The 72089-nt window shown below is 39.1% G+C and overlaps 1 long non-coding RNA gene and 1 pseudogene across 1 annotated transcript; one reads left to right on the top strand and one right to left on the bottom strand.

Moving 5' to 3' along the window:
• The first annotated feature begins 41063 nt into the window (after nucleotides 1-41063).
• LOC148114872 (uncharacterized) lies at nucleotides 41064-41814 on the top strand (annotated as a pseudogene).
• A 1672-nt stretch (nucleotides 41815-43486) lies between these two features.
• Nucleotides 43487-45717, bottom strand: LOC117672354 (uncharacterized). Its single transcript, XR_004593189.3, has 2 exons — nucleotides 45368-45717; nucleotides 43487-43634 (listed from the first exon to the last, which is right to left on the bottom strand). It is a non-coding gene; the product is annotated as an uncharacterized LOC117672354 (long non-coding RNA).
• Nucleotides 45718-72089: the final 26372 nt, after the last annotated feature.

Raw genomic sequence — 72089 nt, 5'->3', positions numbered from 1 at the left:
ATGACATCATGCCCCCCCCGGGTCTGCAGACTACAGGTTGAGAGCCACTGCCCTATACTATGGGAAGCATATTGGGCCAGCAGCTAATCATATTCAATAAGGCGCTACCAGTGGTGAAATGTAAAATTTGTTACTACCGGTTCTGTGGGCATGGCTTGGTTGGGGGGGGGGGTAATGTGACTGGGTGGGCGTGGCCAACTTTTTTTTTACTTTTAAAAGCATTTTTTCTACAACCTCTTTGGCCGAAGAGGTTGTAAAAAATGCTTTCAAAAGGCTCTGACAATCCCAGCTGAGTTACCTGATCATCAGAGGCTTTTGTTCTGAATAGGTTGTAAAAAAATGCTTTTAAAAGCCTCTGACAATCAGGCAACTCAGGTGGGATTGTCAGAGCCTTTTAAAAGCATTTTTTCTACAACCTAAGAGGTTGTAAAAAAAATGCTTTTAAAAGGCTCTGACGATCCCAGCTGAGCCGCATGATCATCAGAGGCATTTTTTTTAACTTTTAAAAGCATTTTTTCAGCTGAAGAAAAAATGCTTTTAAAAGTAAAAAAAAAAAGCCTTTGATGATCTGTGGCTCAGCTGGGCCGGGGGGGGGGGCAGGGATTTTTGCTACCAGTTCTCTGAACCACCTGCCACTATCACTACCGGTTCATGCTATCCAGTCCGAACTGGGAGCATTTCACCTCTGGGCTCTATGCACCTTAGAATAACAAGAAAATTTAGGGCTGCATGAGAAAATTAGCTTTGTTACTCGGTGTGTCATTAGCATCAATCCTTGCGTCTCTTTCTGTGCTGAGCTTCACTAGTCATCTGGGTTACCTGGGATACAGGGGTGGGTTCTACCTACCTTTACTACCGGTTCGCATCGTGCCCACGCACGCACGGTACGCATGCGCAGTTCACTTCTGATGACATTCGGGTCAGTGGGCGGAGCCTCCCACCAGTTTTACTACCAGTTCTTGCGAACCGGTCCGAGCCAGGGGCATCCCACCACTGCTGGGATATCAGAATTTAAGTTTTTAAACATACCAATTCAAGATATTTTATTGCCGAAGAAAGAATAGAAAATTGTACCTAGATTTTAGGAGTCTAGTACCTTAAACTGGTTGGCCCCATCCTTTTGGCACCCAAGATGGAAAATCCAGCCGTATCTTTTTCTTGAAGTAAAAATAATAAGAATGACAAGAAAGGGGAGAGAAATAACTAATAACTGAAATGCTGTTTTATGACTTCCAGAATCAGCTGCCTGAGACTGCCTTGCTTGTCCTGGTGACAGCTTTGGCTTCGCTAAGGGACACTGATTAATATTTATCTGGAACAGCGAACAATGGAAGTGCCAGTTTTCAGCTGCTGTCAGTAATTCTGATACGGCTTAGCTCTGAGGGGAAAAAAAGGAAAGCATTTAGTAGACTTTTGTCTGGAAAAATTATCATGGGAAATTGAAGTCATTTTTTTTAGAATTTGGAAACAGGCAATATGGACATATGTTGATGTGGACATACTAGGTTGTTCCTCTGGAAAAATAATGGCACAAAACAAGGACACGATGAAAGGTTCGTGTAAGGGCATCAATAGAATCAGGGATGAAAATTAAACAGGGAACGCTGGCAGTTCCTTGGAAGCAAAAAAAAATAAAAATAAAAAAAATTCAAAGAGACAAACTATCTGCTGCTGTGTTAGCTTGACAAGAATATATTATGGGCTGTGATAAAGAAGCTAGGGAGTAGAAAGAGAGAAAAAAAAGATATACGAAGGAACCAGTTTTGATTAACTGTCTGGGAGAGCCAGTACCAATGCTGAAATGCAGAGAGCAGCACATGTGGATGTAGATTTATCAGAAATCTCCAGGTTTAGTTTAGAGGGGCGTGTGTGCATTTGTTTGTTCTTGAGTCTGGTATCTTTTATGCAGTTTTGGCACGCAATAGCTGTTAAAATCAACAAAATATGTGGTCCGCATCGGATGCTCTACTATAATCTCGGAATGTTAGCGGTACCAGGTCTATTTTTTTAAAATTAGTGCATGCAAGATCCTGGATTTAAGGCCCCCAAATAAATGAAAATGTCAGTGTGCAGGGCAGTGAGGTGGTATATACTTTCCATAATTCCAAGGTGGATAAAGATGTAACCAGACAGTTTAAATTTGGCATCTGCCAGTAATAGTACTCCCACATTTATTTATTATTTATTTATTATTCATATTTCTATGCCGCCCACTCTCCAAGGACTCTGGGCGGCTTACACCAAAGACAGTTTATTGCCCCCAAACAATCTGGGTCCTCATTTTACAAACCTCAGAAGGATGGAAGGCTGAGTCAACCTTGAGCCGGTGAGATTTGATCTGTTGATCCGCTGATCTGCTGAACTAGCAGTCAGCTGAAGTAGCTGCAGTACTGCACCCTAACCACTGCGCCACCTCGGCTCCACACAATTTTTGCTCATAAAAAGAAATACATTTTCATCTTTTTTCTCTTGCCTAGAAGCCCCCTGCCATTTGCCCTACACAAAGGATCCCTCAGCCTTCTATAAATGTAGCAGTTTTTCAGGAGTATGGGAGCCTTCAGGTAATTGGCGAAGATACTCGTCCATTCTGGTAAGATTCTTCACTGGACTAATGGCTTCTACGGTATTAACTTTCTGAGTTCATCAACATGTTTGTGATAATGTGCTTTTCTTTTAGAATAGAATAGGGTAGGGTAGGGTAGGGTAAGGTAGGGTAGGGTAGGATAGGATAGGATAGGATAGGATAGGATAAATAGAATAGAATAGAATAGAATAGAATAGAATAGAATAGAATAGAATAATAGAATTCTTTATTTGGCCAAGTGTGATTAGACACACAAGGAAATTGTCTCCGATGCATAAACTCTCAGTGTATAATAATCATAATAATGATACAAATAAGAGAAGGTAGAAGAAAAGATGAGAAGGATAGTAATACAGCCCTACTACATGGGTAAATATCCTTAGGCATAAGACAGTGCTGTGGTAATTAAGTGTTGAGAAGAGTGATGGCATGAGGGGAAAAACTGTCTTTCTGTCTGGTTGTTTTGGCATGCAATACTCTATAGCGGCATCCTGAGGGGAGGAATTGAAATAGTTTATGCCCAGGATATGAGAGGTCTGTAGATATTTTCTTAGCCATCTGACTAGTGCAGCATACAGGTCTTCAATGGAAGGCAGGCTGGTTGCAATTTTTTTCCTGCAGTCCTAACTATTTGTTGAAGTCTGTACCAGTGGTGGGTTTCAACCGGTGTTACAACTGGTTTGCTTTGAGCACGCGCTTTGCATTTCAGAACAGCTGAGGCACGGCAATCAGCTCTGCAGCGCCTATCAGCTGGACTAAAAATGAATGAATATAGGTAGGTATCGCACGGGGGCAGGTGGGAGGGCCCAGTTGACGGTAAGCGAATCGGTTTGAGCTCACCATCGCCGCTACAGGTTTGCCCGAACCAGGGCGAACCTGTAGAAACCCACCACTGGTCTGTACCTGTCCTGTTTGGTTATTGTGCCAAACCAGACAGGTATAGAAGTACAAATGTGAGACTCAACAATTCCTCTGTAGAACCGTATCAGCAGCTCCTGGGGCAGTCTGAGCTTTCCGAGTTGATGCAGGAAGAACATTCTTTGTTGTGCCTTTTTAATGATGGTTCTAAGGTGTCCATTTCAAGTATTGGGAGATTATAGAACCCAGAAATTTGAAGGACGCTACGGTTGAAACTGTGTTATCTAATATAGTAAGAGGTGGTAGAATAGAAGGGCTCCTTCTAAAATCAATCTCTACAGTTTTAAGCATGTTCAGCCCAGGGGTGGGTTCTATTTACTTTTACTAATGGGAGCACGCGCATGCGCAGATCATCCATTATGACGTCCAGGGCAGGTGGGTGGAGCCTCCTGCCACTTTTACTACCGGTTCGCAAGAACCGGACAGAACCAGGAGCAATCCACCACTGGTTCAGCTCCAGATTATTCCAGATGCACATAGGGTCAGCTGGACCACAGAATCAGGAAGAAAGTACATTGGTACTATTAAAAGTGCTGTCCCCACATCCTATCAATATTGTGGCTTAGCTACAAGGCCAGTCAGCATTGATGCCTGCACACATTGTAACATGAGTTGCTTTGGCGGTTTTTCCCTTTTCCAACAATGGCCTCTAACCACCGGAAAATGAATCAATCCTCCACATGTATTTGTGGGAAGATGGGAATTACTGTACTCAAAGGAAGACTTATGATGAGTGGAGGTTATCAGAATTATTGATATTTCATTTGAGGGCAAAAATATCCATTTCATTTTTCTTAATCAGATCAGTATGAAACACAAGGTAAGAATATTTATAGCTGTTTTAATCTAACTTGAAATGCAGCTTTGTATTTCCCTTCTTTGGAAGGTAAATGCACTGCTGATTTCTATGGCTAGAATTTTTAAATCTACTGCAAGATTTCAAAATTAAAGTGCCATGATTAAAATAAGCATCTTAAAAAAAAAAAAAGAGTCCTGCAGCCTGCTACAGATCCATCAAAAATTGTATTAGGTTTCATTCATAGCTGATTCATATGCTACAGTTAATTATTTCTAGGAAGTTGATAACTGTTCTTATTAATAAATAGTAATAGGAACAGAATTAGCCTATAGCTTAAGTTTTATGCTATACTGATTGAAATCTTTAGAGATTATAATTAAGTGTGCCACAGGACTTGACCTCCTGGAAGAACTGAACTAGGTCTTAAATGAGGCTAATATTCCCATTTCTGAACTCAAAAAGGAGGAGGAGGAGGGGAGGAAGAAGAAAAAGCAGAAAGGAAAGAAGAATGGATACCACCACCATTTTCTTCTTCTTCTTCTTCTTCTTCTTCTTCTTCTTCTTCTTCTTCTTCTTCTTCTTCTTCTTCTTCTTCTTCTTCTTCTTCTTCTTCTTCTTCTTCTTCTTCTCCTTCTCCTTCTCCTTCTCCTTCTCCTTCTCCCTCTCCCTCTCCCTCTCCCTCTCCCTCTCCCTCTTCCTCTTCCTCCTCCTCCTCTGCTTCAGGTGACAAGGGAGATACAGAGATACATACAGATGCAGAATTCTGCTGAAATTAAATGCAAGTTAAAGGAGATTCTATGATAGTTTATGAATGGCTGGGCTCATATTTGCTTAAGCCATAATGTGGGGCTTTGAAGATTTAACTTCAGATGTGTGAAGCCAATTATTTGCAGGATTCAAGTTCATCCTTTCTTCAGATTATACATTTGGTTATTTATTAGTTTTCTCTGCTGTTTAATCTAATACAGTTTGTTATTTAGCAAATTCAGCCCGATGAATCAGTAGACCAGGGATGTCAAACTCAAGGTGCTTAGATCTGGTGCATGGGCCCACCCTGGAAACAGCGAAGGACCGGCCCGCGGTGCCTCTGCCAGCGAAAACAGAGCTCGCAAGGGCCACGGGCGGAGGATTGCAGGAGGCTATTGCAGCTGAAAACAGAGCTTGGGAGCCTGTTTTTGCTGGCAGAGCACTCTGGCCACCAAAGGCACCCCTGACACGAGTGACATCAAGCTGGCCATGGCCATCCTGGCCATGCCCCCCTCCCCGAGGTCAAGCACAACCCTGATGCAGCCCTCAATGAAATCGAGTTTGACACCCCTGTCAAACTCAATTTCATGGTTTATACAAACCATGACATGGTTTGTATAACCATGTCATGGTTATACAAACTAGATTCAAGAGAAAGTGTAAAGCCAGTTGGTGCTAATTATAACTACTGCTGTTAGCAACCCTTCATCTTCAGAACATACACTGAATAGTCTAGTGATCTTCCTTCACAAATGCTTTCTGCTTTTATGTCAGGTAAGGTGTGTTCCTACTTCATGTGCCATCCATATACTTCTGGTAATGCATTATCTAGAGAAATATGGAGACAAGAACCAGAGAAAAGAGCCATTGTTGTGGCCCTCTTTCATCTGAGTCAGGTTTAGTTTATTTAGCTGTCAAAGAGTTTATTTACTTTTATAGATGTTGCCCTTGATGTGTCTGATTTAAAATGATTGGACCCTATTCCAGCATAATACCTTGGACATATGTATTCTGATAAAAGTGGCTGTACTTGGTTGAGGCATTTAGGAAAAGCATCAGGGACTTTGCTATTTAGGTTCTATTCTCCTAGAAGGAAGCAAAGAGGCAGAAAAATAAGGACACAAATTGTCAAATGCAACCAAAGACTGCATTAGACAGCAATTACAGAGCAATTGAGGTGCGCTGGCCTTTAATGTTTTTCTTTGGTAGAGTCTGCAAATTAGTTCTCTGGGGGAAATTAATGGAATCTAAATTAGACTTTAGTCTCTCCTGCTTCCTTCAGATTTTGGATGAAATGTTGTTTCATCTAGTCCATCAGAATAACCTTTGTAGCCCATCAAAAAAAGAAAAAAGAGAAAAGATGGCTCTTCACAAAATAGGACAAATATGCTAAGGCAGCCGCAGAATACAGGTGAGAATGATATACCAATTAAATCCTCTATTCCATGAAGTTAAGATTCAGACAATTGGAGGGCCTAAATCAGGGGTGCCAAATTCAAGGCCCGTGGGCCGGATCCGGCCTGTGGGGTGCTTAGATCTGGCCCGTGGGGCTGCCCTGGAAATAGTGAAGGACCACCCCGGTTCTGCCAGTGAAAACCCTCCCGAGCTCTGTTTTTGCTGGCAGAGTGCTCGAGCCACTGCAGATGCACCCGACACGAGTGATGTCAAACTGGCCACACCTACCCTGGCCATGTCCACTTGCTCCCCCTGAGGTCAAACGCAACCCTGATGCGGCCGTCAATTAAATAGAGTTTGACACCCTTGACCTAAATTAAGAAGTTATGGGCAAACATGGAACACATGTAGGAGAATGGACTTTGAAGAAAAGACCAACACATAAGAAGTGTAAGAAATAATCTTCTAGGCTTCTGTAGAAATAACAATAAAAGTTTACAAAGAATGGGGCTGGTGTCAGATTATATTTACAAAATTAAGGAAATCTATGTAGAAATAGATACGAAGCTGTAGCTGAATGTGGTTAATGGAAAGTTATGAAGTTGTTCTTTGATTTGCTATGATCGCCACTCAACTCTTTGGCATTGCCTTCCTGGGCTATTGTCAAACTCCCATAGAAAGCAGGAGCACAGAAACACTGCCAATGTGCACGTTTTCAATGTTTGCTCTGAGGAGAGGCAATTATGACTTTCTCATTCACAGATATAACTTGTTATCAAATCTTTGACTTCTATATATAATAATTTTTTTTTTCATTTTGAAAGAAAATGAAGCACCTGAAGAATTTGAAGTAATATTTGCATTCCAAATTCAGATTATTTTTGAGTTCCATACTGTTTTGTGTGTATGTATGCATGATTCAAACTTAGGGTTGCATTTCATCCATCCATCCATGCAGGGTTGGTATTCACTTACCTTCGCTACCGGTTTGCAAATGTGAGTGCACGCGTCACCTCTATGCATGCACAGGGCCTTCCATGCTGCACAGAGTGTCAAAAATGGGATGTGATGACGTCTGGGCGGGTGGGCGGAGGCTCCCGCAGCCACTACTACCGGTTTGCTAGAACCGGATAGAACTGGCTGAATATCACCACTGCATCCATGTATATTTTGCCATTATTTTTGAAAAGTACACCCCTTTTTATTTTATGTTAATGTGAAAACAGCGTATTATCTTTCTATCGATAGGTAGAAGAATTATCCTCAACTTTCTTTGTGAAAATTCTTTGTTATAAGAAACTTTGCTTAGGGGTCATCCTCATAGCCTCATAACTCTGGCATTTTACTACCAGCCCAGCACAAAGACAGTGTATATATCTGTTTCTGATAAACTAAATAATTTCTGTGATAAATATTCCTGATGGGGAATGCATATTGTTCATACCCAGTTCCTTCTGACCAATTCAGAAGTAAAAAAGGAGAATATTTGTAGCTCAGGGTTGAAAGCGGTGTGTTTGTGAGTCCTTGATGCTGTCTGAGCTGGTTGTTTCTATGCAGAAGTTTCATTACCCAAACTATACCTAGCACTGATGATGTATCTAGTTTTGGTTATGGAATGTCTGCATAAAAACAATCAACCTCAGAAAGCACCAATAGACCCTCAGTTCAGAACCAAATATATTTACACACACACACACAAAATAATTGTTTCTAAAATACTGTTCGAATGACACTAGTAATGCTAACAGTGACCAGGCACTAGAAGTTGTATCAGTAATAGACACCTATTAAAAGTATACATGTTTAGTGGATAATAAATTATGGATGCATTCAAAGCTTCATATTTGTCTTATAGTGGGAGAAGTTTTGGTGGTTATTTTTCCTCACTCTCAATATGATGTATCACATAATCAGATCTTTTGACTGATGGTCCTTGGTGCCCTTCTATTTGAGAGTGAGATTTGTACCTGCAGCCTCTACTGTCTAGACACAGATATTGATAAACAGGTCAAACTGACATAAAAAGCTAACATGTTCAGTCAGAAGCATTTCAATGATCTTGCCCTTTTGTGTTCCCTTTCAAAGCTTTTAATCAGCAGCAAAGTATCTCTCCGAAGAACAATGGCATTAGTTCTATGAACATGATGTTTTAGCAAAGTGTTAATCTTAAAATGCTCATTTTAGGACTGGTAGTTTTTGCATACAGGCAGGACATTAAACTCCATGGTGGCTGATGATGGGTATCATAGCCCAATTTATAAAAAGGATGTGAAAGAAAGCAGGTGTAGCAAGCTACATTTGGACCTAATCAAATAAATGACACTTCAAAGTTGTTCGTTGTGAGGATAAAATTTTCACCTGTGGAACATTATATAATTAAATCTGCTCTTCCCCATTTGTTGCCTTTTCAGTCCCATTTCCTGCTAAATCCAATTTATTTCATCTGAACATGGAACTATTGCGAATGTTACCTGTACATCCAGACAGCACAGATAATGACCTTAGTTGACAACTGGCTATTTTAAACAAGTAATAGTTTAAAATACACAATTTTTGTAATTTAGGTGAAATAACTTTCAGGTTGTTGAAAACAATCTCTTTTTATGGCTGTGTCAGAGAAGATGGGGTTGGTGGTGTTATGTTGTAACAGACTATATTTGATCTGTAATATACTTCAGAATTCATTCCGTATACCGGGGTGTCCAAACTTGGCAACTTCAAGACTTGTGGACTTCAACTTTGAGAATCCACAAACCCTATATCCCTATCCCTAACCCTAAACATATCCCTAACCCTCTCCCTCTCCCTCTCCCTAACCCTAACCTATCCCGAACCCTAACCCTAACCCTAACCCTAACCCTAACCCTAACCCTAACCCTAACCCTAAACATATCCCTAACCCGAACCCTAACCTATCCCAAACCCTAACCTTAAATCTATCCCTAAACATATCCCTAACCCTAACGCTAACCCTAACCTATCCCGAACCCGACCCTAAACCCGAACCCGAACCCGAACCCAAACCCTAACCCTAACCCTAACCCTAACCCTAACCCTAACCCTAACCCTAACCCTAACCCTAACCCAACCCAACCCAACCCTAACCCTAACCCTAACCCTAACCCTAACCCTAACCCTAATCCTCTCCCTCTCCCTAACCCAACCCTAACCCTATATCTATCCCTATCCAATCCCTATCCCTATCCCTAAACTTATCCTGAACCCAAACCCGATCCCTAACCCAAAACCTAATCCTAACCCTAACCTTAACCTTAACTCTAACCCTATCCCTAACCCTATCTCTAACCCGAACCTAATCCTAACCCTAACCTATCCCGAACCCGACCCCGACCCCGAACCCTAACCCTAACCCTAACCCTAATCCTATCCCTAACCCTAAACCTAACCCCAGCCTCAACCCAACTAACACTTTATTGAAAAGATGTATGAGAAAATGAAAGGTTACAGTTAGTTTAAGATAAACCCAGGATTACCCTCTTGCATCTTTATTGGGTCTGGTTTACTTTTCTTTAGATAGCACCATTGCAAAACTTTTATTATCAAATGTGCTAGAAAACCATTCCATCATGTTTGTGCGGACAAAAATGTTCAGAGGAACTATGACGGAAGTTCTGAGACAGCAAGAGAAGGAGGAAGAAAATATTGGTTTTAATAAGCAAGGTGAATAGGCAGGATTCTGTCTTCCCTTTATTTTGAAGATGGGAATTTTGCTTAGCCACAATCTCCTGCTGTTTCATTAAGCATCTTCTCCAAGTATTTACCATTCCAAATAGCACTGAAATGATCTTGTAGTCCACCTTTAATACTCAAGGATGCAATTATTCAGGCCCTAAAGACATGAATATAAGGTAGTCTTCGAATTACGACTACAATTGAGCCCAAAATTTATGTTGCAGGAGCACATTGATGCATTATAGCGAAGCATAGATTTTTGCCTTTGCTGCCTCTTTGTGGTTTAGTTTTGGAAACATTCCTTCTGCATTTATCATTCAGAATTCCACAGGAGGGCAGCCTTGTCCAGTCTATGTTACACGAGGAGACAAAATCAGTACATGCAAACATTCCCAACAAACTACCTTACTATGCAAATAAATAATTAGTAGAGAAACATAGATTTATAGCCTGAGACATAAAGCATACAAAGAGAAATTCTAATGATCACCCAGTGTTTAAAATAAGTTTTTATTACGTGTTTCAGAAAAATCAATCATGTATTTTAAAACAAGGGGGGGGTGCCTAGAAATTTTCTCCCCTCTACATATGGAAAATATATGCATTTTCTCCTACATTTATGTAGTCAGTATCTTTTTCTTGAATGTGTTTATATTTTGAAGGAAATTGTTGCATTTTAAGCCTCCTTCCAGGAATTTCAGCCAGCTTTTCAAACTCTCCTGACCTCCTCAGAACCATTCTCAGAACAGTGAATAGTTCTCAGCACAGCTGCCAGGAGCTCTGGATGAGAGACTAGTATTCCCTCCAAATGACCAAAGGGATTTGGGTGTGTTGAAGGACACTGTGATGGCATGGCAGTTTAACAGTTGTAGACAGTGTGGAGAAATGAAGGAGCTGGCAATTATCAAAGAGAGACTAGCCAACTCCCAACCTTTGCAGATCTCCAGCACTGTGGTTTCCAAAACCACAGTTGCAATTTAGCTGAGCTATAACAGAGTTGAAAGCAAATGAATGTTCATCTGTCTTGTGCTGATGATGGCACAGAATCACAAGATATGAAACTTGCCTGAGCAGGGGATTGGACTAGAAGACCTCCAAGGTCCCTTCCAACTCTGTTACTCTGTTAAAGAGCCCTGAGATATGAACAGGGATGGCTGAACATGAATTTGCAGTTGTTGTTGGCAGTGTTAAGGAATTCGCAGAGTAGCCCTTGAATAGCAAGGGTGTGCACATGAAAGCGATTGAGAGTAGATACGAATAAACACAGTCAACACACAGATACATTGAGTTGTGTTTACTTTCAGGAAATAGTAAGGCACAGTCCAATAAACAGTTCGAGGTCATACACATAAAAAGCAGGAGATAGCAAAACAACAGTCCAGGGATAATCCAATAACAAAGTCTTCTTACCAGTTGTCATAGTCATTCACAATAAAGAGTTCTTCTGGATTTGCAAACAGTAGCATACAGAGATATCAGAAAGCAAGAACAGCAAAAAGAGACAAACCATGTTTCTAGCTCCCTCTTAAGGAGATTGGCTACAGAGCTAACCAATCAGAACACAGTATGATGCAATACAGCAGACCTAAAGCTATATTGATGGTTTATATATTGCCAACCCAACAAGGTAGGTAATACTCATTTCCTAACAGGCAGTCTAAAAGGTGAAGATGCTCACTCCGGTTCTAAAACAGCCACATTGTTTCAACATCTCATCACATTCTTGGTAGAAATAGTGAGATTAGCTATATGATAATTTAGCTATTGGAAACATTTAATCGTTGTCGGTATTGAACCATGGGGGGGGGAGGGGAAGCGAACTGTTGTCCTGATTTTTAAAGATACTTATGCTCTTGATCTTCCTATTGTCATCTTCTTTAAGAAAATATTTATAACCAGGGGACTCCATGTAATGCTTATCAATCAACACCGCCCATCCTAAAGTCACGTATTTTAATGTGAAATCAAAAGACAGATTCATATTGTATAAATTTAAGGCTAATCATAATGATGAAATTGGTGATGCAGGGAATAATTATACCCCATTCATTTCAGACAAAGCAGTTTCTGTTCTAATTTCTAATTTTTTTGGCTTGGGACTTCTTGGGCCACTTTGTCTATGTTTGGATGAATGTAGACTATTCATTTGATATACAAGGGATAAAAATAACCTCTAAGCTCTACTAGTTTTGCTAGGTACAGTAAATTCTATCAAAATGTGGAAGAAAACCCTCCAATTTCTTATTTACTTCTTATGTAATGTCTTCTCTTCTTCTTAAGATTTGTAATAATAGTAGAGCCAGGATTAATGACACTAAATGGTTGAAGAAAAGGTGCACTACTTCACGCTGTGCACAATCAGTTTGTGGAATTCAATACTATTAGATATCCAGGTCATGGTGGTCCCAAAGGTGCTTTTTCAAAAGCAACTGGACTGTTTTTCCCCCCCTTGGAAATGTTTTGCTTCTCATTCAAGACGGTTCTTTAGTTCTGACTGAATAGGAGGGGATGGATGGAAGCATTTACTGCAATGAATATTAATCCTTTCATTCATTCAGTCAGAACTGAAGTGAGATGAGAAGTGAAAAGCCATTTCGAAAATACTGTACTATTATGGCCCTATGCTGAGAGTTAATATCTTGGAAGAATCAGCATTATGAACTTCTTTGCCCACCCACACGATATAGGGAAATTAAAGGTATATACAGGTAGTCCTCAGCTTACAACAGTTTGTTTAGTGACTATTCGAAGTTACAACGGCATTGAAAAAAATGAGTTATGACTGTTTTTCACATTTACGACCATTGCAGTATCTCCATGGTCATGTGATCAAAATTCAGGTGCTTGGCAACGGACTCATATTTATGATGGTTGAAGTGTCCCATAGTCATGTGATCACCTTTTGAGACCTTTTGACATGCAAAGTCAATGGGGAAGCTAGATTCGCTTAACAACCATGTTACTAACTTAATAACTGCAGTGACTCACTTAACAAATGTGGCAAGAAAAGTCATAAACTGAGGCAAAACTCACTTAACATCTGTCTCACTTAGTAACAGAAATTTTGGGCTCAATTGTGGTCTGAAGTTAGGACTACCAGTATAATTGGGTAGTTGGAAAACAAGGCCTTCTGAAGGAAGAGCAACTAAGATGATCAAAGGCCTGGAGACTAAAACATATGAAGAATGGCTGCAGGACTTGGGTTTGGCTAGTCTAAAGAAAAGAAGCATTAGGGGTGACATGATAACAGTATTCTAGTACTTGAGGGGCTGCCACAAAGAAGAGGTGGTCAAATTATTCTCCAAAGCATCGGAGGGCACTCCACCCCTGGATATTTTTAAGAAGAATCTAGACAGTCACTTATCTGAAATAGTATAGGTTCTCGTGCTTGAGCACGGGGCTGGACTAGAAGATCTCCAAGATCCCTTCCAGCTCATTCATTCTAAGAAGATAGAGACTGGGCTGCTATCAATATCCAAAGGCTAATTATTTTGGTACCCAATCTTGCAGGCATGCCATATTTAGTTGTTTAGTTTTACCAGTGGTGAAATGTTACTACCGGTTCTGTAGGCATGGCTTGGTGGGGGGGTGGGAGCGGTAATATGACTGAATGGGTGCGGCCAACTTTTTTTTTTTTTAACTTTTAAAATCATTTTTTCTACAACTTCTTCGGCCGAAGAGGTTGTAAAAAAAAAAAATGCTTTTAGAGCCTCTGAAGATCCCAGCTGACTTGCCTGATCAGCAGAGGCTTTTTTTCCTTTTAAAAACATTTTTTCTATGACCTCTTCGGCTGATTCGACCTCTTCGGCTGATTCGGCCTTCGGCCTCTGATGATCCCAGCTGGGCCGTGTGATCATCAGAGGCTTTTTTTTTAACTTTTAAAAGCATTTTTTCAGCCAAAGAGGTTGTAGAAAAAAATGCTTTTAAAAATAAAAAAAAGCCTCTGATGATTGCGCGGCTCAGCTGGGCAATGGAGGGGGGGCAGGAATTTTTGCTACCGGTTCTCCGAACCACCCGCCTCCATCACTACCGGATCAGGCAATCAGGTCTGAACCAGGAGCATTTCACCCCTGAGTTTTACCTAGAGCTTTTCTAGCTTGGATTTAATACAGCATCATTGCAGTGAGGATAAATAAAACTGCTTTTATGTTTTCAAGAAGGGAAAATTTCTTATCTGTTCATGACTAGAAAAAAAAAGCACTGTTAGACTCTGCCCTTACTTTTTAAAATGCACGGGGGAATGCACAATTTCATTAAGGTGCAGCCATAATGGAAATGCGTGGACCTTCTCCATGTTGCCATATATAATATTATCTTTCCCAAAAGAAGTATATTCCCCCCCCATTTAAAATAAAGAGCAAGGATTGGGGAGATATTGCATGTTGGCTATAGTAATCAATTTACAACTTGTGTCTCCCTTCCCCTCCCTGCTTATTTTGTAGCATGGGGCAATGTTTCTCCATGGTGATTTAATTAACTTCATTTCACGCGTGGTGGTAGAGATAATAAGCCTAGTGGTAGCACAAGGACTGCACTGTCAAATGTCGGGGGTTGCCTCATATTCACCAGCCAGATACTGACTCTACAATGGGAGTGTGTGCAACAAAAGAAGAGCCTGTTTTATTAATTTGCCAAGTTCCCCCTACCCAGGTCCTTTGGGAAGGCTACTTTGTATTTCTCGGAGACGGATGGGGAAAGGAGCAAGAGTATATGGTGAGGAATAATGTTTTTAGTAGGTTGGAGCCATTTCACACATACAAAAATGTCCCTTCCGGAAAACAGAATCGAGATGCTAATGTTATACCTCATTTATTGCCAAGCATATTCAGTGACATTTCATAATGTACATCTGTCAGCCAGAGATAGAAATGAATGAGGCAAATTGTACAATTTACCCTCAGGAACTTCCATTAGAGTCCCCCAAAGTATAATATCTGGGAGGTCAGAGTCAATTAATCAGATAGCTGTGTTTGTTTTTTCTGCTTGCAGTGGTTTCTTACCAAATTCTTGCAATGAGGGAGAAAAACAGAACAAAACAAAATCTAAGCTGTTCAGGTTAATTTAGATAATGGCTATGTACTTAATAGCAGCAACAAAAATCAATGGCTGCATGTTAACTACAAAAATAATGCAACCAGCATGCACTATACTTTCCCTGGGCAAAGTGCTTAGCAATTGGTCTGGCCAGGGGTCTCCAAAGTTGGCAAATTTAAGGTTGTGGACTTCAACTCCTCAGCCCACCATGCTCGTCGTAACCCTAACCTGTGCTGGCTGGGGAATTCTGGGAGTTGAAGTCTATAAGTTGCCAAGTTTGGAGACCCCTTGCCTAGGCCTTGCCCTGTCTGCCTTACTTCACCCATCTTACCACACAAAGGGATGATCTATGACATTTTGACATTTATGGGAAATCAGTGTCCCCCTCCCCCAAACCAAATTCTGGAGCAAAAATATACATGTTTTTAAAAATCTGGTGAATAATATTATTGTTGTAGTCCTAATTAGAGGGTTAAGCAACAGTTTTGGTTAGTTGTGTGCCTAGCAGTAGATCATAACAGAACCATGATGGTATACGTTTCATTGCCACAATTGGAAGTAGCTTCGGACACCACAACAAAAAATGGTTCAGTGGTTGTGAATTTCTCATTCCTGGTTACAGGGCACCCAATTATTAATAATGATTCACAATATGCAAACACACCAATTTCCAGTGCTTTGCTATATTAGGATTCTAGAAAATGAAATCCTGGAATTTTAATCTGAGTTTGAGGTACCTCCTAAAGCAGTTCAAGATGCCAGAGAAAGGGGGCAGTTAAACTGTGACTTTATTCTAACAGAAATTGGTCCTGGATCAGTGAGGAGATTCAAATTTTTTTTACTACCGGTTCTGTGGGCGGGCTTGGTGGGCGTGGCTTGGTGGGCATGGCAGGGGAAGAATACTGTAAAATCTCCATTCCCTCCCCACTCCAGGGGAAGGTTACTGTAAAATCCCCATTTCCTCCCAATCAGCTGGGACTCGGGAGGCAGAGAATAGATGGGGGCAGGGCCACTCAGAGGTGGTATTAACCGCTTCTCCGAACTACTCAAAATTTCCGCTACCAGATCTCCAGAACTGGTCAGAAGCTGCTGAATACCACCTCTGTCCTGGATATGCTTATTTTACCAGAAATATTCTAGTAGAGGGAAAAAGTATTATTCTGTCTTCATGAAATATAGCTTTTTGAAAGGTAAGTAGTTTTCTAATCCTTTAGAATTTCTTTAATGGTTAATTGCAAAATAATAATCATAATAATGTTCTGTAATTGGAATAAATTGGAAGATTTTGGTATAATGCAATGAACTTCCTTATTATAATCAGTATTGCTTTATTCAGAATTTGAATATATTGAATATATACTCATATTTGAATTAGCAGCATTAAGTAAAATCCATTTTATAAAGGTAGGTTTTTTAAATAGAAACTTATAAACCTGCAGTTCACAAGTGTTCTTTCTGTTGGTTCTCCATTAACTCTGTTATGTATCACAATATAATTTATTTGGTAGATTTTAAATTATTATTTTAAATGCATTTATTATTTTAAAATGCTTTTTGGAAATAAAATGTTTAAAGATAGCCCTGTGCTTAGAATCAACATGTACACCAGGTCCCAGGACATCTTTCTAAGGGATTCCTTCTATCCGTCTCTCCCCAATTTCACTGGTAATGCCAAGAAAAATATAAGAGGGACAGCCAATTTTCAATAGTTTGCAGAAAGTCATTAATGGGAGAGCAATATGGATCTCTGGAGAGGGATTGATCTAAAGGGCACACGCCACCACAAAGAAGGCATGCTTTAGAGTTCTGCTAGATGACACGGCTTAATTGATGGGATCTGAAGAACAACACTGTCTCACTTCACTGGATGAGCAGAAACATTTGGAGATAGATGTTTTCTCAAATTGCTAAGCCCTATGCTGCGAAGGGCTTTATAGATGGTAACCAGCACCTTGAATTGCACCTAGAAACTGACTGGTAATCACAGTAGTTCCTTATTATCAATACTCTGGCATGGCCCTAGAGAAGCAACTTGCCACAGCCAACTCATGACCAACTTGCTACGGGACAATTTGCCATGGCCAACTTGCTGTGGGACAATTTAACAATTCAATTTAATTATTTAAACTAAAGAAAAATTATTTTTCTTTTTTTTGTCCTGTAGGGAGTTGGCTGCAGCAAGTTGGCCACAGCAAGTTGGTTGTGGCGAGTTGGCCATGGCAAGTTGGCCGCAGCGAATTACCATAGACTCCCATAGATTATCATAGAGAAGAGCTTTCCTTTTAGATAGAGCTGACTTGCTTTTCCTCATTATATTTATGACAATGTTGATGGAACTTAAACTGGACTTACGTTGCTTCTTTGCCCACTTCTTTGTATCACTTTCCTGTTTTCCTGTTTCAGTTATTTTTCTCCCTCCCCCTGCCAGTCCCTATGAAATAAGAGACATGGTCCCCTAACAGGCAGCCAGTTTCAATTATTCCATTTTAGAGGACATAGCTAATTACACAATCGTAGCAGGGTCTGTCTCCCAAATTTCTGGAGCTATTCTCATGTTTCGTCTTCTCATGTTTCTTTTCCCCCCCACAATATTTCTAACCTTTGAGTTTCCAGATGGAGTGTAGAAGAAGAGTCAGCCTAGACGTGCAAAGGCAGTTGGAGTTCCTAAACTGCAGAATTGCACAATAACAATTGACCCCTCCTGTTTTTTCCACACTGATGCTCTAGTGGATATTTGACTCTATTGGCTGATCACATGCTGGTGGGAGAAGACAGGAAAGCAAGTCACCTTGCCTGTAACAAGTCTAATCAGGACGACATAATTCAATACAAAATTATTAATAGACAAAACAAAAGAGGATCCGAACTGGCAAAGGAGTCAGCAGATTTATGATGTCATTGTCTTCTGTCAATAGAAGAATGAGTGGCGCGCTCTTTAATTCAAGAGTGGAGAAATGTTTAACAATGTATAGTTAAGTAGAATTATTTTTATTACTGATTTTTTTTACCTTAGAATGAGATTTTATATCATTGATGTGATTATTTATTTTTCATGATTTTAAAACATTCTTATACAAACACAATCTATGTATGAAAGTGTGTATGAGAAATGTGGCTGGATTAGTTTTTCATTTACATAGAAACATTTTTTTAAAAATTTTTTTTGTGAATCTACCAAAAGAAAGGTTCGGGTTAGAGATGAACTTTAAGGCTAGATTATTTGATATTAACTTTGTTGTTTAAGAGAAATGTAGCATATACCATATACACTCTGCACAAATATAATGTAAGTTTTAATGTATCTAAGTAATAAAAAATCCTTTTTTGAAAAATCAACTCTGATTTGTATTTTTATTGCAGGTTCCTTACAATTTTAAGAGATGAAAAGGCCCTTGAGAAATTGGATATTGATTATATAACTTTTTGTTTGCTGTTTTGACATTACTTTTCTGATGACTATTCTAGAAGGCTAGTTACCCTGAATAAATATAATTTTGAGGATCAATAGATTTAGTTAGACAATCTTACTGGAAAAATGTTAACAAATACATAATGGCTTTGAAATGTAAATATATACACACATACCCAGAGGCTAAGGATAGATATAGCATGATATGAAAATATTCTTTCATCGGCTCACTTACATAGTACTCTGCATATTTGAATTAATAATAAAAGTTGAAATAGCTACACAAAACCTTGAACCAGTAATAGTCACAGTCAGACCTTCACTGAAATTCTACCTATCCATTCATTGGTTGGCAGAAAAGCATGCCATCATAAAATGTCCTGCTCTGATTATTGGGCACTTTTCTGTCACATTAATGAGACTGGTCACCGTTGATGTCCTTAATACTTTAATGAAGGACAAGTTAGGAAAGCTTTGTTTGCAGTCCCATCAAACATTACTTGCTCTGGGAAAACAACGGCTCCCTCTAATTGGGCTGGCCAGAGTTGGGTGAATGGAAAGGATGTTGAGAATGACATGTTTAGCTATTGCTCAAGTCATTTATCTAAAGCAGAGGTGGGGAACCATGGCCCCTTTATGACTTGTGGACTTCTGGGAGTTGAAGTCCACAAGTCATAGAAGGGCCACAGTTCCTCACCCCTGAACTAAAGGCATGGAAAGTGACCAACTTTATTACTGGGACTACTTCTGAACATGAGTTAAGTGCTCTTCTAGAAGGATGCTAAACCCATAGCAAAAAATAGCTTGGCAGGATGCAGGTATGGAAGAAGGGTGAGTGGTAAAGTAGAAGAGAGATTAATACTGAAAAGCACCATCCTTTAGTGCAGGGATGGGCAATTATGACAACTTTATGACCTGATGACTTCAACTCCCAGAATTCCTGAGTCAATTCTGGGAGTTGGTCCACAAGTCATAAAAGGGCCATAGTTGCCCACCCCTGTTCTAGAGAATCAATTATACAATTATTAATCAGCTCTCTAAAGTAGAAGCAAAACATTTTATTTTCTCTCTATACATAGATTGAGTTGACAGGTGATCATCATCATCTTTTAACAACCCCATAATCCTTTGCGGGGTGGAGTCTGGGCAACTGAATGGAGCTAGCAGAGTGTTTTAATGGCCAGATGCCTTTCCTGTCGCCAATGCGGAGTTTTGTTCAGCAGATATATTCTCATTGTGCCCAGAGAGAGAAATATCTGCCTCTACCTAGGATCGAACTCGCAGCCTCCTGATTGTGAGGTGAGAGCTTCACCTCTAGGCCACTGCACCACTCTATTCAGTTGACAGGTGATGATTCTTGCTAATGCTCTATTGGTCACTCAAAGAACAGCATTACTACCTCTGTTAGTAAATTTTTAAAAATTGGCATGGTCTTGTTTATTAAGTAAAGCTTTGATGTAGAAGATTCGTTGAGTTTGATTTGTTTAGGTTCCAGCAAAAGGTGAGAATGCTGACGGAGGAATGATATTTGCACATGCCAGCATTTTAATTATTTCTGTCTAGGATTTGTCTAGCAATGTCTATATAGGTGATAAAGAAAGCAAATATAAAAAGACACCTTTGTTGATATAGCTCACAGCATTGAGCCAAATAAAGAGAGGATTATAATTTTCCCATTTTGATGTTAAACAGTAGCAAACTTAATGTTTAATTCCTGGCTAATGCTTAAAGAGAAACACTGTAGATAATACTATCTGAGGAACACCAGAAAATGTGTTCTGATCAAAACAACATATCATTTTGTTCATAAATCATGAAGACATGAGTAAAAATAATTACAGATTGCTATCCCCTGCATACCAGTACTTATTGAGGAGCAACTCTCATTGTTGTCAGTTGGACTTATGTCTGTGTATGTAGGAATGCAAGAATCTTTTTTAATTCTTTACTTAGGCTGCTGTTATCTAATGTAGCCCAGATTTGGTAACCCTGGCCCTTGATATTTCTTTTCAAGGTGTACTTGAGTCCCCTAAAACTGTTATTTTCTGAATTACTACATATACGCGTAAAAATCAAGGACAGGCACCCAGAGTCTTCTTGACTTAATATTCTATATACAATAATGTACATGCAGTCCTCGACTTACAACCACAATTGAGCCCAAAATTTATGTTGCTAAGTGAGAAATTTGTTAAGTGAGTTTTGCCCCATCTTATGGCTTTTTTTTGCCACAGCTGTTAAGTGAATCACTGCAGTTGCTAAATTAGTAACCCAGCTGTTAAGTGAATCTGGCTTCCCCGTTGAGTTTGCTTGTCAGAAGGTCGCAAAAGGTGAGCACATGACCCTGGGGCACCACAACCATCATAAATAGGAACCAGTTGTCAAGCATCTCAATGTAAAACATGTGACCATGGGGATACTGCAATGGTCATAAGTGTGAAAAATGGTCATAAGTCACTTTTTCAGTGCTATTGTAACTTTGAACGGTCACTAAACGAACTGTTGTAAGTTGAGGACTAATTGCAATAGCCACAATTTCACTCATGCAAGTTCACATAGCACAGTGATGGCTAACCTATTTTGGACCGAGTGCCCAAAGCATGTGTGCCCAAACCCCCCAAAATGCAATGCGCGCATGGCACCCTGCATGCACACTGCCCCCGCGCATGTGTGTGTGGCCTCCCGCAAGCGCCCTACCTCTGTGCATGCACACACACTTTGCACCTGTGCCCACACGCCACGCCCTGCCCTGCACATGCATGGCAGAAACCCAAAGACCAGCTGGGTGGCAGGAGGCATGTGTGCATCCGCAGCAGAGCTGAGCTAGGTTGATGGCTCATGTGCCATCAGAGAGGGCGCTGCATGCCACCTTTGGCACGTGTGCCATAGGTTCACCATCACGGACGTAGCACAAACAAGTCCCAATGACATCCTTTTTTAAAATTAAAATAGCTCAAACCTTCAATTCTTCCAGGTATTCATTCCAGTTGTCTTTTTTTCATTTAGGATTGTTGTCCATGATCAAATGTTATAGTGTACAGTGTACACAGAAAAGGATGGGGAAAAAAAGGGGAGGGAGGGCAGAGATCATCATTGGTTTGGGATTCACACAAAAATAAAACTTGCTTTACCTTCCTTTAATAAATAATAAACCATTAATTAATAATATACCTTCCTTTATTGTTGGAAATGTACAGGAAAAAATGGTCCTGGATAACTTAACAACAATCTCAGCTTCACAACTCTTGTGACAAGATTGTCTGTTTTAGGTTGCTGAAACACTCACATCCCCACCTAATGTGTATCCCTGTAGCTTCTTGAGAATGTTTATGCCAGTGGCAAAAGACTTATTTTGGCATTTTTAACACAGTGGCATTGAGAAATGGTGCTTCCAGCGATCTGTGTGTTCTTTTCCCCCTTCTCTCTTAAAAATTCAGAAACTTGAACTGGCCGGGGATGTGTGCTAGTTTATAGGTTTGTGTAGTACCATATAATAAAATTGGGTAAACTTTTCAGAGATGTCATCAGAGAGTTTGACTAAATTGTAGGATTAATCTAATTCTTTTAACTCTGAAATCCATGTTAATTTTTGTGAATTGCCATAAGGGACTTTTGCATGAAGAAGTGCATATCAACAGCTCCAATAAATAAATAAAATATTTAAATGTATAACAGGAATTTAATCCATCCATTGCCCACTTTGAGCATAACTATCAACTTATTATTAATTCTTAATTGTTAGATATAAAAGAATCAAGATATGGCTTTTGTATGCCAGGCTTAAAATATCATGCAGGTATGCTCAATGTAAAATGTCCAATGTGTATCTACTGTATTTCCCCCAAAATAAGACCCTGTCTTATATTTTTTTGAACCCTGAAATAAGCGCTCGGCCTTATTGCCATGCACTCAAAAGCCTGATTGGGCTTATTATCAGGGGAAACAGGGTACTACATGTGAAAGTTAAGGAGTTAATTGAAACTAGACTTCAAGAAACAATATTATTAAGAGACTCAGGAGTAAAGTCGATGTAATTTAGCCCAGTTGCTTTTAATACTTTTAGGCTCCGAATCTATCTTAATTTCCAGCACCTAGTATGGATCAACCTATATTATCCAGAATAATATGAAGAAATAGGAAACTGCATTGGAATAATATCTGTCTTTCTGAACCTAATTTTCAAAATGTATCTTCTTAATTTCCACATTAAACAAGTCATCATACATGAACCTGTCTCCAGTTATTGCATTGACTGCATTGGCTTTGTAGGGGAAGGAAATGATGGCTTTCTAAGATACACTGTCTTTGGATTGGCTTGCACTGCCCCAAACAGATCCTCTGTACAAGCTGACGGTCCTCCTAGATTCATGACTCCTGCCCAAGGAGCTGATGGTGGCTCTGACTAGGAGGGCCTTTGCACAACTTTCATATTGTGCATCAGTTGCACCTGTCCCTTGATCAACTGGCTCTACTCATGTTCACTCATGCCCTGGTCATCTCCAATTGGACTATTGCAATAGCAATAGCACTTAGATTTATATACTGCTTCACGGTGCTTTACAGCTCTCTCTAAGTGGTTTTACAGAGTCAACATATTGACCCCAACAATCTGGCTCCTCATTTTACCCACTTTGGAAGGATGGAAGGCTGAGTCAACCTTGAGCCTGGTGAGATTTGAACTGCCAAATTGCAGGCAGCCGGCAGGCAGCAGAAGTAGCCTGCAGTACTGCACTCTAACTACTGTGCCACACAGCAATGCATTCTAGATGGGAATGTACTGAAGAGTATCCAGAAACTTCAGCTGATATAAAATGCAGTGGCATGAGCACCACTGAGCCGTGGTGGCACAGTGGTTAGAATGCAGTATTGCAGGCGAACTCATTGCTCACTCCAGGAGTTCGATTCTAAGTGGCTCAAGGTTGACTCAGCCTTCCATCCTTCCAAAGTCAGTAAAATGAGGACCCAGATTGTTGGGGGCAATATGCTGACTCTGTAAACTTCTTAGAGAGGGCTGTAAAGCACTGGGAAGCAGTATATAAGTCTAACTGCTACTGTTACTGCTTTGTGTATTTGTACTACACTGTACATTATATCTCTGCTGCCCGAGCTACATTCTTCTCACAGAATAAGTATGTTAATGGTTCTAATGTCTAGGGCTCTAGGCAGTGGACCATTTCTGTTGTAATTCCCAAATTGTGGATTTTTCTCCCCCCAAAGATAAGATTGGCCCCATCACTCCTGAGTCCAATCTTCCACTCCAAGCTTCCAATCAAGACCTGATTATGTCCCTGCACTCCAGGGGTTGACTGAATGTGAGCTGGTTCCCTTATTATTAACAACCTTCCATCTATTATTCCCCTTTCCTGTTTTAACTTTGCTATTATAATTTTTTAAATTCCTTTCCACGATTATTTAATAATTGCTATTCATAATTATTATATAAGGGTTTTAACTAATGATTGCCTGATTTATAAACTGTTTATAATGGATTGTTGTAGGCTGCCCAGAGTCACTTTCTGTATGGTTAACAGCCAAATAAATTTGATAAACAAACAAACAAACAAACAAACAAACAAACAAACAAACAATTTTACTAATTCAGATCCATTGGAAATATTTTTCTAAAAGCCTATGAATACAGTGTAATAAGAACCATGCTGGTCCCCCTTGTCTGATACGTCTCCTGTGTAAATCCAACATGCACTCTCTATAGTTCTACCCAGGAACTGTTGTTTGTGTAGTTTATGGCCTGGAACACTAACACTTTAGCAGGAGAAAGTTCTTAGAATACAGTACCCGTCATTCATGCAGTGGGATTGTACCTTAGTTTTCAGTTAGGTCCTGAAGTGCTTATGGAAGATGACCAGTAGTGGGTTTCAATTTAGTTTGCTCCTGGTTCACTTGTGCGCATGTGCAGAAGCATTCAGGTGGGTGGGCGGAGCCTCCTGCCGCTGCTGCTACCGGTTTGCCCGATTCGGGGCGAACCAGTAGCAACCCACCACTGAAGATGTCCCTCATTTTATTGACCAGAGAACCCCTTATCTCTTATTCCAGTGATACCATTTGGGGTTGACTAATACCAAGAAACATCCCTGCATTGCAAAAACTGGAAATATGCACTTTAAGGCTCATTCACCTCTCCTAAGAAAATAAAATACTTAGTTGGAAATTTCAAATGAGAATGTAGTGTTTTGTTATCTGTAGCACAGAAATACTCCAGCCATTCACTATCTTTCTTAGTCTGAAAAAAACAGAATTTATAACCTTTGGCTACAAAGAACTCTTTTAAAAGAAATGTTCAAGCAGATGCACAATTGCAGCCAGTTAAAACCTAGAGGGGCCTAATGTGTAAATAATTGAAAAGGTCTGATACTCTCTACAGGAAGACAGACACTGGCATGTGGGCAAAAAAGCCAATTCATCACACACAAGGAAAAAAATTATTGCAGATTTTCAGCTCAACAACAGAAATCCCTCAAGCATTTCAGCCCAATCTAACAGAGCTAAGAAGAATTCATTAGGAAGTGTAAGTCTGCAGGAGTAGGCCTGTGGGAGGAACACTTTCAGGCGTTTTTAGCTTTCAAACTGAAATCTTTAGCTATGATTGCCGTGCCATCTGGTTCAACAAAACTTTAGCATGTAAACTCTGGCATTGTAATATCCCGTTCAGCCAAAATGTAAACGAACCGGAAATGTTTACCGGGATGCTCCTGAAGGTAATACAGGAGGTGAACTCTGCAAGGTCCCGCTTATCCATATTGGATATTGGGCCATAGGATATTAAGCCTGTTAATTATAGCAGCAGCATTCTGTATGTTAAGATAGGAATTTATTTAGACTTTCCCATTTTCTTCTGTTCTGTGTGCATCATCCTATAGTGTGATGGAAGTAAAACATATATGAGAAGAAATGGAATGTATAGTGGATGATTTAGCGCTGAGTGAGGTATAAGAGAAAGATCTGTGATGTTCCCTCTGTTGTTCAATATAGTTTATCAATAATTGTATAAGGAATGCTTTGATCACTTTGCTAAACACATAATTCCCACAGCACTATCAATGTCTAAGGATATCTAACCATGTAGCAGGACTGGGTTACTATTATCCTTCTCATCTTTCCTATTATCTACTCCTATTGGTATCTTATGATACTACTTTGTTGGTTGTATGTGTACTGAGAGCTTATGTACCAGAGACAAATTCCTTGTGTGTGCAATTGCACTTGGTCAATAAAGAATATTCTATTCTATTCTATTCTATTCTATTCTATTCTATTCTATTCTATTCTATTCTATTCTATTCTATTCTATTCTATTCTATTCTGGGGTGGGATCCTACCAGTTTAACAACTGGTTCGCTGTGCATGAGTGCGCAGTTTCGTTGCTGCATTCTGCCGGCAAGGGAAACAGCTGAGGCGCGGCAATCCACTCTACTGCGCCGATCAGCTGGGCTTCAGAAATGGAAATATAGATGAGTATAACGCAGGGGCGGACTTCAAAATTGGAGTGAACCAGTTCGCTCACGGCTGAAAGTCGGAGCTAACAGTTCCCCGAACCGGTCCAAACCGGTAGAATCCCACCACTGATTCTATTCTATTCTATTCTATTCTATTCTATTCTATTCTATTCTATTCTATTCTATTCTATTCTATTCTATGCTATGCTATGCTATGCTATGCTATTCTATTCTATTCTATTCTATTCTATTCTATTCTATTCTATTCTATTCTATTCTATTCTATTCTATTCTATTCTATTCTATTCTATTCCAGGCCAGCCTAGTCCATTTCTATTCTATTCTATTCTATTCTATTCTATTCTATTCTATTCTATTCTATTCTATTCCAGGCCAGCCTAGTCCATTTCTATTCTATTCTATTCTATTCTATTCTATTCTATTCTATTCTATTCTATTCTATTCTATTCTATTCTATTCTATTCTATTCCAGGCCAGCCTAGTCCATTTCTATTCTATTCTATTCTATTCTATTCTATTCTATTCTATTCTATTCTATTCTATTCTATTCTATTCTAGTCCAGTCCAGTCCAGTCCAGTCCAGTCCAGACTATGTGCATTGCTCAGGCAGATGAATGATTTTGATTCCTCAGGGAAATGAATGAATACTTCCTGGAGATGCAGTTTTCTATGTAGACAGTACCATGTTGTGGAGAGAGAAAGAAAATAGTTTGCAGTGAAGATTAGATAAATCATATGAGTGAGGATTATGGATCTGAAAATTAATATATCAGAGATCAAGATAGTTGGGTTTGATAGTTGAGTTAAAAAATTTAATTGAGTTAATTACTGCAAGAGATTTGCAAGGAAGACTATTTATGGATAAATATATGAGAGATGCCTAAGAAATGCAGTGTGTCCTTTAATGACAGATTGAAAAGTGAAATGTTCTGTGGGAACCATGAGAACAAATGAATGTTTGCACAAAGCCAACAAAATCCATTGTTTCTTGGGATTACTTTTGTATAAGCCACAAAGTAAAATCCCTGAAGCCCTTATGCACCTTTTCTTAATAAACTTGGGAGACAGATTGAAATGATCTACATTAATTTTGATCAGAGGAATGAATTTGATTACAACCATCCATCAATGCAACAATGATTTAATAGATTAGACTAGGTAGACATGAAAACAGTAGCAGACCTTTCTCCATTCAAAATGATATTTAAAATGGGCCGAAAATATTAAAAATCGTCCACGAATGGAAAAAAATTAATGGTTGTGAAGTTAAAAAAAAAAATACAAGGCTATAGGCATAGCCAATACATTATTCAGATAACCACATGGTTACTATGCATGTAACAATGATGAATTACCTCTGGTAGTTGGCTGGCAGGCACAGCCAATAAGCAGCGAGGAAAACTATCCTTAGAGATAGCAACAGTCATTTGTACATGACCAGCTGCTGTGTTGAAGAGAGTCAAACAGTCTGATGCTGGTGAACATCTGACATTCAGCACCTGCCTTCTTTTTAATTCATCTTGCATTTCTAGGAAAGAGCAATCTGCAGAGACATTTATTGAATTTTGCTTCTCTGTTTGAAACTACCCAGGTCATGGCTTAAATAATCATAGCTCTGTTATCTGCGGCAAAGAAATAGGAGAGGTTTTTTTTTTTCCCCTATTAAGACATTTACTCATTACAACTCTGATGGCTGCCAAATGGGATGTGTCTCCCTCTTTTTATAGGGCTTCTGCCTGACTGGATGTAACTTGCTAGCCAATAATCCCTTCCAAGGCCTTGATTATCCTCCTGACTTCAGCCAGGCAGAGTATGGTCAGCATGTACAATTTCAGTCTGGTAATGGAAGGTCATCCTTTATTACTGTTCAGTACCATCAGCCAGAGTACACTGTTAATCTTCTGCTTCTCTTTACTTATATATACTTTTCCTTAGTACTTTGAGCCAAAGAATAAGGTTTCACTGGGATTGTGCTTTCTGCAAAGAACATCATAGAAAAGAAAACTATTTTCTTCCTGCCAAGCTGGCATGATTATTACTCCTTGGAAAATCCTGGAAACTTGTTTCCATTTTTGTTATCTCAAAGGCTGAAAAATAAAATACTTATTAAATAACTCTCTGGAAGCTCAGTAGTAGAGCTTGACTTTGTTTTCAAGAGGTCACAAAGTTCATTAACAGAACTGGGATCTGCACCAGAATGCTCTCACACTATTGCAAGGCTCTCCTACATGTCATATGGGCTTGTACAGGAGATGGTCCTGGTGGATCCAGTCTTCTATGAACAAATATTGGCTTTTGCTGAATTGAATTAAAACACAATCTGTCATCTTTCTCTTCTCCGTCACCAAACTGAAGGACAAGGTTGAGTCTGCTGAAGTTAACCATTAGCTAAAGTTTATATTCTTGCTAAAGAATTGCCTGCATTTTCCTGGACCAGGGTGATGACAGTGGTGCCAGTGGTACAGGTACCTCAAGCCAACCATCAACACATGGTAGAATCTTCACCAAGGCATCAACCAAAATTACAAAATGATTGGGCTCAAGTCTCCATCCGACTCTGGATTGAAACATTAGAATTGATACCGCATTGCAGAGGCAAAGATTCTAACAAAATAGTTTCGAGACACATATGTATAGTAACAAAAAGTTGCAAAGAAACCTAGACATGATTCAATGCTTTTTCTCTGGTGGGATTGGTCTATCAGGGTATACTGTTTCTGTCCCATAATTGGGTAGACCAGGTTGCCCTGATAGACCAATCCCACCAGAGAAAAAACATTTAATCTCTCCCCTGGTATAGCCAACAAAGTGAGGAGAACCTGTGGCTTAGAGGTTAATACATCTACCTAATATTCAAGCAGCCTGGGTTCGAATTCCAGAAGGGTATGACTAGCTGATGAGAGCTAAATAGCTTGAAATAGAACTATACTACCCTGTTTCCCTGAAAATAAGACATCCCCTGATAATAAACCAATTGGGCTTTTGAGCACATGCACTAAAATAAGCCTTCCCCGAAAATAAGCCCTCCCTGAAAATATCAAAATGCAGAGCTGGAAATCAGGTAAGATGGCAAGAGGAGCCCTATCTTGCTCCACGCGCCCCAAAATAATAAGACCAAGTGCTTATTTCAGGGTTCAAAAAATATAAGACAGGGTCTTATTTTCGGGGAAACATGGTAGTTTCCCTTTACTCCCTCCCACCACTAATTACACCTTCCTTCTGTCCTGTATGTAGCTGCTGCGTTGCTGGAGTGGGAATGGGGGATAATGCTGTTTCACACCATCTACAGCAAAAATAGATAGTTGCCATCACAAAAGGCAAATGGTCCTGAGTGCAAAGTCTACAAATCAAACTCAAGCCCTGAGAAAAAGCTGGCATCAGCAGATGCTAAATCCACTAACAGTCATTGCTGTGTGAATGGAAGGATATTAGTAGACCTAAGGTCATAGCCATGGGACCATATAATGCTGCACTAAGGAAAAATATTAATTCTCCCTGGGAAAAAACAAAATGAGATATTCCTGTAAGTCAATGAAGTTTTCATACATTACTGCATTATTGCAAATGAAAATCATTTAACATACCATCCTCCTTAAAATTAGTAGAGTTGAGAGAAGGGAAAGGAGGGAGTAAGGGAATATAATTATATTTACTGTGTATTTTAATATGTTTTAATTGTTTTACTTTAGCTCAATTAATCATGTTGATCATTGTGTTGGATGGAATCACAGAACAAATGAACAAACTGCAGGAATTAGAAATGACAGTTTTTTCACTAGTTGTATTATATTATCTAGCAGTCTTAATTTTTTGAATGAAACTTATTTTCATGTATTTGAATACAGGAAAAATTTAACACGTTAAGAATGTAGATGGATAGGCTCCTGGAGCTGGGATTTACTTTTTCGTTTAACTTTGGGAATTCCAACTGGAACTAAATGCAAAGGCTAGTCTCTTGTGCAAATCAGGGAACAATTTATTGACCACACACTAATCCATGGAAAATTTGTTGTTGCTTCCTACATCTTCTATGGCATCAGGAAATATTGTACGTAGAGGATTCTAAATTGCACTGGGAATTTATTCAGCCACGGAAGGCTCTGTTGTGGAGAGCTTCAAACTCTAACTTATGGAAGTCTGCACATCAGAATTTTAGAATTAAAGATTTTTAAGCCCAGAAATATATGTACTGAAACTTAATGGAACTCTTAGTCATTCCGCTGAAAAGTTTAAGTTTCTTTTACCTAGGCTCACTACTTTTTACCATGTTCCTTATCTGATTAATTTTGTTATGGCAACCACTGCTCTGTTGGCAGTATTTTGTTCCCTATGGTTAGTACTGCTAGGCAAATTAATATAGCAATTCGGGACTTCATTGGGAGTTGTTTTGACTGCTCTGGAAAAGTAACTGAATTGCATTAGCAATAATGGGGAAGTGAATAAGTAGGGGGAAGTGATAGAACTGATAGAAGTGAAAGTCCCAAAATATCTGGGCTTTGTACACTGTTGGGATCAAAGCCAGCAGGAAACAAAATGGATTGGGTGGATTCAGTTCCTCTTTAAGTCATCTAGGTTCCATGTGATAAATTGTGATATGTTGGGTACAGAATAAGGATACTGTGCAAAGAACAAGGTGTAATTGGCTGCAAAACATCAACCATATTTTCCCATTATCAAATGTGCCTTTGAATTCAAATAAAAAGTAAAAAATGGGTGATATGCCACATCTTTTATTTTAAGTGATAAATAAACTATTTTGGAAGGCAAAAAGATGTATAGGCAACAACCCTTTTTTATGAAATGTTCATTACAAAAGAAATGTCCTAAAGGTACTTTTTCAAGAGGCAACTGGACTTTCTGTTTTTTCTTTGAAGACTTTTTGCTTCTCATCTAAGAAGCTTCTTCAGCTCTGAAGATTTATACTCCTTGCAGACAGCTGGTCATTTGCATTCTTTCAGCGAGTCGTTAAGGCCACCTGGAGGTTAGTCTGGATCACCTGAATGGTGCAAATGGGTGTGGAGCCTTCTTGGAACTGTTGAAAGGACTGTGTTGTAGATTGGATGTCATATCCCTCCTCCTCTATTAAGAGAAACTTGTTCAATTTTGACATAGATGGCCGCTTTGACCCTTCTTTCAAACCTTTTTCAAATCTTTTTCTGCAAGGAGTATAAATCCTTCCATTCCCCACCATCCAGTCACAGCTTCTTTTTTTTTTAAATTTGATTTATATGCCGCCCTTCTCCGAAGACTCAGGGCGGCTTACAATGTGCTCAGCAATAGCCTTCATCCTTTTGTATATTTATACAAAGTCAGCTTATTGCCCCCACAAACTGGGTCCTCAATTTACCGACCTTAGAAAGGATGGAAGGCTGAGTCAACCTTGAGCCTTGGCGAGATTCGAACCCTGCAGTAATTGCAGGCAGCTGGTCTTAATAACCAGCTTAATAACAGGGTGCCTTAAACCCCTGTACTACCAAGCTGAAGAAGCTTCTTGGATGAGAAGTGAAACATCTTCAAAGAAAAACCAGAAAGTCCAGTTTCCTCTTGAAAAAGCACCTCTGGGACAACCATGATCTGGATGACTGAGAATCTCCATAGACATTACAAAACATGATGAAGGAAGCAAAGGTTCCTTCTCTATAGTGTAATAAATGATGTCCTCACTACTCACATTTACTTTCATAATTACTACAACTTCCTGTCCTAGCCAGCATGGACTTTGGAAGTGGTAATAATCAGGGTTAGGGCTACTCCTTTCAGATGCATTCTCAAGAAAGTGACTATATTGGTGATCTGGTGTTTTATCAGCAAATAATAATGATAATAATAACTATTACTTCAGAAAAATCAAGTATGCTTTCCACGACAATACGTTTTTTTAATGAATCTGGTAATTACTGTAAACCATATGGTTATTCACTTGAAATATTATGGATGGAAGGAAAAAGCACCACCAAAAAAGGCAGCTCAAGGTTCAAAGGATAATCATCTCATACATTTCAGCATGTGGATTACATTAAGGTCTTGGCTTATGATAATCAGCTATATTATATCTGGCTAGCTCTGAAGTAGAAAAGGAATAGTCTTTCTTTGTGACAATGAGTGAAATAAAGCTGATCTATTGATGAAAGTTGGTCTAACTGATGCCTGGTTGGAAGTAAATGCTAATTTGCACTGGGGTTTGATTATACTAGCTTTAGCAAGGCCATAATCTCTCCAATAGATACATTTGTAGAATGTATTACTACTGTTACATGGGTAATGATGGGGAGCATTGCTATCTATTGTGAATGGTAAGATAATGGTGCATTAGGGAATAATCATAAAGTCTATTAAAGCCTTGAAATTGCAGTATTCTAAGTACACACAAGGGAAAATAAAGAAGTTTTATGCTAGATGCTTTGTGAAACCATAATGAGCAAGCACTGAATTACATGTACAGAGCTCTAGAGCAACTTGCACAAAATTTTGTGGGCTCAGATTATTATTTTTTAATTCACATTTGAAAAAGCCATGCGGATGGTATGAAATATACTAGGTTGCAATCACATTATTGCTATTGACATTTTCTGAATGCTTGTTTTGGAGCAGAATATGGCTGGCCTTTGTTTCCTTTAAAACAGGCACGGGATGATTTCTGTATTTCATCTGGTCTGGAGAAGTCCAGTGCCAAAGTGGAGCTAAGCGCAGCCATGCCTAAAGCTGAATTTGGAAAATAGGTCCTTTAAGTAGCCCCTAAAACCTAAATTAGAGAGTAGGGTGGTTCGAACAAGAAGCTTATGAAGCCTGTAGATCCATAGCAGTTCACCAAGCCAGCTCACATCTTCAGTCAGTGAGTTTCGTCATTCAACATCCAGAGATCTTCAGAGTAAATTTCAAAACAATGTCTAGCACATTGTTTGTTATAAGCACAGAAAAACAATGTACCACAGTGCTATTTTAGCTGAAGCAGTTTGTTAACAGAATAACAGAAGGGACCTTGGAAGTTTTCTAGTCCAACCCCTGATCAAGCAGAAAACCCTATAGTATTCCAGACAAGTGCTTGTCCAATCTTTTTTAAAAAATCTCCAGTGTTGGAGCACCCACAACTTCTGGAGGAAAGCTGTTCCACCAATTAATTGTTCTGTCAGGAAATTTATCCTTAGTTCTAGGTTGGTTCTCTCTTTGATTAGTTTCCCTCCATTGCTTCTTGTTCTTCCTTCAGGTGTTTTGGATAATAGGTTGACCTCCTTCTTCTTTGTGCCAGCCCTTTAGATATTAGCACACTGCTATTATGTCAACCCTAGTCCTTCTTTTCATTAAACTAGATTTGCTCAGCTATGGATTAGCTTTGATATTATGTGGATTTTGCCATAGTCTATTGAGCTTCTTTTCACCAATCTGCCATGGATGCATGGATGGGATGGAGGAGTTACTTTGTTCATGGGAGATGACAGTGCAACAGACAGAAAAGAACTATGAATGTACTTTGCCTTCCCTCCACATTATGTAAACATTTTCATAATAATATTTTTTCTTCTTCTTAAGTAGAAACATTCAAGAGTTCGAAGTTTCAGGAAAGGGAAAGGTCTTATGGTGAGAATTGTTCCCTGGCTAAGCGGTTTAATAGTCTAAATGCGCCAAATGTTAAGATATAATCTAACTTTGGGTTTTTTGTTTATTGTTTTCAAAAATAATTGCATTAGAAAGTGTGGAGAAATGAGACATATAATTTATTTCTGTTGTTTAATTTTTATACTTATATTTTATTCATGATATGTGTACTGCTTAAGTTACATTTCTGTACATAATGTGTGAAGTTTACTTGTTGAGCTAAGCTGATGTGTTATCAATGATTTAAACACTTATTAGAATGTATGGCTTTAGATAATCAGCAGAGTCAAGGATGTGTGATGCGGCCCTTTTATCTTTTCCTCTTTCTACAATAGAGATCTAACTTGTCAGAATAACAGTTATAGACTTGGTATCTCTATATATCAATGCTGTTACATATCAAATAATGTGTTTGTATGTTTTCACACTTTGAATTATAACCATGTCTTCTTCTTTTCATTTCTTGTATCCTTATCGGTTTGAAGCAATTATCTCAGTACATTGGGGTCTCGTTTGATTGACATAGAAGATCCCTATAAACTGGGAACTCTTTACTCATTTGGGTATAAGAGATTCAATATTACTTGTCAGCTTGAGTATCCAATAAAATATTGTTGGATCTGTAGTGTTCTCTGCCTGTTGCTGCCAGCAACCAGGAAGAGCCTCTGATTGGCCACAAATTGACAGCTCTTTTGGCGGGAGGCGTAAGTGTTAACCATTGGCTATAACTGACAGCCGATGGTATAAATAGCGGTTCTGTCGAAAGTTGTTCTTGTTGCGTTCTGGTTACTTGTTGTTAAGCAATAAACAGCTGTGTTTGAGTTAGTCTGCCTCAGTCATTATTCCACGCCAATACCCGATCTAACAGGATCGTCTCATTTGCTGGTGTTCTTTAGAAAAGCTTTTTTGTTATTTTGGGTTGTTTTTCTTTCACAAATAGGCTCAGAAGAAACATAGAGGCCCATGTGGTACACCTGAAGAAAACTCTTCTTCTGAAGCAGATACTTTTGGAAGTCCCCTTATTAGTGCCAAATGTGAATGAAAGAGAAATATTACCCCTTTAAGGTAGCTGAGGTGCAGAGAGAAATCACTGAGAAAAGTGGGGCTGTACAACCCTCATACTTTTTTCCCCAATGAGAAATGTCTTATGGTTCTCAACCTATGTTCTGCAGACCCCCTGAGGGACCATGAAGTCATCACAGGGGCCCACAAAGGTTTGAAGAAATGTTATGCTTTAAATCTTGAGTTAAGTCTTGGAGGTCTGTGGCCATGGTCTGTGCCCACAAAAGGTATTTAAAGAGAGTCCATGGTGAAGAAAAGGTTGAGAATCACTTGCTAACGCTGATCTTGTCAATCAGAAAGGTCGGCAGTTCGGCAGTTCGAATCCCTAGTACAGGTCTCCTGCGTGAGCAGGGGGTTGGACTAGATGACCTCCAAGGTCCATTCCAACTCTGTTAATGTTACTAAGAAGTGCATAACAATATTGTTGATTCTGAACTTTTCTCTCAAAAAAACCCTAGAAGGAAAAACAAAGCTGAATACAATGAAGTTGTGAGAACAGAAAACATTTTAAGGGCAGACTTGAACTATCCAATCAATTATCCTATGAAGGGGGAAGAAATTATGCATTGAGTTTCTTGCCCCCCCCCAAAAAGCAGAACATCAATACAATGACTCAAAACAGATTTATGTCTTTCATGCAACCTTTCTGTCCCTGTGCGTGTCTCATGTGCACATACAAATAATGGACTAAACAATGTGCAAATCTCTTTATCTTCTTTGCTGGAGTTAAAATTGTGGCCGAAATCTCTCTCTCTCTCTCTCTCTCTCTCTCTCTCTCTCTCTCTCTCTCTCTCTCTCTCTCTCTCTCTCTCTCTCTCTCTCTCTCTCTCTCTCTCTCTCTCTCTCTCTCTCTCTCTCTCTCTCTCTCTCTCTCTCCCCCCCCTCTTCCAGGGCAGTTTGTCTAGAGCAGGGGTTATCAAACTTGGTAACTTTAAGACTTGTGGACTTCAACTCTCAGAATTCCCCAGCCAGTCCACAAGTCTTAAAGTTGCCAAGTTCGGAGAACCCTGGAAAAAGAGCAAAGCAAACAGAAGGAGAAGACAGTTTCTTGTGTCAGCTGCAGACCTTGCCTCACGGATGGAGCAATGAAATAATCTGTTTTGGCAGAATTCTCCTCCACATGAGTCACGAGAAAGGCAAGTGGCTCTTCATTTTAGGTTGCTAACAGCCAACAAAGGCAGCCCTGACAGAAGTAGGCCTTGGTTGTCACGGTAGCCATGATACAGAACCAGCCATCCTGGCATTAAACAGATTGGATGCTTTCTGTGCTTAGCAGAGAGTGGTTTGTGCTGCCAATGTAACTGTGAAGTAAAAAGACTAATATTTGGACCTCTTCAGAAGATGGTGGGATCAATGGATGAAAAAGCCGCTGCACCTGCTCCCTGGTCTCAGATGTTAGCTCCATTGAGGACTGATACTGCTCTGAGTTTGCTTTTTTTTTTTTTTTTTTTGAGAAGGAAAAAAACAAGATTTAATCCCCAGGCACCTGGCTAGGCTTTTGGGCAGCACTGATAAAGAGGGATGAAAAGACCTCTTTCTATATGTATCAAAAAACTAACAAAAGATAAACAGGCTTTGGGTAATTAAACAGAAAGAGTAGATGTAGTAGCAGCAGGTGTTCAATTCTCTGTCTGGGTTCAGTGTCCAGCATGACCCCTATTCAGGATAGAGATAACCATATCTGAAAATACAAAGATTGTATCTCCAAGAGTTGGATCCCATGTCACTTCTCTGAAATAAATTTATATTTCAAGCGGCAGATCTTTCAGGGGTTTCCCCCCTTAACTAAGTAGCTAGCCAGAACATAAGGAGAATAAAATTTAGTACAACTTTAATGCTTTGAACAAGGTTAGGATTAATTTTTGATCTGATTGTCAAGCTTGTCTAGGTCAGCGTTCCAGAAAAACCCCAACTCCAAGTAAAGACACGGAAGCAAGCATTTTCCAAAGTTCTCTTTACTAGAATAGGTAAACTGGCACATCTGGGAAAACCCGAATCTGAAAAGACCGGGTTTTCCTTCGGTAAGTCAAAGCTCCCAAAACCATCTCCTTTTCTCCCCAGCCGATCACATGCTCCAATCAACCTCCGTTCCATCTCGACCCAGCCCCCTGACCACTCCTTCTCCAGATGCTGGATCGCCCTGACCTTGACCGACAGGAAGAATGCTATTATGTCTACTAACCCCCTCTCCCAAATCCCCCCTCCTACTTTCCCACACACGAGGAGGTGGCAGCATTGAAGCTTCCGGCCTAATATGGCTTCCAAGGCTGACAGTCTATTATTGTGGAGGATGGTCTGCTTAAAAGCATATCAGCATTGGTTTCTCCCTGTGTCTTATTTGCCATAGAAGGAGGTTTCTTCTTACTCCTACAGGTAGGCCTCAAATTACAACCATTCATTCAGTGACCATTCAAAGTGCATAATAAAGTGATTTATGACCATTATTCACAGTCACAACCTTTAGAGCATCCCCATGGTCATGTGATCAAAATTCAGATGCTTGGCAACGGGTTCATATTTATGACAATTGCTGCGTCCCGGGATCATGTAATCACTTTTGGTGACCTTCTGATGAGCAAAGTCAATGGGAAAGCCAGATTCACTTACCAACCACATTATTAACTTAACAACTGTAGGGATTCACTTAACAACTGTGGCATGAAAGGTCGTAAAATGGATCAAAATTCACTTAACCAATGTCTTGCTTCACAACATAAATTTGGCATTCAATTGTGGTCATAAATTGAGGACTACCTGTAAGGAAAATTATGCTGTTTAAAAAGGCACAAATTAGAAACCATATTTGCTAATAAAATTCTTAGAGAAAGCTACAAATAAACGGTCTAGGATAATGCCTTTCTTCTAATGCCTTTTTCTTCCTTGTATTTGCTCTGAAAAAGAAGAAGTATTTCTTTGTTCTAAGGTACAGTACTCACATCTAATAGAGTATTTCTATCTGATCCACTCAGCAAACATGTTTTGGAAATCTGTCTGAACTTTTAATGACCTGAAATTCACCAGCAAATATTACAAACTTAGACATCTGGTAGACAATAAAAGTTTGTGTGCATGTAACTGCAGCAGCTGCAGTTGTACAAAATGCTCATGAATCATGCAATCAGAGAGTATATAAAAGAAGCTACTAAATTATATTAAAACATTGGGAATTTTATATTAATATTGCATGCTCCTCTGTGATTTGACTTTGAATCAATAAGCAAGATTTTGCACAAATGTTATTTGAGATCTATATGCTAGGTTAAAAATTATATCTTTTAAATTTGTCATCTGGATACTCTTTCATGCACTAAATGTACATAACTCAAAACCGTGAACAACATATAATGGTAAAAATAACAATGTCATTTTTTAAAATGCCATGTTATGTTATTTCCCACTATCATGATAATAGTAATATTTTTAAAAGCTTCTTCTCCATAGTAATGTAAAAATATAAGCCAGTCATTGCCAATATAAGAATGTTATGGGAGAAAAATGCCTGCTACGTTGACTGTTTATGTTTTTAAATAATATATGCTTTGGAAAGTCGGTTATAAAAGTAATATGTGGCAAGTGTAAAATAAACAAGGGCTTGGGACTTGCAGACAAGAGATGCAATGATACGGCTGTTAGCAAAAAGAGATTTTATACAAGCACTAATTATATCCAGGCCGGGCTTTTCATGGGTCTGTTTTTAAAGACATTTAGAAACTCTTAATTGACACGGGAGAGAGGTAGTTGGATTGTATCACATCTAGATGTCCCAGTTATACTCCTGGAATATTTCCAGGCTCAGTTTAAATGGCTGACATTAATTTTTAACAGGACTGCAATATCTGCCGTGCAAAAATCCTGATTACACCTAGGTGGATGCAAACAGATATAGAAAGCTGCAATACCTTGCTGTCCGCTGATGGTATTCTGTAGCAGGGATCCCCAACAGGGGTGGGTTCTACTTACCTTTATTACCAGTTCGCAACTGGATCGCGCATGCACAGATCGCCGATGACAACATCTGGGGCAGTGGGCAGGGCCTCCTGCTGGTTTTACTACCGGTTCTTATGAACTGGTCCGAACTGGGGGCAACCCACCACTTGTCCCCAACCTCCGGCACCGGGCCATGGCATGCCAGAAACCAGGCTGCACAAACCATCAAAGCCCCATCCACGGGATGCAAGCAGCATGCAAAACCACGCCCCCTTCTGTCTGTTGGAAAACCCTTTCTCCATGGAACCTGTCCCTGGTGCCCAAACGGTTGGGGACTGCTGTTCTACAGCGTGTGCACACAGGGAACAGTATGCCTAATCTTTAAAAGGCAAACCATTTGAGTTGAAGTGGCTGAAAAGCCTGCTTCTCTTGTACCATCTTGCCAGCATGTCTAGCAGGAGCAAGAACAGCTAAGCTAATTCCCTGTTTGTGGAATGATTTTGTAGCTGAGGTATGATGGAACAGAGCTGTGACAAACCACAGTTGAAAAAAAGAGCTACCTGTCCATATGAGATTATTTTCTGTTTTCATCAGGATCAACCTTGATTAGCTACAAAGTCGTTCCAGCAATCACAATAAAGAAAAACTGCACTGCAATGGTGGACATGCCCAAAAGGAAAAAAAAAAAATTGGATGAAAATGCATACATGGTTGGAAAAAATGTTAAGGCAGCATATAGACTACAAACCAGAATTATTTTTGTTAGGCATAAAAAAAATACGATAAAGGAAATGTATATTACATGTTTTGACAGCAGCAAGAATTGTATTTGTGCAATACTGGAAAAACAAGGGAACACCTACTAAAGAAGAGATAATTAAAAAAAAATTAGACTGTGCAGAAATGAACAGACTAACAATGAAGATAAAAGAAAAAGAAGACACAGAATATTTTCAATATTCTGACTCGTTTTATCAATGGTTGGATAATAGAGGTAGAAATTAGGAGTTTAATACTGTTATGTAAACAAACTGACTCAGACAGTACGCTGTTCACTAAGCACTTATTGTATACAAAGAGAAAATATATAAATAAAATTAATAAATCTATATAAATAAAAATGTAAATGTCAGTTTGTACATAACCGCACATCTCCTAAAGTTCTTCACCAATTGCTTTCAAATTTTGACACAATGTTGCATTCGACTACGGGCGTGTTTTTATATACCTATATTATATACATTTCACACCTGTGACAGGTAAAAACATGAAAAACATTGGAAAACATTGAAAGATATTGACAAACATTGAAAAATATTGAAAAACAGTGCCATTTGCTGGACGTAAAACCAACACACCATCATTTTACCTCATGAATTTTGAAAATTAAATCACAAATTTTTCACTAGGTATAATTCCAAAAAATATCAACAAAAAAATATCAGCAGTCCAGATACAGAAGACTCAGGTAGCACAAACATTTACATGTTTAAAAATGCTATAAAAATTGTTGCTCTGTTCTCTGAGGAAACATACTACACCACAGCTGCAGTTGTGTTTTTACTGAGATTTATGAATTTATTGGAGAATGACCAACACTGGGATGTATGCATTAATGATGCGTGCAACACATCACATCCCAATCAAATTCGTGCATTGTTTGCAATCATATTGACTGCCTGCTCTCCTTCATCTCCAACAGAGTTATGGGACAAATATAAGTTGCACATGGCTGAAGATATTTTACATCAAATACGCAAGGAGAATTCAAATATGAACATGGATTTCACAGCAGAAATCTACAATGAAGCATTGCTAATGATTGAAGATTTGTGCTTAGAAATTGCAAACAAAGTTCTCAATCAAGTGGGAATGCCATCACCAAATCGATCTGCTGATGCTTCATTCGATGTAGAATTATGTCGTGAACAAAATTACAACACGGGTGATCTTTTGTCATATCTGCAATCAAATATTTCTAAACTAACACTTGAGCAAAAAGGCATTTACCATCAAATACTGCAAACTGTCAATAATGGGGTTGGAGAAATCTTCTTCTTAGATGCGCCAGGAGGAACTGGTAAAACTTTCCTAATTAGATTGATTCTAGCAGCAATTTGATCCCAAAATCACATAGCCTTAGCTCTTGCTTCGTCCGGAATAGCTGCAACATTGCTACCAAGTGGAAGAACTGCTCATTCTGCTTTGAAATTGCCACTGAACATGCAATTCATTGAAACTCCCACATGCAACATTTCCAAAGCATCCGGCATGGGAAAAGTATTGCAGAAATGCAAACTTATTGTTTGGGATGAATGCACAATGGCGCACAAAAAATCGCTCGAGGCTCTTGATCGATCATTGCAAGATTTGCGTGGAAACCTCACACCATTTGGAAACGCATTAATATTGCTTGCAGGAGATTTCAGACAAACATTACCTGTAATTCCTCGATCGACACCAGCGGATGAAATAAATGCTTCCCTGAAATACTCTACTTTGTGGCAACACGTAAAGACATTAAAATTAACTACAAATATGCGTGTCCAGCTGCAAAACGATCGATCAACTGAGATATTCTCACATCAATTGCTGGAAATTGGGAACGGAAAGGTGCCAGTTGATCTGACCTCAGGATGAATATCATTCCCTCATAACTTCTGTAATTTAGTGATGACAAAACAAGAATTGGTTGAAAAAGTATCTCCCAATATTCAAATCAATTATACCAATCACAATTGGCTGAGTGAATGAGCTATTCTTGCGGCCAAGAACAAAGATGTCTACGAAATTAACAATATTATTCAGTCTAACATTCAAAGCGAGGCAGTCACATACACTGTCCGTCAACAGTGTCGTAGAAGCAGATGAAGCGGTTAATTATCCAACAGAATTTTTGAATTCACTCGATCTCACAGGGATGCCACCACACGTACTGCAATTGAAAATCGGCGTGCCAATTATCATGTTGCGAAATATCAGCCAGCCAAATCTTTGCAATGGCATGAGCAACGTCGTAGAAGCAACAATCTTGACAGGACCTTTCAAAGGTGAGGATGTCCTCATTCCTCACATTCCTATGATTCCAACGATATGCCATTTCAGTTTAAGAGATTGCAATTCCCAATTCGATTGGCCTTTGCAATCACCATCAACAAAGCTCAGGGCCAATCTTTAGAATTCTGTGGTTTAGATCTACACATGGATTGTTTCTCACATGGACAATTATATGTCTCATGTTCTAGAGTTGGAAAACCAGACAATCTCTATATCTACACATACAATGGAACAACAAAAAATATTGTATACCCACAAGCATTGTGCAATTAAACTTATTAGAAACGTGCACTTTCTCTTTCCTTTTCCATTTAACCAGACTGAGTCACAGCAATTGACCAGCAATTGACCAGCTAAACCACCTTCCCCACCCCCTGGATATGCTTTCGGGAGCGGGAGGGGGGAAGCGGCCTATAAACATCATCAACCCCTGTCGCCAGAAAAGGACCATTTTTTTTCTCCATCACCAGCTGGATAGGTGTGGCGGGGGGGATGTCATGTGATGAAAGTCAGTGACATCGAGTTGCCCACGCCCACCAAATGTTCTTGGAGTGTTTGGGACTTCAGCCTTGTTCTTTTAGCCCAGCGGAACCACCAGACTGGGCCACAGCAACGCGTGGCCGGATACAGCTAGTATATAAATAAAAATTTAAAAAACCCTCTGCACTGCTATCAGCATTTTTTTTTTTTTACTATTAAAGTAAATTTTTATTTGGATAATTGGATTTCCACACAAACCTGGACTTCTACTTTCTTCTCAGCTTCTACTTAGCAGCGAAAGGAGAAGCCTTTTTTCCTGCCCAGCCAGTATGAAATCACATGGACATAGGGCATGATCTGAATTAGATTTAGACAAGGGTCAATCTGTGGTGGAAGGGATTACCTCAGTGGTGGGTTGCCCCCGGTTCACACCGGTTCTATAGAACCGGTAGTAAAACTGGTGGGAGGCTCCGCCCACCAACCCCGACGTCATGAGAACACTGCTGCGCATGTGCAGAAGAGTGTGCGCGGCCCTGTTGCGAAGTGGTAGTAAAGGTAAGTAGAACCCACCCCCGGATTACCTCCTTGCTCCACTAGCAGAAACATATCTGTAATTGCACGAAAACACATCAGTTGTGGTATTTTCCCCCACCCCCCCAATGCAAATGGTAGATGTGAAATTTCCAACCTGGTTGTCACTTAAAATAGTATGGGTTTTTCACTTTCTGCTTATCCCCATTATTGTCCAAAAAGAAATCAGAGCTGTATATGTGGAAAACCAAAATCTTCATCTGAAAAACAAATCTTCATCTGAAGCGAGGTAGGCCTTTCGAATTTTAGATAATAGATCTAGACCAGGACCATAATGTTCATGTTTGTGTGTGAAGGTAGGGAATGTTTAAAGACTCAAAATGTGGGTGCTTGGCAACCAGCATGTATTGATGACAGTTGCATTGTCCCACGATCATGTGATCACTATTTGCAACCTTCCCACCCAGTTTCTGACCAGCAAAGTCAGTGGGAGAAGCCAGATTTACTTAATGATTGTATGATTCACTTCACAGATGCAGTGATTTGCTTAACGATGGCAAAGAAGGTTGCAAAATGGGGAACAACGGCTTACATTTTCTTAAGTAATACAGTCCAACATTTTAATATAATCGGTTACTTCTCTAAGTATCTTTTCTATTTATATATTCAAATACTTAATGAAAAAGAAAAAAAAAACCAAATATAGTTGTAAATTGAGGACTACCTGTACATTTAAATTCTTTTCATTCACAATTAAAACTATACCTCTATTTCTCTACATATATTCATCAACTTTCCTCCAGAAGAAGAGGTTGTCTTTATTCAGATTGTGATTGTGTATTTATCGTTCCCCTTAGTTTCACATATATTTGATTTTCCTTCTTTTCATTTATTAGCTGATGTTCTTTATCATTGCTTCTTCTTACATTTCTAGATACAAAAGAAGAACGAAAAAAAAACCCATAGCTTCAGCTTCCCGCATGTCTTTCTCATATGGTTTTCAATAAAATAGAGAAGATATAGACTAGATTTCCAGGCTTAGCTTCATGCTTGAGTCATTTTGTGAGATGTACAGTCATATATATGCAATAAGTGAAATAAATTATTTTATGTACCATTTCCTATACAGCCTAACCCAGCTTATTTAGCATCTTTCTGTTGCTAGCAAAATATGTTTTTATTTCAGAGGCATGAAAACAAATACATACTATATTTGCATCTTAATTCACCAGAGATCATTTTATATTATTAACTTATAAATTATTCCTCATAATTTGGACTCTCCCCCCCACTTCCCAGGTATGGTGCATTTGTAACTAATTTTCTAACCAGTGCAAATGCTTGTGTATTTCTTTAATGCAGCATTAACCTGTATTAACAAATGAATAGGATACACAGCATCTCCTAGAATAATGCTTTGTATGCTCTTCTTGAATATAAATTTAATATCCATTTACTTAGTAAAATTCAGATATTATGTTCCATCTGGTAATGTCACAGATCATTATCGAGTATCTTTGGATTCCTAGACATGAGAATAGTTATACTTGCTTTCCTGGCCAATAACTCTATTGTTAAAGAAGAGTGTTTTTGTGTGTGTGTATGTGTGTGTGTATGTATGTATGTAGGTGAGTGCTATGAAATCAGTTCTCTATTGAATGCTTGAGTATAGTAAATTGTTTCTTAATATACCTGTGTAGTACTGATAAAATGTGGTGTAATTAGGTAGTTACGCATCTGTCAGCTATGCTTCCATATCCTCTCTATTGTAATTCAAAATCAGGTAAGCCTTATGTTGCAAACAATTGGAAATATCTTGTCTGATGCTACAATCCTTGTGACAAAGTAACAGATAATGCTGTTGAATTATCTGTTTGATTGATGCACTTGTTCCACTGTAACCTCTGATGTGTTAATCTGTTAAAGCGAATAAAACTATGTAGTTTGATGAACAATTTCTTGAAGAAATATGATTGAAACCCAGATATAAAATATAGTTGCTAATATTCCCAATGCTGAATTGGAACAATCAGAAAAACTGATGTTAAAAAATAATCTTTGTGGTTTATTTTTTCAGGTAAATCTGTTACCTTCCCCTGCCTTTAAAAAGTAAATAATAGGAAACAGCCTGTTTAATACTGTAGGTGGAAGAATATGGAATGAGTTTTGTTTCAGCAGGTCTGTTAAATAGAGGCATGATTCACGTGTAAAAGATGGTATGAGACAGACCGACTCTTAACTATAATATTCTTTATAGCTAGACTACACCAGGGTTTATCAAGCAACAGAGATGTTTTCAAAGAAGCATAGACTGAAAGACACACCAATCGGTAGCATGAGAAAAATGAATACTATGGTAAATAAAACAGTTAGAGGAATTATCTTTTGTTGTTGTTGTTAATTTCCATATGTATGGGAATATTGATCAGAACAGATGGGAGTTGCAGTCTACATGTAAAGCATCACCCTGAGGGAAACTAAGCTATGTTGATTTGGCAGAGCCTGAGTGTGGGCCAGTACTATTCTCCCTCAGAAGCAGGGGCAGAATACTACCAGTTCAGACAGGTTCGGGCAAACTGGTAGCTCCCACGATCAGCTGGGAGCAAACCGGTTCGCTCAGACGATCGTGTCGGCCCACCTGCCCGCCCCTATGCTTTACTTACCTTTATCTTCTCAGCTGATTGGTGCAGCAGAATGGATTGCTGCGCCTCAGCTGTGTTACTCCCAAGTGGTAACACAGAAGGTTAGTATTTGTAAAATGGTGCACGCGCACGCATGAGTGATCACCGAACCAGTTGCTAAACCGGCAGCATCCCACCACTGCTCAGAAGGATTGTGGATGTGTAGCACCAGACTATATTGCTACAGTTGAAGTGTTCTCCAAGTCCCCAGAAGAAATACAAAAATCTTTTCCTTGACCCAATTCCATTAAATGGTTACTTATCATCACAGAACATCATCACATCATATCTTCGATCAAACAGATAATACACCAAACAGATAAATGAACAGCTTTATCTGTTACTATGTCACAAAGAGTACAGCATCAGACAAGGTAATTGTTTGCTACATAATGCTTACTTGATATCACATCATCTCAGAAATTGTAGTCATGATAGGAACTTTGTGTTGGCTACATGTAAAAACAAGAACAATATCCAGCCTTGGTAAAGATTTGTATAGCTTCCTTTGATGCACGAACACTGGGCATTTAGTCACCCTTGTTGCTTATATTAATATCTTACAGTAACAGAGGCTGAATTTATCCAACAGATACTTGGCACTGATTGGGTTACAGCATCCAATGTTTGTGCTGTAGATATCAGGAACACTCTTTTAGTCCTTTCTCTATGGCTGAACTTTGGATGAAAGCTGATCAAATGCCATCTTCTGGCACCTCATGTTTGTTACAATTAGTGTGCTTGAATGTGACATTCACGTGATCCAGACTGATGTCGGCAATGAGGATTTCCAGCCCATATTCCCATAGCCAAGATGATGTATGACATAGTCCCACAATGAGAAAAGTTAGGCTGGAAGATATATATGCATCATCTTTTTGCATATTGCTAAAAGGATGCAGAAAAAGAAGTGTGAATCACTTTCCTTTTCACTCTTAAAGTTGTCATCATGACAGGGTCAGTATTATAGTGGAGAATGCAGGGAAGGACAAGCAGGATAAATAATTATCTTGTCCAGGGGTGAAATTCAGCAGGTTCTGACAAGTTCTGGAGAACCAGTAGCTGAAATTTTGAGTAGTTTGGAGAATTGGCAAATACCACCTCTGGTTTGCCCCAGAGTGGGGTGGGAATGGGGATTTTGCAGTATCCTTCCCCTGCCATGCCTATAAGCCACACCCACCAAGCCACACCATGCCCACCAAGCCATGTCCACAGAACCATTAGTAAAAAAAATTGAATTTCATCACTGATCTTGTCCCATTGCTCTTTACTAGACAATATTACTTTGTGTATTACTTTATTTTATTTATAATGCAATCCAATTATGGTTTGAACATTTTATCTTGGGCTCCTGTTCCATCCTCCCTCAAAGGCAAATGAGCCTTGGTGGCACAGCAGACTAAAGTGCTGTTAAGTAACACCAGCTGCCTGCAATTACTGCAAGTTCAAATCTCACCAGGCTCAAGGTTGACTCAGCCTTCCATCCTTTCGAGGTAGGTAAAATGAGGACCCAGTTTGTGGGGGCAAAAAGCTGACTTTGTATAAAAAAGAACACCGCTTAGGGTGGGGCTGAAAGCCCTACTAAGCAGGTATATACAAAAGTATGAAGGCTATTGCTTAACGCATTGTAAGCCGCCCTGAGTCTCCGGAGAAGGGCGGCATATAAATCGAACCAATAATAATAACAAATAATGCATCCTTCATTTGTACTGTGCAAACAGGATGTGTTTTTTAAAATTGCTACTTCAGAGTTTTGCCTGCTCAAAGAACAACTGATTTAAATGTTGATTCTGTAAATTCTTCCGAGTTAAACTTGATCCTCTCATACTTCATTGTGGAAGATGGTACAAAGTGATATGTGTCACTTTTTATTCACGTTCCTAGAGAATTGAGAGCCATAATCTAAGCAGTTTGCACTTTTTAAATATATACCCTTGTGTTTATTTGCAATTCTGATGAGGGTTGTTCTTATACATTTTCCTTTGACTATAAATAAAAGGTTGCCATTTTCTGGGATGAGAGGAAGAAAGGGGAATTTTATACCATTTGAATGAAATGAAAGAGAAAACAGTTATATAATACTGTTATGCAATTTATGTAATTACTGCCCTGTTGGTATCTCACATGCCTTGCCTCACACTCCTTGACAGACTGGGTTGTTCGACTGGGAACTGAAGTAACCTTCAAGTGTTTTTGAATCTTACTTACTTGCTAAATGACATATTATTTAGGGTTGGACAACCAGAATCAGCAGTTTGAATGGTGAGTTATTTTAAGGGCCTTTGTTCACTTAAAAAGTCATTTTGCTCAGTGAAAATCAAGAAATTATGAACTATTATTAGGGTTACCATTATTATTATGAAACCACAAATCCATGGACATGGTTTCTAGAACTTGGTGTATGAAGTTTGGGAAAAAAAATTCCAGAATCAAATATGACTGAGGGTCTTATTGATCAGAAAAGCTTCATATTCAGAAAAAAGATGTTTACAGGCCCTGAACTAAATGAATTGGAACAGCAATAAAAAAAAAGTAAATAAAACATATGAAATTGAAAAGAACAAGCCAAGATAAAGATAAATCTGAAAACAGTCAATTAAAAATTTGAATTTCCAATTCAAAATAATGAATGACAACCATAAATGTCCAAATAACAGAAACCTAGAGAAAAGGTTTTGGCATGCAGAGAACAGTGAGAGAAAGATTATTTCCTTTGAAAGGCGCTAAAAATTACCATAATGCACCAAATGTGGTTGCAGAATCAATTATTGTCCAGAGTTGCTGTATGAGTCAGTCTCTAAATATTATTGTCTCTAAATATTATATATTATACATACATACTTTAGAAATTGCCCATATATATAATATATAATGATCAAAGAGACAAATCAGCTCATATATGGCCTCACAAAAGTAGTAACAATAAAAGATTAGATTGAAAAATTTAGTACATAAATTTGGAAAAGATATTAACAACCTATAATGTTGCTAATCCTAGAAATTTCTAGGATTAGCAATGTTACAATCCTAGCTAATCTAGGGTTTCCTAGCAATCCTAGAAATTTAGAGGCAGTTTGGTCTAGTGTTTAAAGCACCAAGCTAGAAACCAGGAGACTGTCTTTGTACAGGATACATATTAAGTATCTATAGATCAATATAAGAAGAAGTAGATGATTTAGATTGCAAGATCCAGAAATCTATGATAATAAATCATGTACTACAGCCCTCAGAAGTGACACACTGTGTTTGCATATACCAAGGATAATTGGTGGTTGAATTGCAAATGAAGCAGACAATGAAAGCAGAGGTTTAAATGTTTACATAAAAAGATGCAAAGAATGGTTATTAATTTATGTCTATAAGGAAAGCATTCTGAATATGATAGTATCAAAGGTGGCACACAAAACTGAATAGTTACAACAGTAAACGAAATAATGGAAAAGATTAACATATACATGGTCAAAATCTGAATGAAATTGAAGGCTATGTGGAGAGTAACAAAACTTGGCAATGGCTTCATATTGGATCAATCAAAAAGGAAACAGAAGGTGTCAGATGTAAATGCCTTATTCTCCAATGTGTAAATAATGTATATATGGAACATCAGAGGTTAACTTATTCTTTGGACTTTAATGTATTCATAACTTACCACTCCCATTCCTAGCTCCACCCCTTGTATATATAAGGAGCCACCCTCACCATTCTCGTCGCTTCTACCTTGAATATTCAGTGAATATAGAATGCCTATCATAATTAAAAAGAAATATATTTAAAGCTTTAACTTCTATTATCTTTATTGAGTCTGATCCTGGAAATATTGCAACAAGCTGGTAGCAGAGGATGGTTAATTGACTCAATAAGTAATTAAAAATGTCCAAGAAAGATAGGCCCAACACCAGGGCCTACAGCAAAGAAATAGAAACTGATCAAGAGATGATCAACGAATCCACCAATGCGATTTCGAGAGAATCCGAAGAATACACCACTGAAGAAGAAGAACTAATGAGTGAAAATAATGACCAGAAAGAAATCGAAATAGAAAATAACGAACTCAGGTCAGAGATATTAAAGATACTAAAAAGCCAAAAGAATGATGAAAGTCTCATCGCGGACCTCCAGGAGATGCTGAAGAACAGCGGAGCAGCGAGAGAGAAAAACGTCATTAAAGAAAAACCCAAAGATCAAAAAATCGTAAGTGAGATGACTACTGAGAAAATAGTTGTTAAAAAGAAAAGATGTGATCCCGCGCGAAATTTTGAATGGCAGCCATCTTGGTTTCAACGAACTTCAAAAGAGAATGGAGCAGAGCCAATCAAAACGCTCAGTTCAAAATTTCTGGCGCGAAAAACACTATCAGACGAAGAAAGTGAGAAAGAAGTCTCAAACTCTTCAGATGATCCAAAATCAGAAAGTGAAGACGATTTAACAAAATCTCAAGTAAAATCAGCAATGAAAACGCTTTTTGCTGCTTTTGGGCCAAGACTGAAAATTACCAAGACATCTACGAAGAAGCAAGAAATCAAACCGGCGACTCAAGACCTGCACGCTCCCATCCTGACTTCGAAAGCGACGACGCCCGAGCCCAGAGAGCCATGCCGATTTCGCCCTACACCACAGACAAAATCGAATACCAACGCACACAAAAAGAAGAAAAGAACCGTCACCACCACCAGAACCCCAAAAACCGAGCCAGAGACCGACTCATCTGAGGAGGAGCGGATCGAGAGAGCTGAAAGGGAGAGAACCTTCCACGACGCCACCAAAGAAGAAATGAACAACGCGCATGTGCGAAACTACGTAGACGACCCAGAAGGACTTGAACTGGCCAGAGAACCGCGCAGACTCATTGCAAGCATCCCAATGCCGTTCTGTAATTTCCTGCACTTGAGAGATCACGGACTGCCCCAGGTTGTAAGTAATGGACAGAATAATGTAGGTAACTTACCCAGTGACTTCCCAAAACTTAGAATTGATGGCATTAATTTACAAGAGTGGTATCAACAGCTTCAGGTTATTTTCATGAAAGAAAATTTACTATTCTTTATAACTAGCCCTCCAAGAAGACCTTGGACTTTAAAAATAGATTGTTTACATCATAGAGCATTTTTCATAATAATATCTAGCGTGTCTCCTGCAATGTATCATAGCATCAAACCAAACCTAACTGTATCAGAAATAATTCAATGCATGTTTAATCTATTTCACAGCGATAGCGTAGCTACAACCACAAGAATGTCTAAGGATTTCTTTTCCTCTAGAGTAAAACCAGGGGTTTCTATAAGTGAGCATTTGATAAATCTAAACAAAATAAGAGCTGAGCTACAATTGAGGGGGGAAGTGATTTCAGATCAAACAATGAAAAGTGTTATTATCAATTCACTTGATCCATCATGGGATAGCTTTATGTCACACTTAGATACCATTAATTTGGGATATTTATCCATAGAAAGTCTATCTAACAAATTGATAGCAGAAGACAATTCAAGAAAAAATCGATCCAGTAACCAAACAGACCACAAACCTTTTAGGAAAGTAGTCTTTCAAGATAAACATAATGAGGCCTTTAGATGCTACAATTGTGGATCCAGGGAACATAGTAGAAGAGACTGCCCCAAAGTCTCAAGAGAGAGACATAGACCAGAATATAGGAGCAAATATAATTACAGACAATCTTCCACAGATAGACACAAATATAGAAGCCCACCAAATTACAAAGAAGGTAGAGGGGGTAGAGAAAATTCAAAAGAGAGGAAATCTGGGTCACTGAATGGGCTAAATAAACAAGACAGCACCAGAACACAGCAGGATGAGAATAACAATTGGCTTATTGATTCTGGTGCAACAAATCACACCACCAACAACAAAAGTATATTATCTTCATTTATAGAAGATAAGTTTGTGATAAAGGTAGCTAATCAAGAAAAGGTTCAAGTACTAGGCAAAGGAAATGTGACCTTGCCTGGTCTAGGGAAAATAGAGGGGGTATTATTAATCCCAGAAATACCTCACAACATACTAAGTGCCATAAAATTAAGCAGAGAATCTGATATCAATATAGTTTTCTCAAAGGGGAAAGCAACTATAGAAAAGAACAAAACAAATGTAGGTACTGTAATGATAAAAGGAGGTCTACCCTATCTGATAACTAAAGAAAGATGTTTACATAACATTGATTCAAATATGGAAGATTGTATTGAAGCAGATGATGAAAATGTCAGTAACAGTGACAATGATGAGTGTAGAATAACTCATGATCACAAAAACACATACAAGGAAAAGAAACCAAAAATAGGTAAACCAATTCATGATGAGTGTGCTCACATCTTACACAGGAAGTTAGGACATGCAAGCTTTCCTGTAGTACAAAAAATGACTGAACACGCAGAAGGTGTCAAAATAAAAAATTGTGAAAATTATTTGGAATGCTCAGTATGTAAGTCCACCAAACTAAAAACCAGTCCCAGACCAAAAAAATCTAACAGATCAACTAACAATATTTTTGATTTGGTACATATGGACTTAGTTGGTCCATTAAGTCCCTCAATTACCTATAGAAAACGTTACTTCCTAACAATAGTGGATGACTACAGCCGATATGGTTTTGTTTACACATTAAAGCACAAGGATGAAACATTTCAGAAATTTAAGGAATTCTACAAACGTATAGAAACACAACATAATATCAGAATAAAGCAAATTATGACAGATAGGGGATGTGAGTTCATGTCTAAAGAATTCTCCCAATGGTTAAAGGATAGAGGAATGTTACATTTCACGTCCAATCCTTTTTCTGCATTTCAAAATGGAGTTGCAGAGAGGAAAAATTCCACACTACAAACCATGATTAGGTGCACATTAGAGGATGCTGGTTTAGGCAAACAATTTTGGTCAGAGGCATTACATTATTCGAATTACACTCAAAATAGAACCTGGTCCAGTATTGTGAATAAGACACCATATGAGGTGATGTACAATAGAAAACCCAAATTATCACACATGCACATATTTGGAGTCACTGCAGACGTACACATACCTAAACAATTGAGGAGAAAGGGAGAAAACGTATCCAGGAGATTAAGATTCATGGGATACGAAACTGGAACCAAAGGGTACAGATTTATTGATAGTAATAACAAATTTATAGTATCCAGAACAGCTGTGTTCCATGAACAGGCCAATTGGTCAAAATTGCACCTTAATGAAATATTTCCTAATAAATGTAAAGATACGATATCTTGCGAGGAAGGAACAACAGAAAATCAAAATATTAACAAAAGTAAGAACAAAACCAAAACTTGGACTAATAGTCAGCATAAAATAAAGACAGACACATTAACAAAAAAGGAAGCTAGATATTTGCATGATAACCATAGCAAGCCTGAAAGAACTATTAGAAACAATAGAAACCAAATACCAAATAAATACAAAGATTACATAATGCATATGAATGGAGAACAAATAACACCTAATACATATGAAGAAGTATTGAAACTTCCACATGAAGAAAGAGAAAAATGGGAACTAGCTATGGAAAAAGAGATGGAAAGTTTACAAGGATTAAATGTATTCACACCTGCGATCGCACCTAAGGATAAAACAATTATAGGTACCAGGTGGATTTATAAAATTAAGAACTTAGAAGGAGGCAATACCTTATACAAGGCTAGACTAGTTGCACAAGGCTATGCACAAAAATATCCAGAAGACTATACTGATACATATTCACCCACAGTGAGAACAGAGAGTGTCAAAACAGCCCTTGTAGTAGCATCTGCACTCAATCTGGACGTATTCCAATATGACATACAGACCGCATACTTACATGCAAAATTAGATAAGGAAATATATGTAAGAGCACCACACAGTCAATACACTAATAAGAACGAAATTTGGTTATTAAATAAGAGTCTGTACGGATTAAAGCAATCCGGCAAAAGATGGTACGATTGCTTGGTAAAAGTACTTAAGACCATGGATTTCAACGCCACCACTGCTGATAACTGTTTCTTTGTAAAAAAGAGTAATGATCATATTGAATTTGTATTAATTTACGTGGACGATATTTTATACATTGGAAAGCATAAAGAGAGCAGGGAAATCTTTGTAAATAAGTTAAATGAACACTTCTCACTGAAATCTCTGGGTAAAGTGAATAAATACCTTGGTGTGCAAATTAACAAAACTAAAAGGGGATTCAAACTTACACAGAAAGATAAAATCATCGAACTCCTAAACAAATGTAACTTAAATAATGCAAAAACCTGTGACACCCCTATGCAAACTGATTTTCTTAGAAACACTGATGAATCTTCCCCTGAGTTTAAAGACAACACATTTTACAGATCAGTTATAGGTTCACTCCTTTATATATCTAATTGGACTAGGCCAGATATTGCATTACCTCTCAATCTATTGTCAAGATATGTTAGTAAACCAACCTTGTATCATTGGGAAGCTGTCAAAAGAATTCTAAGATATCTGAAGGGTACATTAGATTTTTGTTTAATGTTGGAACCCAATAATGACAGAGAACCAAAAATTACTTGTTATGCTGATGCAGATTGGGCTGGTGATACATCATGCAGAAAGAGTACTTCTGGTTATGTTTTTCTATTGAATGATTGTCCAGTTTACTGGTATACTGGTAAACAAGAACTAGTAGCCACTTCTACTACAGAAGCGGAATATGTTTGTTTGTCCAAAGCTGCAAATAACCTTGTATGGTTCAATGATCTGATCACTGATGTTTGGAAGAAACCCACCTTACCATTTATTATGCATGAAGACAATAAAGCGGCCATTGAAATATCCAGATCCGATGCAATTGGACAAAGGTCCAGGCATATTGATATAAAGTTTAAGCATGTGAGACAACTGTCTCAAGACGGATTCATTAAAGCAATACATTGCGATACTTCTGAACAATTAGCTGACATATTAACAAAACCCTTACCTTCTAAACAACACAAATATTTAACTTCTAAATTATATGTATTATATTGTCCTGAATCAGAATGTAATTGGTGTTGTGTAACGAACCGGCATTTAGAGGGGGATTTGTCAGATGTAAATGCCTTATTCTCCAATGTGTAAATAATGTATATATGGAACATCAGAGGTTAACTTATTCTTTGGACTTTAATGTATTCATAACTTACCACTCCCATTCCTAGCTCCACCCCTTGTATATATAAGGAGCCACCCTCACCATTCTCGTCGCTTCTACCTTGAATATTCAGTGAATATAGAATGCCTATCATAATTAAAAAGAAATATATTTAAAGCTTTAACTTCTATTATCTTTATTGAGTCTGATCCTGGAAATATTGCAACAGAAGGCTTAATATTTGTAGCATAGGACAAGCCCTAGGACAGGGGTCCTCAAACTATGCCCTGTGGGCTGCATAGGGCTGGCCAAAGCCATTAATCCAGCCCGCTGAGGACCACAAGGCTGCCCCGCCCACACCACCCACACCGCCCCGGGAGCCCTCTGCACACCCTGCTTTTGTCTGGCAGAATGCTTCTGGAGGCGGGGGAGGTCAAACATGCGGCTCACAGATGCCCCAGGAGGCCAAAATGGGCCCGTTTTTGTCCAGCAGAGTGCTACTGGAGGCAGAGGAGATCAAAAATGGGACGTGCAGATGCCCCCAGAAGCCAAAATGGGCCCATTTTTGTCCAGCAGAGTGCTACTGGAGGCTAGGGAGGCCAAAAATGGGGCATGCAGACACCCCGGGAAGCCTCTACATGCCCCGTTTTTGGCCTGCAGAGTGCTACTGGAGGTGGAGGGAGGCAAAAAATGGGGTACGTGGATGCCCCAGGAGGCCAAAAACAGGCCAGTTTTTGGCCTCCTCCCATCCAGAAGCACTCTGCAGGCCAAAAACAGGCCCACACGCCCCATTTTTGACCTCCCCTGCTCCCCCGCCTCCAGAAGACAGAGACAGAGAGAGACAGAGAGACAGAGAGAAAGAGAAAGAGAGAGGGAGGGAAGGAAAGCGAGAGGGAGGGAAGGAAAGAGAGGGAGAAAGAGACAAGAGACACATAAATAGATAGAGAGAGAGACATAGAGAGACACACAGAGAGAGATAGACAGAGAGAGAGAAAAAGAGAGATAGAGAAATAGAGATAGATGATAGATAGATAGATAGAGATAGAGATAGAAAGAGAGAGAGAGAGAGAGAGAGAGAGAGAGAGAGAGAGAGAGAGAGAGAGAGAGAGAGAGAGAGAGTTGTTGATTATAAGCTCCTTGGGGCTGAGATGAATTGCTGCAAAACTGAGTTTCCTGAAGACTCCTAAACAACTTAAAAAATGATGTAGTAAATAGAGCAACATGGAAACAAAAGAGCAACATGGAAACAAAAGCAAATAAAACACCCCCAGGAGCAAAACAAATTAAATTTTAATTTGTGTGTATTGTTTAATGGACTGCTAAATTGGCCACACTCACCGAGTGACATGACCACCTAGCCACGCCCACCCAGCCAGTCCGGCCCCCCAACAATCTGAGGGACCATGAATTGGCCCCCTGTTTAAAAAGTTTGAGGACCTCTGCCCTAGGAACAAATGGCATAAAAGCAAAAAATTTTTAAAAATGGAAATAACGAACATAGATCATGAAAAGAAAAAGGTGAGACTGTTGAGCAACAGAAACCCAGGAAAGTTAAAAGAAAAGGCACCATTACACAGTAAAAACAATAAATTGGATTTTATGCAGAAAATATAGATTTGATGCCCAAAGTACTTTTATATTCATAAAATTGAAAAGGTGAGCAGAAGGACTGCATAAAAAATTGATGAAATTTACAAATTCATAGACTTATCTAGAAGACAACCTGCTGTACGGCACAGTTGTTGAAGAAATGCACATTTTTACTTCCAGACTTCCAGATGTGGAATAGCAAATGACACTTTAATAGCTCAAAAGGAGCCTGAGGAGATTATAAAATTTCAGGATTTAACAAATGAAATGCTGAGAATATGGAATAAATTGGCAAAAAAATTCTTCATAACAATTAGAGCATTAAGGAGTTGGAATGATCAAAATAGCTGACAAATTTAGAATTATTTGACCTCATAACATTTGGCTTATAAAAAACAGTTTTGTTTGGAACCACAGATATATTATAGCATTAGTGGGAGAATTCTTTGGATTAAAACTTGAATTGACCCTACATTACCGACATTTGCTGAATTTTCTTTAGCAGGAACTATACAATAATATTAATAAAAACAACACCTCCTGCTTTGTTTTCATAAAAGACTTCTGCTCTAAATCTCTCTCTCTGTGTGTGTGCATGGGCGTGTTGAAATTTACATAGATTTCTCTTTCTTCAGCTGTCACTTGCTATTTTCATATTTAAAGTACAGATTTTCTCTATTGGTATGGATAAAAAGGGGAAATGGGAACTGATTTGCTTGTGGTGCTTACTCAAATATTGTCTTTAAATTCTTACCAAATATATGATACCTTTACTGCTTTTTCTATCAGTTTTGTGGATTGTGAAAAGGTTTTAGGCCTTCTTTGTCCTTCATGGTTTGTCCTACATTAGATATAGTTAGTCTCCAGAGACAGGCACAGAATAATCTGTATGGTGGGAGAAGGAAAGCAATAATTCTTCAGCAACACATAGAAATTGCTGGTGCAAAGGGTCACTCATTATACCAAAGAGATCAATCATGCTGTGTTAAAAAAAAAAAAATCACACATGCAAAACAGTGTCTTCTGTATTGCTGGTTTTCTGGCCTTTTTGCAGATTAACTGATTTATTTCTGCCCATGGTAAAACACAGCGCTATATGCAGTATAAATTTTTGGGTTGTTGTTTTTTTGTTAGCGGTAGATGACAGATTTCTCACCCCTTCTTATTAAGATGTCAAAACCCAGAAGAGGAAATAGGAAGAAACCGATATCCAAGAATATGGAAGGATGGGAAGTGCGGAAAGTCTTTATTCTTTGCATTTCATTTTTTGATAACCTAGAGCCGTGATGGTGAACCTATGATACGCGTGCCAGAGGTGGGATGCAGAGCCCTCTCTGTGGGCATGCGCACTGGCCAGCTGGTCTTCGCGGGCACTGGAGTGCTGGAAAATGGCCTGAAAATGGCCCGAAAAACGCCCCCAAATGCCCAAAAAATAGGCATGCGCATGCCAGCCAGCTGGTCTTCGGGTTTCTGGTGCTCTGCCATGCACACATACATGCGCATTCCGGTTTGGGCACTCAGTGCCGAAAATGTTCGCCATCACTGACCTAGAGAGAGGTGAAGATTGTCAGGAAAAGTATCCATTTTTAAAAAGTTCTGTAGAAATGAAGTTAACTCCCACAATGCTATTATTCATCTGCTTTGCCATAAGATAGGCAATTAAAATTAGTTTTTTGTTTCACAGTCAGGTTGTTTATACTCGGACACACTGAAAGGGAAATCAGCAAAACAATGCCAAAGGCAATGGCGATTCCATCTCCTTCTTAGTTCAGGGGCAGAGTGATTGAGCATCTCATTGTAGTGGTGCTGTTAGAATTCAACTTTCGCTATGCTATGGCTTCCTAGATTTATAAATCCATTGACCCCACTGGGTCAATAGATGTAGAGATGGTTGGCAGAGGGACTCTGCATTTGTATCTACTTTCTTTATCAAAAGGGCTGAACTTTGCACGACACTGAGTAACACCCCTTCTACTATTACATTGAAATTCTTAGGGCTTTCATGACTTCCTTTCTCAACTGAATTCCGTCTCTCTTCTGGATTGGATCTGTGCGGTTCAGGTAATTTAATCTGATTCCCTCTTTCTCCACAATGGAGGAATACACCCTACAGCAGGGGTGTCAAACTCAAGGCCCTGGGGCTGGATCCAGCCTGCGGGGTGCTTAGATCTGGCCCACGGGCCCCCCTGGAAATAGTGAAGGACCGGCCTGTGGTACCTCTCCCAGTGAAAAGAGAGCTTGGGAAGGCCACGTGTGGCCCCCCGAGCTCCATTTTCACTGGCAGAGGGTTTTAGGAGGCCGTTGCAGCTGAAAATGGAGCCTGGGAGCCCGTTTTTGCTGGCAGAGCACTCAGGCCACCACAGGTACCCCCCAACACAAGTGATGACATGCTGGCCATGCCCATCCTGGTCTCACCCACCCTGGTCCCCTGAAGTCAAACATAAACCTAATGTAGCCTTCAATGAAATCGAGTTTGAAATTCCTACCCTACAGGATCTTATACTCTATCTCCTTACCCATTCTTTCTGCTGACTTATTTATTTATTTAGCCTATGGCATCTATAGAGCAGGGGTGAAATATTCCCGGTTCGGACCGGATCACCCGAACTGGTAGCGATGGCAGCGGGTAGTTCGGAGAACCGGTAGCAAACATCACTGCCCCCCCCATGCCCAGCTGAGGCTTTTTTCCCCCTTATTTTTAAAAGCATTTTTTTCTACAATCTCTTCGGCTGAAAAAATGCTTTTAAAAGTAAAAAAAAAAAAGCCTCTGATGATCCCGCAGCTCAGCTGAGTTGCCTGATCATCAGAGGCTTTTAAAAGCATTTTGTTTTACAACCTCTTCGGCCGAAGAGGTTGTAGAAAAAATGGTTTTAAAAGTAAAAAAAAAAAAAGGTGGCCAAGCCCACCCAGTCACATTACCCCCCCACCACCACCACCAAGCCACGCCCAGAACCGGTAGTAACAAATTTTACCTTTCACCACTGCTATAGAGGTCATGCAATCACTGATATATAACACTAATATGGAGATTATGGTGATTTAATCATGGATTTTGTACTGACTGTTCAATGGTGTTGAGGGCAGTAATGTATATCAGACTTTTCATCTGAGGCATTCGCCATGCAAACTCATCTAGCTTTTTCAACATTTAGATCTTTGTTAATCTGTGGTTAAAAACAAGGATATTTAAAATAATCGTCCACATCCAAAACCAGTCAGTACAGTTTACAGACTCTGACTGTGACTCATTGTAGAGGTATATAGGAACTTGACGGCTCTTGTTTTCTGGCTACAAGTATTCAATCTATAAAACAGATTTAACACTCACAGAGTTCTCCGCCACCTGTAGTGAAATCTTCAGCTTTCAGTTATAAATGCAAAATAATCAACAACAAACAAAACACACACCCCTGCCAATTACAAAGAAATTAGAATGACGTAGGTGCCTTATCTGAAGGGGGGGAAAAAGAAAGAAAAGAAATTGCAACCTTCTTGATTAACTTCTCCATTCTCTTTCTCTTTCCTAATTTATCAAGTAGTAAAACAACAATGGTTTATTCCTGCCTTGTTTGCTTTCTAGAACAAAGCAGGTTTATGGACGAGAAGTGCTCTTACTCTGAAAAACACCCAATAGTGCTGAACATAAAATATCCAATAGATACAATAAATGTGTCTACGGAGAATTTGCTTCCAGCATATATACAGTTCCTGCAGAATGAATTAAAGTCCTTTCATGTGTCCTGTTTTTCAAGTTTTCATCTCTGTAGCTTTTGCAAAATCTTGAAAATGATGGTTCAGAGTAGATTCTGGCGCACTCCTGATGTAGCATGGATAAACTTTTGAGATTCCTCAAGCCATAAATTAGTGTTTGTGTTGAACAGCAACTCCCAAATGTTTTCATCAGGGAGGCACATTTTGAGGCTGTGTGACCTACTTCTGGTTGTTGCTATAGTTATTACATGTCTTTGCCTGAATGGGTTATTCAACAATTGAATTACTGAAACTGCCACCTGAAAAATCATTTGAAATATACAATCTGTTCGAAACTGGAATCTGAGGCTACATTTAAAAAAAAACCATATAAATGGAATAGCAATAGCACTTAGACTTATATACTGCTTCACAGTGCTTTATAGCCCTCTCTAAGCGGTTTACTGAGTCAGCATACTGCCCCCAACAACCTGGCTCCTCATTTTACCTACCTGTTTTGTCCCCGTCTCACACACGCACACCAGCAGTTGACCAAGAGTTAAAATAAACCAGCAGACAAGAATTTCCTTTGATAACAGAATTGGCAGCAACCCAGTGGCTGCTTGCCAACAGTTTTTACTTACAAAGGGAGGTTTATCTCCTCCGACTGAAAACATCAAAGTCCACAAAAGCCAAAGAATAGTCAAATCCAGTCCAAAAAATCAGTCCAAGCAGAGCATATAACAAAGTTCCAGAAATGCAGAATGACTTGCTAGCTTTCAGTTTTGTCCGTCACAAAGCCTGAATGGCCACTACACCCCCTTTTATCCCCTGTGGGGTGTGGTCCAGTGACTCAGCTTAATCTCTGGCATGCCTCCTTCTCTGCTGCGCGCGCTTGTCTTTCTGACGCTGTCGGGGATCCAGCCAAGACTTATCTCCATCGCTGTCTAACTGCGGCTGCTCGGAAATGCCTGGCTCCTGGCCTATCTCTTCTCCTTCGGAAGACACCTCAGGCATTGCCAGAGAGGAGGGTCCTGGAGAGGGAGGCCTTGCCAACTCCTCTCCTTCACTTTCGGAGTCTTCTCCCTCCGATAAGACGGGCTCGGGGGTCGGAGTCACAACACTACCTTGAAAGGATGGAAGGCTGAGTCAACCTTGAGCTGGTGAGAATCGAACTGCCGAACGGCAGGCAGCCGGCAGTCAGCAGAAGTAGCCTGCAATATTGCATTCTAATCACTATGCCACCATGGCTCATAATGACATGCCCTTGAATTGTGGTTCATTTGATTCTCAATTTTCCATGAAATTATGTAACAACATATAGTTAGACGCAGCATGGCCTTCTCCAATTCGAAGAGACACTTGTTCGGCAGGCTGAGGCAAAGAGGCAGTCCCGGAACCACCGAAATCTGGGGGCTGGGCAGTGGACAGAATGTATCTGCCCTCAGTGTGGAAGGGATTGCCACTCTTGAATTGGCCTTTTTAGTCACACTAGATGCTGTTTTAGGACCTCCTTCCAGAGCATGATACCATAGTCTCTTGAGACTGAATGATGCCAATGATATAGTTAGACCTCATTTAACTGAATGTGGATGAGTGTGTATGTGTGAAAGTGTACGTACACGGGGGTATATTCTTTTCTAAAATTGGCAGGGAATAGCATTGTATTATTCAATGGGATTCACTTCTGAATGTATACAGGTAATCCTTGATTTACAGCAGTTCATTTAGTGACTGTTCAAAGTTACAATGGCACTGAAAAAAGTGACTTATGACCATTTTTCATTCTTACGACCATTGCAGCATCCCCATGGTCACATGTTCAAAATTCAGATACTTGGCAACTGACTCATGTTTATGATGATTGCAGTGTCCTGGAATCACGTGATCATCCTGACAAGCAAAGTCAATAGGGAAGCCAGATTCATTTAACCATGTTACTAACCACTGCAGTGATTTATTTAACAGTTGTGGCAAGAAAGGTAATCAAATGGGGCAAAATTCACTGTCTTCCTTAGCAATGGAAATTTTGGGGTCAGTTGTGGTCATATGTTGAGCAGTTACCTGTAATGTTAAAGTTCCTACATAGCAGAGGAGGGAATCAGAATCCAATGCATAAATGTTTGGATATCCTATATCAGTGATAACTAACGTTTTTGCCGTCATGTGCCAAAAGCGGGGGGAGCATGGGGAGGTTGCACGTGAGTGTGCCCACACCCATAATTCAGTGTCACCCTGCCCCTGCGCATGTGCGCGCGACACCTCTGCACTCCCCCTGCTTTTGGCACACAACGGCAAAAAGGTTACCAGTGGGCCCGGTAGGCCTGTCTTTCACCCTCCCCAGGCTCCAGAGGCTTTCTTGGAGCCTGGGGAGGGCGAAAATGGCCTTCCCCACCCCCCTGGAGGCCCTCCGGAGGCCAGAAACAGCCAACTTCAAGTGGGTCTGAAAGGCCCAAAAATCAGCTGGCTGGTGCACGCGTGCACACTGGAGCTGAGCTAGGGAAACGCTCGCGTGCCCACAGATATGGCTCCACGTGCCACAGGTGGCACGCATACAATAGGTTAGCCATCACGGTCCTATATATTGGTAAAAATTTCTTTGATTGCTGATCACATACTTTTGCACATACACAACCTTACATATGTTCCATCAAATGTCCATATTAATTTACAGAACTCATTAGAATTAGGGTAAAGTGTCAAGGTTACAAGTCCCAAAATCAGAAGTCAGGAGAGGTCCATGGAACTGAGTTTGGAAGAAGGAGAACAGGTGGGGATCCAAAAGTACCCAATACACCACAAGGATGCTACAGCGCTGGTCCATAGCAAATTGAACTCTAGCAGTGATATCAGAACCAATCACAACTAGTCTAATAAAGCTTTAGAATTTAAGGGAATTGTGCCTTTTGCCTTGAAGGCTGACAGTAATGGATCTGGATGGCTATACATACAGTAAGTTTTAAGATGTCTCTTTCTCTGCTTCTATGCGGTTGGTGATGTTGCATATTCAGTACACACATGGTTTGCTTTTACTATTACTATTTTGCTATCTTGGTTTGCTTTTTCTTATCAGATCCAGAGCTCAAGGATCATTTACAAGCACATCTTGCATGGAATGAACATCATATGACCTGTTTGTTGAATAAAGACTCAGTTAGACGTCTTCAGTGGTTCCTTGTCTATCACAGTTGTGTCAATTCTTTTAGAAAGTGATGCTTTGCAGCAGGCAATTCCTGTGTAATTTGTCAAGCTGAATGATGTGTCTTGCTCCAGCTTTTCTCTCAGAAAGGAGATGTGAAATAGAAATAAAAGAGAAGAAGCTGAGTGTCCTCCCATCATATTTTAAGGGGAAAAAAATCATATGTTTCTGCTACTTCAGAAGAATGGAGTTTCAAGTAAATAAGCAAAACACAGAGCAAAAGAACAAGCCGCCCCCACTCTACAAAATATGTTTTATATGAACCCCCAAATGGTGAAGTTAAATCAAATATCACTGTTAGTACAATGCAACTATGCTATGATACTGAAATGGTGTTGCGTTTTGGGATATAAATCAAAAAATAAGAACTGAAAACTGAATAACTGGTATCAGAGGATGATTAATGCAAATTAAACTAGATACTATATCTACAGGGTTATTGTTTTGTGTCCTTCAATTAGATTTTCATTCATTCAAAGCCTGTTCAAACAATATTATTTTGTGCCTTCCCACACAAAGAAATAAGAAGCCTTAAGGCAAAGAAACAGAGATGTTAATAATCTCCTGAGCTTTTTTCACTCCTGGTAAGTAAAAATGTCTTTGATGTACACGAATCTAATTTCCAAAACAGGAGGGAAAAGCTTTCATTTTACAATAGATGCATGTAGGAAGCAACAGGAAAAATAATAGATTAAAAAAAATTGAATAAAAAGAATGATGTCATTTAATTTTATTGGTAGGAAAGGAATTATTTTTGCTAAGATTCATCCCTTGATGTTTTCCCTAGATTAAAGCTTGAGTGGAATTTCTTTCGCAAAGTTAACACCCTGTGGTATGCTGTTTTGTATTGGAGTAGAACAATTATTGCTGGAACTCCAAAGCCAGTTCTAGAAATTAGATTATTCTATACTTGAGAATCAACTCTTCATTAGAAGGAAGAAGGGCCCTTAGGTCTAGCAGTGGGACAAAAGGTGATTCTGGAGAAGCCTCCTTTTCAGCAACTTTTCCTTCCCTCCAATAGTGAAATGGAACATTTGTTACTACCGGTTCTGTGGGCGTGACTTGGTGGTGGTGGGGTAATGTGACTGGGTGGGCGTGGCCAACTTTTTTTTCTTTTTTACTTTTAAAAGCATTTTTTCTACAACCTTAAGAGGTTACAGAAAAAATGCTTTTAAAAGCCTCTGACGATCAGGCAACTCAACTGGGATTGTCAGAGGCTTTTAAAGTTATTTTTTTTCCTACAACCTCTTCGGCCTTTTCGGCCTTTTAAAAGCCTCTGACGATCCCAGCTGAGTCACGTGATCATCAAAGGCTTTTAAAAAAACTTTTAAAAGCATTTTTTCGGCCGAAGAGGTTGTAGAAAAAATGCTTTTAAAAGTAAAAAAAAAAAAAAAGCCTCTGATGATCGTGCGGCTCAGCTGGGCATGGGGGGGGAGGGATTTTTGCTACCGGTTCTCTGAACCACCCACCGCCATTGGTACCGGATCGGGTGATCCGGTCCGAACCGGGAGCATTTCACCCCTGCTTCCCTCTAGATATGTGATGTCCACATTGGTTCAGAAATCAAGTCTAATACATCTGTAGGGCACCATTTTAAAAAAAAAAAACCAAATATTTTTATTCAATATTTTAGAGAACAAAGACAAACAGGAAAGGAAAAAGAGTAAAACAGATAAAAGATTAGGATATAAATGACTAAACAAGGGATTTATAAATGTAATGAAATCATAATTTTCCAATATATAATAAATAAATAAATTGGAAATAACAGAATATATCACTTCCTTTTAAAAGCTTGTAAGTTGCTATTAAACTGTAATGGCATAAATATCAGGAACCATGGTCAGCACAGCTTGAATCATAAAACGAAATTATGAACTACAATCAATTTTTTTCATGCTGCTAAAAGTCTGTTTTAATTGAAGAAGTCCTTTAAAGTTGAAACAGACTTTATATAGAGAAAACCCAGTTTTTGGATGTGGCACAAATACATGTATTAAATTGTAATCTAATAAAGGTTTCCAATTTGAATTAAACTCTAGATGGTGAAGCATACAGTACTTCCACAAAAACACAGTGTGTTAATTACTGTCTTATCCTACATACTATCACAGTCATTTTCTCACTATATAAAAGGAGGAAGAAGTGCACAGAACATTAAAAGCAATTGAAGCAGGTCTGGATTGTTACAGCATTTAATTTACTATTTCATTAGATGTCTAGGTTTGTAGTCATCCATCAGCCCATGGGCTGCCTATTGGTATTATTCCTAATGAAATTATTCTTCATTTGTGATAGCATCTCTCTTTTCTTCATAACACTTGAATACAATTAGTAAGATTTATTTAATGCGTTTTTTCTATTTTGGAACTCAGTATTACCTATTTTTTCATTACAGTTCTATGCCATTGCACTCTTACAAGACTTTAGGCTGTTCACCACACACATTAAAATAAACATAATAAAAATATATCTGGCATAAAAAAAAAAAACCCAACCCAACCCACAAAAAACTTGAAATCACTTTGGTAACAGCCATCTAAGAACCAATACATCCTGAGAAACTGCCTGTGGTTATCTCTGGAGAAAGGATATCATATAGATCTCCAAGAAGAGACTATTTTGAAGTGATAAAGACATCTAAAAGTCTAAAGACACATCTAAAAGACTCCTGTCCTATTGAAACTCACAGGGAAGGGAACCCTCAGTGTCTCCATTCATTTGAGACTCTCCTTGAAGTAGATCTTCCTGAAGGTACCAGGGTGCAGGGTATGGGAAGTAGATCTTCCTGAAGGTACCTGAATAGCAAAAAGAGGACTTTATAGTTAAATAGCAGCACTCAACTGTACTTGGAAATCAACTGGTAACTGATGCAGAACTCACATCTGCTCTTATGTGAGTTCACCTCTGGAAGGGAAATGGCTGCCTTCTGTTCTTACAGTGCTGCAGTTTCTGAGTTGCCACTGTATCAATTTATTGAGAGGTAAAAAGAATGTTTCTCTTGTCTATGATAACCAGCACTGAGTCTTTTTGAACTTTGGTGGACTTAACAAATCCAAACCAATCCATCCATCCGTCCCTCCCTCCTCCCTCCCTCCATTCAGTGAATTGTTCAGGAGAAGACAGTAGTCTTGATTAGGGTTATGATGATGATACAGCCTCATCTGGATGCTTGTCTGGTTTTCTGTTTTTTGCTCATTCATCAATGGATTCAAAATTCCTTGTTTCAATATAACGTCCTCAAGTGTTCTTTGTGATAAGGTACACCGGAATCTACAGATTTATGCAAATATTGTTTCTATCCCTGGTATTCATTCATGGGGGACAACATCTACCAGCTGAAATAATTATCTTATTTTGCTGAGTATGCTCTTTGGTTCTGAAGACCTTCAGGTAAGAGATGCATCACAGAAGGAGATGGAAGTGTGGGGATCATGGCTCAGCTACCTGAACTGTTCCATTACCCTTTCCTGATCCTTTTCTTTTAGTATTGAAGGAACAGAAAAGGCTATAAGCCACCAAGCTTGCTTTTCTGACTACTTAACTCCTTGTATAATGATATTATGCCAGACAGATAATCACATTGCTTCTGAAGCCAGCCAGAACAGGGTGCAGAGTATGGGTGCGCCATCTCCTTTCCCTGAATAAATCATGATTTATGAGCTGGCACTATCACTAGAAAGTGTCAGGTGGCTACCTCAGGCTACTGATTGTGGGAATCCTGAGACAGCAAGAAATTATCATTTGTATTAATCATGTCGTTTATTGCCAGAGGCGTAAGTAAGATGTGAAGAATTTTCTGTTTTAAGTGCCAAAACAAGTTGACTGCCTTGCTTTGCATCTTACCTTTTTCTTCGTCTCTTTTTCTGCTTTGAGGACACGTTGGTAACTGAATATTATAGTATCAAAGCTTTGCTTATTATGTGTCTCTATGCAATTACTTATTTCTAATCTTGGGTTTCAATTTGAACATGACTGCTAATGTTACATTATTTATCTCTCCTTGCTATGTTTATTGGACAGGCATACAGCTAAAATTGTATTTTTCCCAACCTCTTAATAGTTATAAATGTCACATAAATAAATCCTTTCCAGTAGAAGGATAAATGTACACTAAAATTAGCTAACCAATTCCTTAATAAAGCATTTTAAATTAAGCATTAAATAATACAGATAAATCAGTGGAAAGTATGTAGAAGACATATTGCAGATAACATTTCCAAATAATACTCTTTTCTCAGAACAGCATCACAACAAGCACTTCATCCTTTTCAGGCATGTAACAATCAGAGAGTATTTTAAAGTGTGACATAGACTTTCTGAGAGACAGTTTGATGCAGTATTTAAGGCATCAGGCTAGAAACCATTAGGACTTGAGTTCCAGTCCCACCTTAGGCACAAAACTCGCTGGATGACCTCAGGCTAGTCACCTTCTCTCAGCCCTAGGAAGAAGCAATGGCAAATAATTTCTGAAAACCCTTTCCAAAAAACCTGCAGGAACTTATCCTCTGAGAACTGGGCAACATTGAATGGGGGGAAAAGCAGACTGTAGTAGTAGTCAGAAAGATACTTGGAAGTTTCATCATATCAATAGGGGCAGCTGGTGGAAGGGAGATGATTGGTTTGCAAGAAGCCTAATCCAGACTATATCTTATATTTTTTCTTCAAACGGCTTACATTAACATCTGAAGACATGAGCTAGAAAGGAGGAATGTAAATCATTATTAATACGGATTTTGGTTGGAAAATAAAATTGAAGATGTCTGGTGAAATCACAAGCAAAAGGAGAGGGGAGAATTAAAAGATGTTCCAGCATGGAGTCACTCCATAGGAGGAAATGGCAGAGGCCAGACCAGTGAAGCCTTTATTGGCTGGTTCCCAAGAGAATGCAGCCAATCTGGTGAGATTCTTGTAAATAGGTGATCGACAATAAAGAAACTCTTGGCCTATTCACAGAGTTGTTCTGGTTCTTTGAGCCTGAAAAGTTATGACAGCTTTGGTTTCATTTGGTAAGATGCAGGGGGCCATGACCATGTCAATTAACAACTTTTCAAAAAAAATTTTTTTCTGAAAAATCCTGCTTTGTTCAGAATTGAACTCATTGTACTATTGTCTTGGCATATGCATGATTTGTTTGAGCCAATAACTTGATAAGATGTCATAAGTCTTTTAATCAGAGTATCAGGAAACTTAGTCATGCAAATCTATACTCATCTGTATCCCTTATGATTTACTTTTGAGGAGATCTGAATAGATGAATGCTTGAAAATTCATCACTAACCTTTATGTTATTAATTCCAAATTGTCACAGAACAGTAATCAGGATTTTCTCAGTAACTCATCTGTAGTCGCTATGACTCCTGGCAACAAATTTATATGCAAATAATGATCTTCATTTAGTTGCGCCAAGCTGTGATCTTGTGTTTGTTAGCTTCCATGCTGAAGCTGCTTGCACTTTTGATTTATTTTTGATGTGTCATTTACAACAGCAAGGTGGAAGCATCTGAACAAAGGGTTAAAAGGCAAGATTAAGTTTGCATTGCTTTCAGGTCAATTGAGCTGACATTACATTGTGTTGTATCCTTCTTTAAAGCACACTCAGTACAACAGAAATGATAGCCTTCTCAGCTAAATCAAAAGCCTTGGATCTTCAATGGAGGTTTCTAATGGTTATAAGAAAAATAAATCTATCGGACACAGTGGACACCAGGAATGTTTGTATTCAGTCTTAAAATGTGCTATCACATCAGGATTTTCTCAGTAACTCATCTGTAGTCGCTATGACTCCTGGCAACAAATTTATTTCTGAGGAAATTCTTTCTGCTTCTTTTCTCTCTCTCACTATTTCCTTATTTTGGTTTTGTATCCTTCGAAAAATAATGTATAGAATCTTGCTGATTCACGTACTTGGTTTCAGAAACAGAAATTCTTAGAGACTAATTCTTCTACAAGTCACAAAGCTGCACTGTATGACGAAATTGGTAATTCCATGCAAACACTAAAAGCTATCTTAAACAAATGAAATGAAGTATGAGTTAAGTGGCTAAGATGTTGAGCTTGTCAATCAAAAGGTTGGCAGTTCAGCGGTTCGAATCCCTAGTGCTGCATAACAGAGTGAGCTCCTGTTATCCAGCTTCTGCCAACCTAGCAGTTCGAAAGTGTTGTGGCCTAGGTCACAACAGAAAGCACATTAAAAATGCAAGTAGAAAAATAGGGGCCACCTTTGGTGGGAAGGTAACAGCATTCTGTGCATCTTTGGCGTTTAGTCATGCCAGCTACATGACCATGCAGATGTCTTCGGACAGCGCTGGCTCTTTGGCTTTGAAATGGACATGAGCACCGCCCCCTAGAGTCCATATGTGCACATAGCACATATGTGCAAGGGGAACCTTTACCTTTACCCTACACCAGGGCTGTAAAACTCCCGGTCTGTGGGCCAGATGTGTCATGTGCTGGCCACACCCACATCCGGTTTAGTGAAGGGGAAAAAAAAGTCCCAATACATCATATAATACCGACATGATGACGTGAGTTTGACACCCCGGCCCAACACACAACACTATACAGTGCTGTACACAAGTGAAAAAGCCTTCCCGGCTCAAACTCATCCTTCCAATGGCTCTATTTAGGAAGATTGTTGGAACTTTGCTAAAATTGCCCTTGTGTGGTTATCTCCTCTGCACCCTCAGTTTTGTATTAAGAATGCAATTCTGAACTTCTGCCTAACTCTTACTGAGTAAGGCAGGACCAGTGGTGGGATTCAGCCAGTTCGCACCACTTCGGGAGAACCGGTTGTTGACTTTCAGAGCAGTTTGGTGAACTGGTTGTTGGAAGAAATCATTAGGGCAGAGACCCGGTTGTTAAATTATTTGAATCCCACCACTGGGCAGGACTCTAGTTTGAGGTCAGTCCTGAATCTCAGACAACTGGAAGAGTTCAGGACAAATTGTCACTCCTCAGAAGTGAGGTGATTAATAGAGTGGTGTGGTGACTTAGTGATGAAGATCCTCGCCTCCCACTCAGAAGTCCAAAGATTGAGAGTTCAATCTTAGGTAGTGGCAGGTATTTCTCTAGAACACATATATTTATCTTCATTCTGTTATTTGTCTCTGTTATTTTATCCTATTTCTTTAATCAGTAAGATTTGATTTCAGTGAATTGTATTTCTTTCTTCTAAGTTACCCCCTATGTCACCCATATCTCATAATGAGAAAATTATTTTATTTCATTTATTATATTTCTATGCCTGAAATGTCTGAAGAACACTTTTTGATGACAATGACAATAACGGTAATAATAATGTGTTGTGTGTCTTTACCAAGACATGATATTAATCAGAAAGCTATGATAATTACATTTTATCCAATAAAATTAGTGGGATAAACAGCCTCCACAATAAGCCAACCTAAAAAAAAAAAAAGTCTTTAAATCCTTTTTAAATGCCATCAAAGTTTCAGAGAGATGAAAGAAAAGATGGAGCTCAGAGGAATGGAAATAGGGAACAGGATTATGGAGAAAAATCAGAGCAGATAAATTCTAGGGGATTTATTATGTAGTTTTTTGAGCCAGCGATCTATCCACTTAATTGCTGTGCCACTTAATTAGCTTGCTAATCAAAAAGTCATGGGGTATTTTATTAAATACTTTTCCGAAATCAAGATACATTATCTACAGTATTCCCACAGTGGGTGTTTCTGTCACCAAGCTGAGTGCTTTGGAAAGTAGCTATATATGTCTTTGTGAGAGAAAAATGTCAAACTTTCCACTGCATAGAAGTGTTCCATCTCTGACTGCAGTTTTAGAGGAAGCATCTAACCTTCTACGGAGGCCTGTGGTAGTGGCATCTTCCATCATCTCGACTTCCTGTAATCTTGAAGTGGGTTATTTTTTGAATATTGACTCTGCCTTTTCAGAATAGCAGAGTTGGAAGGGACCTCAAATGAATTCTAGTTTAACCCCCCTATACAGGGGTGAAATGCTCCCGGTTCGGACCAGATCGCCTGATCCGGTAGTGATGGAGGTGGGTGGTTCGGAGAACTGGTAGGAAAAATCCTTGCCCCCCCCATTGCCCAGCTGAGCCGCGCAATCATCAGAGGCTTTTTTTTTTACTTTTAAAAGCATTTTTTCTACAACCACTTTGGCCGAAAAATTGCTTTTAAAAGTAAAAAAAAAAACAGCTTCTGATGATTGTGCGGCTCAGCTAGGATCATCAGAGGTTTTTAAAAGCATTTTCTCTACAACCTCTTCGGCTGAAGAGGTTATAGAAAAAATGTTTTTAAAAGGAAAAACAGCCTCTGTCGATCAGGCAAGTCAACTGGGATCGTCAAAGGCGTTAAAAGCACTTTTTTAAAACAACCTCTTCAGCTGAAGAGGTTGTAGAAAAAATGATTTTAAAAGTAAAAAAAAAAAATGTTGGCCACGCCCACTCAGTCATATTACCCACCAAGCCACGCCCACAGAACCAGTAGTAACAAATTTTACATTTCACCACTGCCCCTATACCATTTCAGACAAATGGTTATCCAATCTCTTCTTTAAAACCTCCAGTGTGGGAGCACCCACATCTTCTGGAGGCAGTAGAAAAAGTTCATTCCATCTGTAATGTAAAAAAAGCAGCAAACTTTATGTTTAATGTAACATCTAATTTTAATTCAAAAAGGAGATCTTGTGTTGAAGGGACTGGTGTGGAATAGGATCTTGACTTCCAAACATTTAAGAACAGCTTGTGCATTTTTGCTTTGCCTAACTGAATATATAAATGTTCTTCTTCTTCTTTTTTTTAAAACTTGCATTGCAATAACTATTGCAGATACCAAATTGGATCCAGATGAAATTATGCAATTGCCTTCTAAAATAATTTATTCTATTCCTGCAGATGTTGCCATTCATTTAAATCAAATTAGAATCTGAATGCTTGCCTTGAAGCATGGCGATCTGCAGCTACAAGGGTGAACGCGGGGTCTCAAGGCAAGGCAAGCATATACTTAAGTTCTGTTTTTGCTGCAAATTATATGCTATAGAAAATCAGTCCAAATTGTTCAAACTCTTGGTTGATTACAATATTGTAGTCTTTATGATGCTAAGCACTTTATAATTACCATGTTTTATAATGGATTTTT

This window comes from Pantherophis guttatus, chromosome 3, assembly GCF_059756535.1.
Source record: "Pantherophis guttatus breed Tessera chromosome 3, ASM5975653v1, whole genome shotgun sequence".
Taxonomy (NCBI): domain Eukaryota; kingdom Metazoa; phylum Chordata; class Lepidosauria; order Squamata; family Colubridae; genus Pantherophis; species Pantherophis guttatus.
The sequence above is the reverse complement of the archived record's forward strand: the minus strand, read 5'-3'. Positions and strand labels throughout refer to the sequence as shown.